The following is a 72,089-nucleotide window of genomic DNA, read 5'->3' as shown; positions in this document are numbered from 1 at the left end:
AACTAAACAAAGGTAAAAGAAGCATGTATTTTACAATGTCTCTTAATAATACAGAAATGCACTGACCTGTGCACGATGGGCACAACTCCATGTGACATTAATTTGTATAACCCAATGGGAAATTCACCTGACACAGATCTGCTTTAATTTAAAAAAAAAACCTACAGTACACATTTCAGCTCCAGAAAGTACTGGTGACCAGTAAACTTGACCAACGTCCCTCTGCACAAAGTCCAATAATTTATATACACGATTTTCAGTTTGTGCAATGATACAACTTCATTTAGTTTGAAATTGGATTGATTAAAGCTAGGTAAAGGACACAAGTTTGGTTAAAGGAACAGTCATTTTGTCAAAGTAAGATCAGTAAGAATAATTTCACCAGTGCAGCAAGAACAGTGTTTAGACTAACTTAGCACAAACAGAGGCATTTTCATTTAACAAGCAGAAATTGTTCATGGATATCAAGAGTCTCCAGCCATGCTAGCAACTCTGTGAGGCTATACTTAAACACAGCAGTGCTTTGAACTAAACACCAAAGTCGGCACGCTAACACACCTACAATAAAAAATGTAAATATACTGCAGGTATATTGTTTACCATGTTCACCGTCTTAGTTAACTGTGTTAGCATGCTAACTTTTGCCTATTAGCTATTATAAGGTATTACAGTTCATCCTGAGGGGAACATGGATGTGTGAGACATACTGGTTGATATTATTTGCACCCCTGAATTTTAAGTACAGAATTTAGAATATCTTCAGAAATAAATGCAAATTAACCACTTTTGTATGATCAATAATTTTAACAAAATGTCTACGGTTAATGAACAAAAGAAAACAAAGAAACAAAACTTGCATATTAGTGAAAAAATACAAACACAAAATGTACCCCAGTCACAATTATTGGCAACTTTCACTAATATTTGGTTGCAGAACCTTTAGCAACAATGGCAGACTCTAAACGTTTCTTGTCGCCATCTAGAAGCTTCTTGGCCCTGTCTGCTGGTATTTTCTGCCACTCTTCCATTGCTAATATGTTCAAGCTCTTTTAAGTTTGCCTTTTTGTGCGTTTCTTTCAATAATGGTGTCCTCCTTGGCCTCCGCCCATGGAATCCTACTTGGTTTAGTGTAAAGCATATGGTGTGGGCTGAAACCACCACTCAAGATTGCTCCAGGTCAACCTGAAGCTCTTTAGATCTCTTGCATGGTTGTTTTTCCACAATCCACTTTGCCTTTGCAGACTTCTCTTATTGGGTTTCTTCTTAGCACCACGCCTTGGAAGTGTCTTGAAAAAAGAAACTGGAAACGATCAGCCCCTTTTTATGCAGTTAACCATAAAAACCTTAATTGGTTAATTAAGGTGAGGTGAACACTCAAAATCAAGCACTAGTGAGTCTTATGTGTTTTTTATTTTGTCTGAGGAACTAAATTAATTAATCAAAAGGGTGCCAATAATTGTTTCAAGCATACATTTTATATCTGTTTTTTATCTTACTATATGACAGCATTTTTTTCAGTAACTGGACATTTTATGAAATTTTATCATAATATGAAATTGTTTAATTTGCATTTATTTCTGAAGATACCCTAAATTCTGTACTTTAAAATAAGGGGTGCCAAAAATTTCAACCAGGACTGTATCTGTACTGGATGCACAGACATGAAATGATCTCTTCATCTGACTACGATGATGGTTAGGCACTTAGGTCAGTTTTTTTAGGGTTAAGGTTGTACTTCATGTTTCAAAATATAGAGCTTAGCATTCAAACAAATACAAAAGTCTCCATCAGCACATGGAGATACTCTGTCTTTTGGTAAATGTAAGAACACTCAAAACCACAGTAAGCTCTATGAACCAAATATGAAAGACCTATACAGCTCCTCTCAAAACACCACCAGACTGTCGCCATTGTAAACACAGATAAATTCACAAATGTGTACTAAATATATATAGGAACATATTGTAATATCAGGTCAACCAATCCAATAAAGCTGAGCAAGCCAACACACACACTTACACACACACACATACAGACACAAACACACACACACACACACACACACACACACACACACACACACACACGCACGCACGCACACACGCACAGAGTAAATGCTTAACACACACTACGGTGTATCCTCAGCAGGCCATTGGAACATCATGTAATCAAATAAGAGTGTGTGTATCCCCAGCAGCACCCAGAGGCCCTCAGCCCTGCTGCTGCTGCCTTGCTCCTGAGCACAGCAGCAGGGCGGTGGAGGTGGAGGTGGTTCGACTCTACCTTGCCCTCGGTCCAGCAGAAACAGATGTTACTGGAGGTGCTCAGGATATCTGAGATGAAGGAGCAGATGCCAAGACGCATGGTGATAGACGACAGCAACGCTGGAGAGATACACAGATAAAAAAGAGGAGAGAAAGAGAGAGATGCAGGAGCTGTTGACAGAGCGGAGACCAAGCAAGAATGAGGAGGAGAGAGGGGGGAGGGAGGAGGAGGAAAGTAGAGAGGGGGGAGATGGAGGGAGAGAGGGAGGAGGATGGCTGCACTGCTACTGCTGCTGCATGCAAGACTTCTGCGAGTGTGTGCCTCTGTGTGTGCACCTGTGCGTGTGCAAGTGTGTGTGTGTGCATCTAATGCTCAGCAGGAAAATCTGTCACTGCTTGTATTCTGCTCTTAACACACACAAGAGACAAGGACAAAATTAAAAAATGTTTCTGTTCCCAACACAAGTATGGATACAAAAGACACTAGCATATAAATTTCAAATCAGTTCATTCAGTGGATTCACTAGCGAGGGCAAAGCGAATCCATGCATTTTTTTTGTGTGGAGTTTAACTTTGGTAAACTTCAACCATTGCTGTGACCAGACCTTTACACACACACATACACATGGGTGAATGTTTGGTTTCAGAAGTGAATTAAGTAAGACAAAAATAAGTAAATGTTTTTCGTGTATCTATCTATCCACCCATTTTATAGGTCCAGGTTGCAGTAGTAGCAAGGTAGCAAAACACCTAGAAGTGTTTTCTGATCAGATGCCTCCATCAGCAGGAAGAAATAATTTGTCTGCATTCCAAAACTGTTTTAAATCACTGCTGAAAAACAAATTTGTTCAACGATGTGACAACAATATGGTTATTTTTTGGGGGGGGTAGGGTTAGGCACAAAAAACACTTGCCAGGTTTACATAAAGATCATGGTTTGGGTTAAAATAAGTAATTTGTTAAAGTTAAGGAAACATTCTAGTTTGGGTTAAAATGACTAGTGTTGTAAGGTAAGGGGAACTTCGTTACGGTTATGTTACAATAATTAAGATATGGTTAAGGTTACAGAATGATTTTGGTTGTGGTTAAAATAGACCAACCATGACTTTTAGCTAGAAACCGTGTTAAAGTCTGATGTTTTGATGTCTGCAAAAAGCAGATGATATGGTTTGATGAGATTCTGTCCATGAAAATCACAAAAATAACTGCTGACAAGGCATAACCTTGGCAGAGTGTTATGCCCACTGACAGATAGCTTGACCTCCTGCTGAAAATGTAGACACAGCTCCCACCTTCGTTATAAAAGGGCAGACTGGCTTGTACCCAGGGTTGTTATTATATATCAATATATCAATCTAGGAAATAACTAATTATCAAATTATCATGCTACCTCTAATCATGACATGCACTAACCTATAATCAAGTTTAGTTTCCTTGATAGAGATCTAATACTTTGATAAATAATGTAGAATTTCCATCTTCACTACAAAGAGTACTGTACTTTGCTATATCATCTTTGACTCTGATTTCTAGTGTCTTTTTTGAAAAAAACATTTTTTTCTTATATGAAAACCCGGCAGATGAGCTAAAAGTACTTCTTCAGCTCTGAGTAGTGCCTGCATTCTTGCTCTGAGGCTACATACGACCCAATAACCTCCACCATATAGGGCAGCCTGAATGTCACCTGAAAAGCAAAATACAGGGTGAAAAAAAGCATTCATTGCTGCTCAGAAAATCTGACTGCCATGAGTACATGTAACAGATGAATGAACCGTAACCTAAACCTAATTCATACCCTAACAATAAAACGAAGTCTTAACCCCCAAACAGCCCTTTGAATGTGTGTCAAAAAGTGAGAGCCGACCAAATTGTCCTTACTTTACAAAAATGTCCTCACTTCTAAGGTCTAAAACTCAAACTGCTCCTCACAAAGATCTCAAACTGCTACTCACAAAGATAGCACACACAAACACACAACCACACGCACTGACACACATACACACATTAACATGTGCATTTTCTGTACACAAGATCATAAATTCAGCCCTTTGAATCCATTCATTATTCAGATGTTACTACACTGATTCAGTAATGTCATGTGCAGACAAATACACATAAAAACACACACACACACACACACACACACACACACACACACACACACACACAACAAAACAGCAACAACTCACCGTGCAGGTTTCCAGAGTTTACATGGCGGTGGGATCAGCTCTCTCTTGTTTAGGGGGGCAACTCCGAGAGCTGCCTGCATGATGGACATGAACTTCTTATACTTCATGTTGCTGCTCAGCCATGCTCTAGCATCATAGCAACACGTGCTGGTCAATCAGTTGTCATGACAATTCCTCAGCCGCTTGCCTACAGTAAGTCCACCCTTCCTGTCACTAGTTATTTGTGGTTGCAGTGCTCAGGAGTCGAGCATAACGTCTGGAAGCTGATGAACAAAGGACATAGAGCAGCAGCGGAAAAAAGCCAAAAGACAAAACAGCCGTGCATTGATCTGTGTTGAAGCATTACTGTTACATAATTCACACAGAAAATCCTACTACAGGAGGATAATTGTGGCACTAAGCCTTCTGGGTGCTTAAAGTGGTAATCTGCCACATCCCCCTTTTTTCTTTTTTTTTAGTTTTGTGAAAACATTGGTCAGTGTTCACACAAATAACATAGGTTTTATAGCAGTTTCACAATTAACATCAAAACAAAAGAACAAAATATTCTCCTTGGCCGACACTTTGGTCCAGAGAAAGTTATCTAGACAACCACTGTCCAGAATGACATGACATTTGCTGTGACTATTCAGATAATAAATCCTGCTTTTTTTTTAAATTAAATACGCATTCTCTAGAGCCATCCTCAAACATCCTCTAACTTTACAGTTTTAGCAGTCCTTATGTTGTTACAAAGAAAATTGGCTGGTGGGATTTAGACCTTGATGTCATCTGTTTTCATCAACCTACCATGTCCCACCAGAATTCAATGGCATGAGTATTGTGTTCAATCCTGAAAACAACCTCTATTTCCATGACAAACAAACTTATGTGGTCATATGAATAATGACTATTGTCTCTGAGAGGCAAAGGAAAGAGTAGTATGACATTGTTGTAGAAGCACAAAAGTGAAAATGCTTAAGAAGTCAATACAAAAATGCAACTGCATATTAACAGTTGAGTTTGCATGGGGGGTTTCAAAGGTCGGCCTGAACATTTTGAAAATGTTTCCACTTGAAATAAAAAATTGATGTTTATTCTAAAAATGTATGACTTCTTTTCATGAATATACAGAGTCAAGGGGAACACAAGAGACTGGAGGAAAACTACAGAAAGAACTTTACTACATTTCAGTGTAACGTAGTACTCTGTGAAAGTGTACTGTGCTGGATGGTGTCAGGAGTATGTATGTTGACGGGGTAAACCTGGTGGGAAGATGATCTAACAGATTCTCTGGATGAGAAATGATCCTGTTGGGCAGGGGCTCTGTTCTATAATTCCTGCCAGATTAATGAAAAAAAGGATATCAGTGTAATAAGGTCATGTGCAAATGGATGCATGGGAATAGGTGCGCGCACACACACACGAGCAAGCATGTTATCTGTGGTATAATCCTACTCATGGGCTCTGCAGTGAGGATGATGAGGACTAGTCTGGGGTGTATCATGGTTATGTCATAAGCTTTTGTGACCTGGTTCATCCGTCATCTTAACATCACCCTAGTGTGGATAAACTCCGGACAGCACCAGCAATCTCTGGTAAACTGATTACATAATGTCATGTCGATGAAGCCTACTGGTAAAAATGTGCGGTGTACAGTGTGTTAACCAGGAGAAAGGAAAATGTCGCCTTTATAAATGATGATTTAGGGTCAATCTGTGAAACCTTTGTTATCATTATGGAAAGAACAATCCCATCTCTCTTATACTGGTACTTGATATCAGTCTTTGACTTTCAGTGCTCTTCTGGCATTTTAATGGTCCTATGTTCCCTCAAATTTCCCCATTACTTCTGCTGTGGTAAACTCTAACGACTGAGGATAAAAATGAGGATATATTCAAATTTTACACCAGCAGATGACCATTTAGCTTAGACATGGATAGACAACTCCAGTACTGAGTTTCAAGTTTCACAATGCAAGAAAAATGTCTATGAGAAATTCCCTTGAACAGCAAAAGTTAGTGGAACAAAGGGGAACTGTGATGATTCATCGGTTCTCTGTATGGAGGAGGAGGAGGACTTTTAAATATTAGTGGTTTTCAAAGACTACATTTTTCTTTTTGTGCTTGTTGGGAGACAGACAAACAATTTTTATGCGGCACTAAACGTCTTATTATTGGGATATTGATACATTAAAGACAATGGCCCACATTCACAAATGTTCTCCTATCTTATCTCTTCAGTTTGTTCTGAATGTAACTATAAATGGAGGAATCTCTGTCTGGCTGTTTTTCTGTCTGTCTTTCAATTTTCTGGCTTAATTTCAAATCCATTGTGGTGGTGTACAGAGGCAAAATTACCAAAATTGTTCCACTGTCCAAATACTTGTAAAAATATTAACTGTAGTTTGCCTGTTTATTGGTAACAAGATCATTTTGAAATAATGTCACATCACATTTTTTAAGTGATGTAGAAGTTATCACGCCATCTTCCCTTAAACATCCAGATTTCTGCTCAGATTGATGGTCATACTGTACCCTATAATAATAGAATTGGTACCCCATAGTTAAATAATAACCACAGCATAAATTCCTCCCAAACGTCCAGATTGTTGCTCAGTAGGTCATACATACCCTGTAATAATATAATAGATATAAATGCGTTGCATGATCCCAAATTTTTACCTCCTTATTCCATCACTTCACATCTTGTTCCCCAATACTTACATATAAGTATTGGTACATACTGTATTGGTACACTGTACTGGTACACAAAAGATTACACCGTAATTCTGGTATGTACGCTGTATGTTGCTGGCTGTAAACTAAAGCATTACCAGTTTTACTTATCAATAATTTCGGGTCCAGGTCAAGATTAAGACAAGTCAGTTATCATGCTCCCCATTCTTAATAGGACATACACAATGGTTCCCATCCCAAATGTCTACTGCAGCAGGAGTCTGTCTTGTCCAGCATTTGAGAAGATAAAATAGACTAGATTATTATAATTATTTTATTCAAGAGATTTTGTTAAGAGAGGACAAGAATGCTTCAAAGAAAGGGATAAGAAAATAAAAGGACAAAACACAATAACAATCTATAAATTAATGGCACAGGAAACTGAAAATTGTGAATTTGTGAAGTGTTAAAGGGGATATATTGTGCAAAATGCACTTTTTCATATCTTTTCAACATAAATATGTGTCACTGGTGTGTATAAAGACCCTCAAACTTTGAGAAAATACCATACTCTCTCTTATTATCTCCATCGTCCAGTAAAAGTTAGTGCACACACGCAAATTAGATTTTGCTCCCTTCTTTATGTCAAAAGGGGATCTGTTTAGCTGAGGACGTCCCCCATCACTTCCATTCCTGACGAGCTGCCAATATTGTTTCCTAGGTAACGCCAGCTCTGGTAACAGTGAGATGCTGAAGGCAAGAGGAAAGCGCGCAAATTTTTCTGTTGTTGGCTCCAAGAACCAACACTACAGTCTTTACATTCTTGCACCATCCGAGGAAGTGACGACCCGCTGGATTCATTTTATTTTTGATGGAAGTCTCCCAAGAAAGACTGCAAAAATATCTTATGTGTGCACGAATCATTTAACTTTGGACTGCTTTCTGAAGAGGGCAATACCGCCTGTCCGTGACCTGACTTTAAACTTGGAATGTGTAAGTTTTGCCATATTTTATGGTGTTTTCCTGTTTATTGTGTAAGTTAGCCTTTGGAACTTAGCATTTGAATTTGGTGCGGCTAACGTGGCTAGCATCTATTGTACCCAAGAAAAATCTATTGTATATTGAGGGATTGTCAAGAGATACTGTGAATCTTAAGCCTGATTTCAAGCCAACTACATAACAAGAGTAGTAGGTTAGATGCCGGTGACTGTTATTTCATGTTGCTTCTCGTGGAAGTTTATACTGCACTGCTAGCTCAGCTAGTGTTAGCTTTGTTGTTACAGAGCAGCCCGATTTGCTCCGTGACACTATAGGTCAAATGTTCTGTGTAATCACTTTCTTCTTCAATAATTGATTAAATAAATTATTTTTTATTATTTTTGCAGTGTTGGTAGCTGTTGCCATGTGCAGGATATCCACACACATGAGGACCCCATTTTTCCCTAGCCCTGGCTGGCAGGTCTGTTTGTCATATACAGGCAAAAACTTTATTGCATGACTCTTTTTATAATTGGCGATCAAAAATCTTCTATAAAAGACGATTAACACACACCCCGTCACACATCACCTGATTCAATAAATTATGTTTTATAAATTAATTGCAAGTACTGTCATTATTAATTCGTACAATATTATGATGTAATATATAGATTTTATGTCCTTTTCAGCAACCTCCTGCCTACTACAAGCAAGAGAAGGTTCTGACAAACAAGAGAATCCTGCAGGATGTTGCGAAACTCAGCCCCCACTACCAGACTTCATCTTTGAAGGCTTTCCACAGCATCATCCTTCGGTTTGCTCAAAAAAACGTGGTTTTTCCAATTCGTGGAATGCTGAGCAGGTGAAATAAACTGTGGCTACTTACAACTTGTCAACATGTGTAAAGATCTGCAATTATTTGCATTTGAATATTTCCTCTTTACTTTACTTCAAGACTTTACCTGGCTGCCTTACACTACAATGAAAATGCTGACCAACCACAAGCCACAACATCTGCTGGAGACCCGCTCTTCAAAGTACACTTCCCAAAGGCCAGGAAAGGAGAATGCTGAGCAAAACCAGTCAGGACTGAGACATTCTGTGAGTATTACATTTCTTTATCTTTCATCCCCGATCCTATGTAATGTGCATGTTGTATTTATTATTGCTCTTCAGTTTTTTAACACTTTCAACACAAAATAAATAAAGTGAAAACACAAATGTACCTGAGAAAAAATATTAATTATATAAAGTGTAATGTGCCATTATAAAAGATTTTGAAACAGGCTTTCAGTCATTGTTTTGTGACACATACATAAAAATTAAAAAACAAAAAAAAAACAAAGTCTTTGTGTATGTGAAATATTGCACAGGGTATGTGGATGACAGAAGAACTCTGTGCAAATTATGAGTGACAATGGAGGTGTGGTTTGAACCCTACATAATCATCATGGACGATTGATGAATGACTGTTATTATCACATGTTGTGACACATACAACACTGCAAATTGCATGTATTGACGACAATAAAAATTGAAATCCAGCTAAACTCGGTTATAGTTGTTCTCTCGCTTCAAAACACCAGCATGCTCTGCCTGGCAGAGCGGAAACATGGTAGGCAGTGCCTGCTCAGGCCTGTGGGAGCTGCCCATTCAGAGCAGAATGGGTTTTCAGGGAGAGGGAGAGAGAGGGGAGAGAGACCGGTGCTAAAAACAGAATGTTCAGATAGAGGGTGAAAAGAGGTGTGGCAGAAATGCACAGTATGAGAAAAGTTAAGTTTTTTTTAACATTAAAGCATGTAAACCTACTCTAGTAGGACCCCCAAATAAAAGTATGTCTTACGATCAGCTTTTGGACATGTCACCAGTTGCTGTAAATTGCTTCCATGTTGTTTCTTTCCCTAAATATTATTCTCTTTATTTCCTGGTTCAGATGCCATTTTTAAGCCCATTTGTCTCTGTTTGGACAGAGGAAAAAAACCCTGCTCAACCTGTGCGTCTCCTCTGATGTGTGATTGACAGACATTAGTCTAATTAGACTTGACAGCAGGAGATTATTCCACTTCAGTGAGGTTTTGGAGTACAGCACAGGATTATTGATATTGAAATATTTTTCACCATGAAACGACCACAGAGTTTATTCAAAGTGACAAAGAAAAAGGAGATTTGTGTGCAGTGTGAATTTCAAGCAGAACTGGGAACCAAAGAGACAGAGCTGTAAACTGTTTACTTCAGATGGAGGTACCACAGCAGCTGTTGGAGTTTTGAGGAGCTCAATACAGCAATACAGATATTTGTTCCCTTAGCAGCTGTTGCTCTCTCCCTTTATCAGAGAGACCTAGACAAGCTGGTACATCAATAGAGTACAGAGTATCAGTAACCTGAATATCGATACACCAGAGTATCATTAACCTGAATATCAATACACCGGAGTATCATAAAGTTATAGATACAAACAGAGAGAGAGAGGGGGTCAGATCATAGCTAAGAGTCCAATCCTGACTGAGTCTAGTCTGATTGGTAGAGCGACAGTAAATCCTCTTGTTCCCAACAGCCACAGTGCTCTGCAGGGGGACACTGCCATCTAGTGGCCAGAGACTGATCATGCAGAATGGTCAAAACAGAGAAACTGGATTTATAATCATCCCATGTCATTTTAAAATGCCCTCAGTATAAAAGTAATACACTATAATGAGCATACCTGTTGACCCCTTTGCTCCTAAAACCACATTAGGGAAAAATTTGACATGCATGACAGTACTTTTATAAAAACATGACTGTTTAGAACATGGACAAAGCCAAGGTGGAATATATTGCATAAGTAGTTTCTATTTATATATCCATTATGAAGAGTTGTCCCTTTTAGGTTGTTAAATTATTGATATATAAACATGTGAATAGTATTTTCATGTTTTAGCTGGTTCCTGTGATGCTTAAATCAGATTAGTTGTTGGGTAGTTGAATCTGCATTTAGAATTTATCATATTTAATTAGTTCATTTGATATTTCATGTATATCTGCAAAGAAGCTACAGCTGTCTGATACATGAAGTAAAGTATCCCCAAGAATTAGGTTTGATTCTGCGGGGGCAAGGTTTGACAGAGACATATTTTATATTATTACACTGCTCCACCTGTGGGTTTCCTCTGAAAAACGCTTCCATGTTGTCGGCAGTGATAATTTCAAGCAGAACTTGGAATACAGTATATAATATATGCAGAGTATATTTTATATTATTACAGCTGTGTTTTACTATATTTTCATTCATCATCTGTTTATACAGCAGCCTCAGCTTAGGTGTGTCTAAGTGGGAGTCAATAGTTGTTAACAAATACATTAATAAACACGTATCTGCTTACAACTACATTATAGTCTGTTGTAAATCGGTTGTTACATGTTCATATACTGATTATAATTACTAAATAGGTTAAAGTCATTAAGGTCTCACTCACCTGACACATTAAAATGTCACCTATGAAAGCAGTGATGTCTTGTCCTCTTGGCGTGATGGTATATCTCCTCTAAACTTTGTCCTTTGCATATTAAAACAAATAACTCCTTCACAGGACCATTTGCCAGCTCAGCTAACATCCATAAATTCTCATTCTGCTCAGACACCATGTAAACCATTTAATATATTAATCAATCACTCAATCACTGTGATAATAGATGTCCCACTCAGCAGTGGGGGTGTGGAGGGACAGGACAGCTCTCAGGACAGCTCAGACCACATACTGCATAACTGAAGCATTGTTAAATAAATTGTGATTTCACTTATTTTGACTGATTAGATGTGGGTTTAGAGATGTGCAGGCGGCTGTATCTGGGATTTTGGAAAGTACTGAGGTTAAGAGTCCCGTGCTCCCTGACGCAGCCCCACAATCCCCATTTATAAAACAGGTAAATGTAAACATTTTACAGCCAACTTTCAAGTTCCCTTCAACATTTCATGTGTTATAACATGCAAAATGATTACAAGTATTATTATTTAACATGCTAAAATTAGCATCTTAATGTTATTTGGCCAGTCCAGCAATTTTGTGTTAAAATTCCATAAAGCTGGGGAACATGACAGATTAAAAACTAGTCAAAACTGAATATCCTGACACTGGATCCACCTAGAAGTTGGCATTTTCCAAATATGACCTGTGGAACACCCATCATAAATTAGAGGGCAAACATATGAAGTCCTCATGTTTTGACTTTCACTGGCTTCATTAGCCACCTTGACAAATTTCTTTGCATGGAATCCAGGAAGCAAAAGCACCTACAGATAATCTCTCTTGTATAGTATTCTGCTTTACAAAAGTTTTTTCTTTTTCTCTTCTCTTGAAAAAAGCAACAAATAATTGTTCAATAAATTAACTCCTGTCCAGGCCAGTGGGGATTTGTGAAACTGCCCAGTAAAACACTGCATACTTTGGAATTATTTATCAAATAATGACAGTATTTTTTATTTTAAATGATGACCTTTCATCTTGGATATTTTTTTCTAGTTTCCACACCCTCCTCTCAGGATTCAATGAGCATTGTGAGTAAACTAGTCATGCTTGGCATGGATAATCATCAGCCAATAACGTATTAGAGAGTCTAATGTTAATACAGCCCAAATATATTCAACAAGACTCAATAAATCAACAGAGGATTAAGTACTGAAGTGAATGATTTCATATGACACCATGTATGTCACGATCTGCTCTCTGTGTGGGACTTTGGACCTGTTTCACTTTATAGTTATTCTGTTGTGTGTTGTTGGTTGTTTTACTTCCTGTCAGTTTTTTTCCCACTTTTGTGATTGTCTGCCCCGACCTGGTGTGTTTCACCTTTTCCCAATTACCCCTGCCTCCCTTTTGTATTTAAGTCTCTGTGTTCTCTCCACTCCTTGTTAGTTCATCCGTGTATGACCCCTGTGTTTTTCTTGTGCTGTTTAGTTTCCTATTGGGCTTACTACCTGCATTTTGTTCCTGGCTTAGTTCCTTAATTTTCCTCGTGTATATTTTCTCCGTTTACCGTGTTCCTAGATTCCTTTCTGCAATCTTGTTCACCCGACTAACTGTAAGCCTTTTTCACTTAATATTAAAGTATTGTTGCTGCATCGTTGCATTTGGGTCCTTTCCCTTGAGTTCCTGGCTGCACTGTGACAGTGTCACAATGACATACGGTATCTTGTACATTTGTAAATGTACTTTGTTGTTCTAGTGATGTAATAATATCTGTGGTTATGGTGCCAGCATTTTAGTATATCCATATTATATTTTTGAGGTCAAATATGCAATTTTAGATGCCTTGTGTAAAAACCGAACTATTGTTGCAGAAACAAAAAACACAATCATAATCATCTTTTTAACAATATGTAGGATTTAGAAAAGTCTGACTCTTAGTTGATATGATGCATATTTACAATGATACATTCTACTGAATAAATGCTGAAGGAATCCTTCATCTGCATCATTTCAAATACCTGTTTTAACAGAAAATTAGTTCAAATAATCTCAATATGAGTAAATGAACCTTACCTTTTGGATTATTACTGTGATATCACTATATGATGATGACCATTTTATCCTAAAATGCATCAGTAATTATATTTCAGTGTACAGAGCCATGGTCTGCAATTCTGACCATCCATGTGACTGGTTAATTAAATAGTCACCAAACTAGCAAAGCAAGCAGCATTTCTGAGAAATGCCTTGTCATGTAAGTAACAGATCTCTTTCAATGTGATGAATGAATTAAATAACTTTAATATTACTTAAATTAAGGATTTGGCTGATATTGAAAAAATAAAAATAGAATGAGTACAATCCGACTATTACAGTAAACAGCTGATATATATGAAAAATAATAATAACTGTGAACGTGTTGCCTTGAAAGCTGCAGAATATGTTGGGTTAAAAATAATCTTGTTGCAACAAATGTCATTCATTGTCATCAGTGTATACAGACCCCCTTCGGCAAATTACTAATTTTATCATTAACTCACAGAAATCCTAAAGGAGTGGAATCATAGCCAAAGAATTAATTCTTCTGGGTGAATTCAATTTGAATAGGGAGGTGAGTTACAAACAACACCGTAATCAATTCATAAAATGTCCAACTGTAAAACTCTCAAGTACACAACTAGACCTGATATTTACTAAAAAACCAGTAGGAATAACTAAAAGTTACAACTTTACTACCTTATGTGATCATCATTTAATTCTAGTTGCAAAGAAATTGACGAAAAAGATTCAAGAATACTGCAGAAACTCAAGTCAAATGTTTTTCATTAAGGTAAACAAGCTGTATTTGAAAATGAGATGGTTGGTATGAAATTTTGTTTTTATTTTCAAGTAACGGATGAGGTAAAAGTAAATAAATATTTGAATATTCTTACAAGGAGGGACCTAGATTTTTTAGGGGGATCTCTAGCCCAAAGCACAGGGGAAATTAATCATACACATTACTATTGCTGCTGCTTCTATTTTCAATAGTTTGTTTCTTGAGTCTGTTCATGAGATTTCACAACAGGGGAACTTCATATCGTTCCTATAGATGCTGCTAACCTTAACACTAATCAAATGTAGGCTTGATAAAGGATGAGGAGTTGATGCTGTATTTTTCACTGGACTGAAACTACAGGGTCAGCCCTATAAACACAAATGTCCAAGTGATATGAAGGCCGCAAACGAGTCTGCTCTATGAGCCGGCTCCTTTACGTGAACAATGGGAGCTGGAACCCAATCAAAAAAATTTCCTTTCTTTGTTTTTGACAACTAATACATGATCTTTTCACCACACTGCACGGCCTCTGGCATTCCAACCAATCACGTTTGATGACCGACAGACTGCATTGTGTTTAGTATTTGTAGCTAAATGGTAATTTACAACATTCATTATAAATAAAACATTATGTGCACATATAGAATAGTGTTTGTTTTTACATTACTGTTTTCATATCAAACATAATGTAAAAATTGTATTCTGGAAATTACAAGGTTTAGTATAAATGATATACATGCACGACTACCAATCACAGGTCAAATCATTGCTAAATATGGCTGACTTATAAAAGGGAGAAATGAAGCCAAATGATCTGGTTCACTAAAGTTGAGCTGGATTTCCCATCACTAGAATGTCTGTGACTGAGTGAGTCAGTGCGTGATAAAGTTACACTATTGGTCAGCCATATGCTGTGTAACTGATTGCTGATGTTACACTATTGGTCGGCCAGTCAAATTTTGGAGTTTCCCCATTGGCTGTTGCCGTTTCAAAATGAATTGGCCCAAACAGTTTCTATTACGTTATCAGGGGGTTGTCTTCAGACAGTGTTTCAAACTTAGCGCCTTTTTTGCTAGATTTACCGACTTTTCGCAAACAGCCGTTGTCTTTAACTTGTGTGTATGGTGATTTTGTCTGATGACGTTGCAGTTATAAGGTCAGGATTTTAGCAGTGCAGAGCAGCAGCTTGCAAATAGCTTAGAAGTGACTGCTGGTTAAAGCGTAACTTTACCCCCAGCCCTGAGCCATTATAGCAGTGTTGCTATTGAAGGACCTACTGCCATTTGCAACCATTGCCAAGCCATGAGTGTCTGAAGGGAAAGAGTGCAGTCTGTTGGTGCTTCTACAGCTATTTTTAAAAACATGTTTAAGTATGCAGGACCTCTTTAACATGTAGTCTTAATGGGATGCGTTAAATTCATTATTTCATACTTGCTCTGTTGCCTGACAACAGAAAAGGAAAAATATGTAAATAAGCTTTATTGGGAATGTGGCAGTATTAATGTATAGTATGTCAGCACAGTAGGAGTGAGACAAACAGATAAATGAGTGTACCTCAAGGATCAGTTTTAGACCCAATCTTATTTAGTCTATATTTTGGCCTTATAATTTACTGTCTTTCTGTGAAGCTGAGATATTTCTAAATGCTATGATCCTTTCTCGCGTCCTGTTGTGTTACATGTTGTGGTCAGGCTGTGGAGTCTTTGTACAAACAAACCTTTAAAATTCTGGATAAAACACAAATTCAGTCTCATCACTGTAGAATACTGGAGAAACATTATCTTCTGAGCTTTGAGAATTTTAGATTATATTCAAATTTGTGTCATGTGTATAAAATTTTAACTGGCTTGACCTTTCCTCCATTATGTGACTGTTTAATTTGGTTCAGAGAACTCTGGAAAATCCAAAAGAATGTATTCTCTACCAGACTGTACTGTTCCGTTTCATCGCACTGCATATGGGCAGTCAGTATGCTCTGGGCTGAAAAATCTACTAAAAGTCACCCCCTCTGTATCCACTGACCCTTCAATTTATTAGCTTTGCTTTGTTTACAAACACCCTTGCTTTTATACGTATACCTTTTGCTGATTTGGGGTGTGTGTGTGATGTAGTGCTGTGTATTACAATATGTATCCGGTTTGTTTTATGCTGTTCTGTCACTGTGTATGTTTTAATTGTGACCTGCTAAGTGACTGCAGATGAAATGAGGTTTCAGCTAACTCTGATACAATTCATAAAATTGTAATATTTATGTTTAATATTGTAAATGGTACCTTACAAATAAAATAAATTAATAAATAGCAATATTGGGAAATACTGTCTGCTAGCTAGTGCCTTTAAGGTTGCCAGCAGTTTAAAACATGAGAATATCCCTCACAGTTGAGAAACTCAGGTGTTGTTGGGGGTAAGATGTTTCTCAGAATAAGTGAGATGTTGACAACAATGTCACTAGCATGTGAAAATGCTCATTGCAATGGAAAGAGGATCACGTGTTCATTGATTGGACAGTGTGGGATACTGCCGACATGGATGAGATTATATGGAGACTGAATGTGGTTGAATTCCACATCTATTTAATGAAAATGTTTTCGTTATCAGCATGTAATACACATGGAGAATATATTATTAGTGAACATATAGATAAACAACAGAGCATTCAAACATAGTGATGACTGTCATCATACACAACTGCTCTCCTAAGGGCTGATGCTGATTAAGTACTGTGGAGTTATACGTATATACGTTGTGTCTTTGGCTCCCATATGATGGAACAGTTGTTCCATGAGTCACAGTAGTTCTCCTACAGGCAGTCATTAGCAGATGTGGGGTCTCAGGAATAGGGCAAGCCAGATAGGTCCAAGTTTTTATTGAAGATGATGGAAAACTCTTTAGAAAGCAGCTGGTGGAGGCTAATTCCATCATGAGTGTACACCCAGTGGTCACCTGTCCAGTCGTAGCGCTTTGGTCCACTGCAAACACAAGAGAATAAAGGAAATTCACTGAAATGTTGACATTTCAAAGAAAAGAGAATTTTTTTTTGTCTTATCTCAAAAGTTTATTTCCATGAGGCTGAGGACTTCTCAATTAACGAGTTTTGTTGGTGTTTTGTGACTTCCAAATCCCTACTTTATTTATTTATTTTTCTTTTTAATTTAACTTCACTTTTTGAAGTTTTTAAGACACTAAATATTTGTAGCACTTTGTAAAGTGTTTTAAAGTATGTACGGTACAATGAATAGACACCTTTTTAGTAAAGAGCTCCTCTATAAAAGCATGGTTATTGCCTCAAGAATGCACTTCTCCTGGTTATGGAACACATATGGTGTCACTCATGTCCATTACTGGACACACCCCTTACCACTCTGCCAGTTTGGGAATGTGATTGGCCTGAAGTCAATCGACCATGTACCCAGCCCATCTATGTGTGGGTGCCCTATTGGTTGATTTGTATATGTACAGATGGGTGACAAATAAAATGAAAAAAACAACATAACATCCCTTAATATGGTGTTCAGTCACCACGAGCCACTAGAACAATCAGTGTGACTTGGCCTAGATTCTACAAGTCTCTGGAACTCTACTGGAACACCATTCCTCCAAAAGATATTCCCTCATTTAGTGTTTTGATGATGGTGGAGGAGAGCGCTGTCTAACAAGTCAGTCCAAAATCTACCATAGGTGTTCAGTTGGGTTGAGATCTGGTGACTGCGAAGGCCATAGCATACGATTCACATAATTTTTAAACACCTCAAACCATTCAGTGACCCCTTATGTCCTACGGATCAGGGCATTGTCTTCCTGTATCTCCACTCATTTTTCAGGTTTTTCCTTCAATTTGTCACGCATCTGTATGTACTGTATATGACTGGTTGTCTTTTTTTCTTGTGTTTTACCCATCTAATTTCAATGTTCTCTGTAATGTGTTCTGCTGTATACAGTTCTGTAACTGTATACATAACTGAAGACAAAACTGAGGGCAGAAAGACCCAAAAACAAGCAGCAACCGAGAACGGCTGCAAAGCATTTCAGGGGAGGAAACTCAGAAGATTTTAATCCAAGTATTAAAAATCCTTATATATACAATTGAGTTAATTTATCCAGTTACTTTCGAGCCTCTGAAAAATGAGGCACTCATACATAAAAATGGCTGTAATTCCTAAACAGATATTTTTGTGAAACCCCTTGAATTAAAGCTGAAAGTCTACACTTCAATCACATCTTGATGGCTTTGTTTCAAATCCATTGTGGTGGTGTACAGAGGCAATATTACAAAAATTACATGACTGTCCAAATATTTATGTACCTAACTGTATGTGTTAAGATCAATACCAGACAATAACAAATTAAATGCATGTTTGAAAAATAATTTTAAGTGGATGATAATTACAGCATTTATTGTATATGAATTCACAGGCAAATTTCAGGCTTCAGAGATGTGAGTCGGTCCGGCAGAACTTGATCTGGCATATAAAGATAGTGGAGCGGGGAAAAGACCTGCTTGGAACCAGTGGATGCATGGACGGACGCATGCACCTGCTAGAATCAAACAGCAGCAGCAGGCATATAGGGACTGGAGATTCAGGGTGTTGTCAGAATGTTCAGCGCACTTCAGGACTGGCAGATGGAAAATGAGCAAGGACGGGTTACTTTAAATTAAAGAACAGAGTCACTTTTTCTGATTAACAGGGATTGTTCCTTGGTATCAGGAGGGAAAAAAAAAACAATCAGCATTTGTGTCCTTAATCATCGCTATTCTTTCTGATCACAAATCCGCACAAACCTGGTGCCCTGGTACACCAAAGTTGACATTGTATGCCAAAGCTCAGCATGGATCCACTCTGCCTCCACCATCAAATTACTAATAGTGTTAATTTAATTTAAATGAATGGATTTGGTTTTGAAACATCACCGTTATAAATGCCGCTGAGCATGAACCTGTTGATGCCATTTTATTCTAAAGATCGGGTCAAAAGTACAACAGACCACACCCCGCTGTGATGTTGACTTGAACCTTTCAACCTACAATGAGATGCATGAGAGATTTACTACTCTTATCGTTTCTCCATCATTCCCGTCACTGTAAGTTTAAAACATCCATGCTTGTCTGCACACCACATCTGTTGTCTAATCTGCATGAACACAGAGCAGCGATCTGCAGCTGTCTTGACATCTCTGTGTCAACAACAGCAGCGCAGAGGAGAGTGGGCAGACAGCTGCAGACAGATGTTGTGTTGTAGAGGCACAGAGGCAGGTGCCTGAGGAACCACTCTGTGATGGTGTGATGTGTGTCACACTCAGTGTAGAATAAAATGTGCTCACGTGTTTCTTTCCTCAACATCATCAGGGTGTGGAGTCGGATGCGGTACTGCGCTCCAGTCTTACCTGGTGGGAGAAGAAAGCCAGATCTGTCTGTTTGGTGTCTGTTTGTTGATGACGTAGGTGCCATAGTCCCCGCCCACCTTCACCGTTAACACACCACTCTGTACAAAGATATTACACACACATTTAATAAGCCATTTCAACAACACATCTAATGGAACAAAACTAAAAATGTCCAAGTAACACAAACATACTGCATTAATCTTCACATAATGTTCTGATTTACCCTGCTTTACTTTTGTAGGTGTGGAGTCTATTTTAAACATTTTTGAAACATTTTGGAAAATATTTGCTTTCTTTCAGATTCAAATGTTCAGGTGGATAGATCCCATGTCTTTGTGTTCAGTACAGAGCAGGAGTTCGGACATGGTTAGCTTAGCTTGGCAAAATGACTGGGAACAGAGGAAACAGCTAACAACTTCTAAAGCTAAATAATGAACATGTTGTGTCTCATTTGTTTGATCTATACACAATTAAAAATGTTTAAAAAAAAAGATTTGTGAATATAGGGGGAGGAAAGCGTTAAACTGTTCCTTCGAAGATGCTAATACCTCGTTCATTGAAGCAACCCTGTAACAAGGACGATACTCTTCAAGATGTAGGATTAGGTTTGAAACAAGAAGCAACGTTAAAGAGCTGACTGCTTCTTCTTGTTTATTCCAGAAGGATTTACTCCAGGAGAGACCGTCTGCAGTGTACACTGTCACAGCTCTCTGCATTCTGCAGTGTGTGTGTGTCTCTGTCGTTTATGGCCCCATATGTCACTGCAGCCAATTGTAAAAGGGGGTCAGTTGCCAAGATTTGAACACTGACCAATTGGTCAGAGCCAGCAGACACAGCTGTTTTCCAATGAAAAAAAAATAAAAAAGGACATACACACAGAAACACAAACAGCTGGCTGCTTTATTAATAACCCTCTCATGGAGCATTGACAAGGTGGAAGAACATGTTACAGTAAAATAGAAGGAGAGAGGAATGAAAAATAAAATAGACTCAACACTTTTGAGATAGTCACATGATCTGTGGAGTGGATATCCCAAAGGAGATCTAACAGTGTCAGGATAAAAACACTACAGACAGACAGGAGGACAGTGCAGTGTGATGATAATGGTGAGAAACAGGAAACAAAGGCCACCTTTTCCCCAATGCTAATGATAGTAGTCCAATCTTTGTGTGATATTTATCAGGCAAAGGGAGTCTGACACAAATAAACACACGGTCCCTCAGAGTTCACATGCTGGGGATATGTCAATCTGAACAGGAGATGACACACTCCAAAATATCATCAGGTTTTAAGAACCCGTCATAGTACTGATATGTCCATGTGTGGAACTTCTGAAGGCAGGGCCATTTCTGGACATTGGGGGCCCTGGTTGAGATGTCAACTGGCACCCCTTAGGGGTCTGATCTTTTCACTATAATATTTTATGAAAATTAAAGGTATTTTAAATTCAACTTTTTTCAACTTCACTCAACTTCTGTTCTGTTATGTAGTACCTTGACATGCGTGCTTATGTCGTATTCGGGTTTTAATCATGTACAGGATATAATATGGAACCTAACTTGGTTAATAATATATTTGTATAATTCTAACATTATGTGTGTGTATGAGTGTTTTTGTCTTCTCCACATCACAGGGAGTCTTTCAATCCCGTACTGAAGAGAAGGTATTATCAGTATCTGACTTTGACTTCTAGATCTCCGATCCACCTTTTTTGATACAATATTTATTTTAAAATCAGTTTTTGACTATTTTTCCCCTTATTATACAACTAACAGTGCACATTCTAGGCCTTTGACAAAATTTGTGAAACATTTTAGATATATTTTATACCTGAAAAGCTCTACGTTAAGAAAATAGAAAATGCTTGCTTTCAACCATATTTTGTATAGTACCGTATAGTATTCTCTCTAACATCCTTACAGAGAGAATGTAAGTGGGGATCTGTTGCAGGAAGGTGATGTTTTCATTTTCAACAAACAACAGCACTTTAAAGGCATTTCATCTGCAATATATCACGGAAAAAAAGTGTAAAACTACTGCTCTGCTCACATCGTTCACTGCGATTTCTTAATTACATTATGAACTGAGGAAATGGCTACCGGAAAACACTTCGCTATCTTCTTTTAGCCTTCTGCTTTGTGGTCATCAATTATTTTATTATTTCAGATTGCTAGGCAGCTGCTTAGAGGAGCCCATGGCTGCTGATTGTTGGTACAAGGTTTGATGAGTCAGAGTATTTAAAAAGCTTTAAAATCTGCATCACCTGGCCTCTCCTAATGATGACTGTGATCAAGCCATAGCCCTAACAACCTAATTAAAGTCTGAAACCTTGGTAAATGTTATCTGAGAGCTCATATCTCTTGGGGTGCCCAAACTTTTGTATGATGCTCCTTTCCTTTTTTTTCCCCACTGTAAAGTTTAACAAAATCTCATACACTATTCTTGCTTAAAGAATGTTTCACCTTTAAGTCTTTTGGTTCATCTTCTCAGTAGGTCACTCGCTCACAACACTGTGCACAGTGGGTGATTTTGACAGCTGGCATTCCAGGAGAAGCAACTGGATTTTGTACCTGACATCTAATGATCCTAAAAGGCCTGGAGGCTTATATGTCTTGAGTTGAGGACATACCTGTATACACACAGTGTTATCTGTATAACAGTCAGGAATTATCCCATGTGGCTAATGTCCTATTATGAAGTTTGTATGGAAAATAAATAACCTGGTAACTCGTGATTCTCACATGGTGGTGTGAGCAAATGAACCGAAGTGTCACAAAATAAGCATCAGCCAGCATGTTAATGATATGTTATGACATGTAACATGTATGCTGCGACAACAATTTCAAAGACAAATCCTCTTAAAATGGTTGCAAACAGGATTTGCAGAGTGGGGAGCCCGTGAACCTTCTATATCTTTTCTATCAGTGTGGCAAAATAATGTCAACAAGCACATTGAACACCAGAATTCTCATTTCACAGCATTAATCACATTTTACAAATGAGGACACGAAGATGTCGATGACAAGGTTCTGCTGGAAAAACTGTATTTGTTGTTTGTTGTTAAAGGTGTTGTTGAACAGCACCCCTTAGTGGACGGTCATACTCACTAAACTCCATTCTACTGGTTCTACTGGTCAACTGGTTTTATTCAGTTATTAACTTTTTCCATGCACCCTGGACACTCTGTGACTAAGTTTAACTGCAGTTACAAACAAGCTGCTTTCTAAATGTTAAAGGATGTTTCTAGCACTTCAGCAGTATATTTAGACATATTTGGTACAATGACTGGTATAGATCACACTGAGTAAATGAATAGAGAGGAGAGGTTTCAGTGGTCGCTTTGAATGTTTTGACACTTTTCTGGGATGTCAAACTCGGCACTATTTAATCCATTGTCGCTACTGTAACTCATGCTGACCACATTCTGTGTTAATAACCAGGTTACAGTAGCTCTCTCCAGTATTCTGATTTCTCAAATGTCATATAAATGAAAAACGCAGTTTCCATAATCAGGGTAGGGGATTAAAGAACCGTGATTCCCAGCTAGATTTGAAATGGAGAAAGCAGTTATTTCTGCCATTTATTTGGGTCTCCAGGTTTCTAACCAGCTTTTTACATGTGAGCATGAGCAGGACTAAAACTTCAGACAGACAATGTGTTGCTGTGAAAGCTGGGCGGGATGTATGATGCATACCAATATTTCAATCTGCAATGCGGAGCTTTTGTCTCCCCCTTCTGGCAGTCAGAGAAATTACACAAACACTGTTGAATCCAGGGAAATGTCCACAGTTCTGAGACAATAATTCATTATTTAGGTAGAGTAAATGTAATAGCTACATAGCCTCATCCAAATATTTTACAAATGCCAACCTCTAATCCAAGAGCAGCAACGCTACATCCGTGTCAGCCCTTAGTCCCTTCTTTTCTTTTAGCACACTCTAACAAGGAAAAGCCACACCAATGGTCATAAGTGTTTGTCCTCGCCTTGATTGCTCTCTGTTTAGACTGTAATCCTTCCTATTAAATGCAGTTTCTTTTTTATCTGGAGCATTAGAAACTTTTCTTGGATGCTTTCGAGGGTTTTCTACTATAGGCTCCACCATACTTCTAGTTGCTGTAGCCTACTCAGTGTCCATCTCTAAGGTTACTTCCCTCCTCAGCTCTAGCAAATTAATCATTGCTGGTTGCCGTAAAATACATTACAACCGGTGGACAGCGCAGGAATGTCACCATAGACACCATATTTAAAACTCCAAGATACTGCTAAATACAGAGATTTACCAGGTGATGATAGGCTTAATCTGCATTATTCAAACTCTGACAAGGGCTTGAATGTAACGGACATTCATTTTTATGCAAAAGCCCCACACTCAAGCTTTCAAATAATTCCATCCAAGTGCGCCTAAAACTGAAACTAACACAAAGGAGCAGCACGGTCGGTTTTCCACAATACATTTAAATATTTCTAAAATTTAAACAGATTCTCACTGTAAGAAAAAGCTCCGCACTGTTTGTCCTCTCACTGCGTGTCAGTTAAGAGGAGGCATCTTCTTTCCATTGATTAACTGAAAGTTATGGATTTTTTTGTTGTTATTCTTATTCAGTGAAGTAACGCCCTTAACACATTTCACAGTCTCAGTTAATTGCAATCCCACTGGGCACCTTTTGAACCAACAGGGTGGACCTCCTTGTAAGATGAAAGTGTTTTGTTCACTTGAAATATTATATTCCCAAATAAAGCAATGTGTTACCTGGATGGAAAACATCTTGTACATTTCCTTGCAAAGGTAAAATTAACAATACACACTTGTAATTAGCACAGATACAATAAAGTGGTTTAATTAATATGTTGATATAAGTCAAACAATTTTGATATGAAACTAATAGTTACTGAGTAGAATTAAAAATTATATACAGATTATATACAGATCCTTCAATGTGAGGATTCCCTGTTTATTAAAACTCACTATTCTTTTTTGTAGTTCTTTATACTCATGCTCCTAATTACCAAGGTGTAAAAAAAATAAGATCAACCATAATAAGCATTTTGAGTTCTTCTCAGGTGACTGACATGCTCAACTGATGCCCATGAACCTATCATTAGTCAGTATAAATACCATGTACATGTTCTGCAGTCAGAGCTGTTCCACAGTGACAGTGAACAGGACAGAGATGGACTTACAGAGAAGACAACATCGAAGTCTGCTCCAGTGAAAGCTTCATCTGTCAGGTCTTCAAAGTAATCAGCCAGAGCATCCAATGTCTCATCTGCCAGCTTCTCATATGCTGATTCTGACAGCTCACTTTTAGCCAGCAACACAAAGTTACACATTAGTTTAAACATTCAACGCTGGCTAGTGATGCTTAAAGAAGAACTGAACTGTGGGTTACCTTAGCTGCACAGTGTTGGGTTTCTCCAGCCTTTGTGGTGTCAGATGGATGTTTTTCCTCCACTTTTCACCATCAACTCTGCTCGCAAACCACTGACACAGAAAACCTGAGGTCAGACACTAAACAAGGTACAAGTACTCACTTGTTAGTGGTCGAAATCCACTTTGGATTCTTTTTTTTCCCCACTGTTTCTCTGCACTGTATACACCTGATAGATTTCTTACTGTTAACTTTATTATTTATTTCCCTTGGCTTCCTAACCTAAAACAGATGATGCAATGAATCGGTGTGAACCATTCAACTTTGTATGAATACAGTGTTTGCTGGAAACTCTATGTGGTAGAATTTAGGAGAAGCCCCTAACAATTTGTAAAGGAGTATTGTAATGGAAAAATTTAATACTATTGGAATTTTACTATTAACCTTGCTGTAATTATATTAATCTATGGAATGCACTGATTGCTCATTCTTCCGTTGACCTTCAGGGGTAAAATGATGCCAGGCAGACAGCCTTCATCCCTGCAGCTGCAATAAAACAATTTGTATGTTGTGTTTCGTTATCTCTTTGAATGGTTACACAGCAACCCCTCCCTTCTGTACTCACTAAGATGTCTAAATGCTTACTAAGTTTTTTTGCTCTTGCTCATACTTTGCTAATTGCAAAATACTGCTCATTGCTGTATGACCTTTGATCTCTGTATGCTTGAGATCATCTGCAGATGATGAATTAAACTTAGAAAGACATGAGTTGACTCCTAGTACTATATGGAACGGAAAGAATTGCCACCACAGTATAAAACGTATTTAGCCGGTAAGAACGAAATTTTTAAAATGTCAAACTTGGGAAAGTCTGGAAGCAGGACTTACTTTGTTCGGGGGTTGACTGGTGGGAGCCTGGCCTGGCAGCGTTTGTTTAGTGAACGGACGAAGCCCTGGGAGGCGTGACGAGCTCCTGAGCTGGAACATGAAATAACGTTAATAGGAATAACATGACCCAGTGTCAGTGAGCCGTGCTAATGCATTAGCCACATAGCATCAGCTCGGATGGACTTCGCTACCTGGTTCGAGATGCTCCTTATTCTCTGCGCTGTCACCATGTTGAACTGTGTGTTCACAAGGGGATATATGTGTGAAGAAATAGAAAGCGCTTTAGTGAAGAACAGCATGATAGATCAGACACCAACGGCTTGTTGAGGCTCAACAAAAGTTCACCGGTGTCCTGTGTTTTCTTCTTCCTATTCCGCCTTTTCTTCTTCTGTTTTCGTGTTGATTGCCTGTCCCTACCGCCACCTATTGGATGGGAGAGTGTCTCCGCTAACAAACAGGTGAAGCTCTTTCTCAGAAGGCAGTGAGAAGGGCAACACTGCTGAAAGACTTTATTCATTCCACCCCGGCTGGGGTCGCAGCAGGCAGCATGCAACAAGGCATATTTTGGAGGCTTTTTTTTTTAAAATACCGAGTTTTTTCAGATGTCAAAATTGGTTTTGTTTCACCTTATTACATGGGGTGACAGACGGCTCATCACTTAAAAGTAAATTCAGTCATGAAAAAACATAATATAATCCAGTCACATTTCATATTCCACTCCACTTAAAAGACACAAATAGTTATTATTGAATCAAAAGATACTTAAAAAGAGAATCTAACATGCTAGTGCTTTTGATAAAAAGTACAATCTAAAATTAAAATGCACAGTAACACGTACTTTTTTTTGATCCGAAGGATTTTTATGAGTAAATCACCCCTATCCGATGTATTTGAAAGAAATCCTCCTGTGACATAGCAGAAAGGGCTGAACCGACGGTCTGTCCAATTTGAGGCTTTGAGGCTTGCTAGAGGACTCTGCTGAAGCTTCTACAAATCTTGATATGAATTAACCCCTCAAATCTCTTTGACCTACCTGCATTGGTTAGTCAGGAATTACAATTATTCTTCAAACTAAATCCGTCAGACTGACTTTTGGAGAAAATTGTGTATAAAACAATGCACAAAACATCTAGAATATTTACTGGACTGTGCAGCTATAAAAACAAAAATTTGTTCGGTTTGAATATTTGACTTAGTCTAAACATTGTATAGCTTCGATGAAGAGCTGGAACAAGGTGATACACAATACAGTGTATGTGACACTGTCAGACACAGTGGAATAAGATTATTCTTAAAACTCTTAAAAAGCTATTTAAGAGGAAATAAATGGCTGGATGTTAAGGGGTTAATCACCATTTCCTCATCATATTGTTTATAATGTGTATAAAATAATAATGAAAAATAAAAAAACATAATAGCACCAGTGTGTAGTTTGACTTGTCCAGTCTTCTACACCCTATCTGAAGGAAGAGCCAACCTGGATACATTGGGCCCTTTGGGCAGTGAAGGACACTTCTGTTTGGAAACCAGTCTGGTTCCTCCCTGCCAAGCACTTTAAAACACAGTTCTTTTAGCCCCAGACAGTGGAAACAGTGCCAAGACACAAACTGTACACACAGTGTGAATGTGGAATCATCTCAGACAGTCTCAGCGTTCACAAAATGTAAGTACTGCTGGAACACTTTAATATTGTTTATGATATTGTGTCCCACCCCTCCTGGTGAGTCCTAAGTACTGCTCATAGCACTGTTTCACTTTTTCATCATGTTCTTTAGATAGAAAATGTCTGCTGACATCACTATCGTACATTCCTTACATCCTTAATTAGAGTAACTCACTTAGTATTGATTCTATGTCACAAATGAACTTGAGCTACTCCATGTACCTGAAGTGTTAAAGATGAGATCAGAGATCTGTCTGTTAACCCGTGCCAGATTTCAGACCAGTTCACACTTGACATTATTTGTGAATCTGCCCTGCAACGTCCTACCATGGCTTGTGCTGGGCCCTCATCTGGTTGGCTAGCACCTTCTCTGCTGAGGACTGTGCACTTGAGATCAGCGGAGGTTTTCTGACTGAGACCTCTGCTGGGGAGAGCCATTGGAGAGGATGTGGAGAAAATTGGAGAAAGTTAAAGCCATGTAATCTTACTAGAACTGAAACTTTCACTAACCTACAACTGTCATTCATTGATTAGAACTGGAGGTATTGAATGTAGGGTGACTAGAGATCTCACAGCAGGGCACCTGTAGGATTCCAACATTCCAACTTAAGATCTTAACGTTTTCTGGAATTAATTCTAAATACCACCACTGTTTTTGTATGTTTTATCCAAATTACTTCTAATACTTATATGTTTTGCATGGAAAACAGTCTTGCAGAGATGCATTTTTGTTGACCATTTTCCAAAGCACACTGTAGCGTTTTAGATTTTTGGAAAATTTGTCACTCATCCACTTTCAGTCAGCAATTGGTTGTCATTAGTTCCACTACTCAAGTGAAGACTGATTTTAAAATCCCTTACAACAAAATGCTAATTTAAGTCTGACAAAAGTAAATGCATATATATATATATATATATATATATATATACATACACATTTTGAATTTATATGAATTTAATAGTGGTAGTAAGTTGGTTAAAACACTCATTTAAAATGAAAAGTAAAAGTGAACCTAACTAATGGTAGCTGTTGAAGTATAAAAAGGAACAAGAAGAAACACCAGAGAATGAACAGTTGAGAAAGGCCAGATAAACCAAACATGGCCAAACTGTGGACTACTGTTGAGCATCCCTGTCTCCAACTCTCTGTGCATTGTGTATGTCGTAGTTGTGTTAGTGTGTAGTGAATCATCGTTAATTTCACTATTCAAAATATATTTAGAATTTTATTTTAGGAATACATTTATTTGTGACTTGATTTGACTATGCAAACATTATTCAGTACTACACTATGAACACAATGTGTATTGATAAAACTTTAATAGATAGTAACAAATTTATAACAATAAATCATAAATCCCTACATTTGAACCCCTTTACAAGACAGGGCTGCAGGATTAAGTAATAATACAGGTGGCATCTTATCATTTCACTTTATATGGCCACAAAGTGAACCTGGCTCATGGATCTTCCTGATAATGTTTCCATTTATGAATGTAATTAGTGGTAATCAATAATCTATGAACCTGGGAACAAAGCAAAGTTACATGAAGCTTCTGCATGCAGTTTTCACTTGCCACAGGGCACATGTGGGAGCTTCACAGATTACAAACACACTAAGTTGAGAGGTGGATCAACTATTGAATGACATGAACCTTAGCTCTTTAGTGTCAAGGCCAATGGTGTATGTACTGTAATTTAAATTTCATATTCCAGCTCTCATGTACAATTCATGACAAAGCAGCAATCAAAACAGTACAATCTGTCACTCTAAAGTCCTTTTGCATTTATTACAAAATATATCCAAAATATCTGCCATCTGCTGGTACAACAGGAAGACTTACTTTAAGTGATTTCATTTTATCAGCACCACATCTGCAGCACATTACATGTTTTAAGCATCAATGATGTATGCCAATGCAATTTAAAATGTAGACGGATTGATAGGATAAGTCTATCACTTAATCACCACAAAGTAGCATCATAACTTTGTCTTCATTAAATGCACTATGCAAGGGATTACAGTACATGACTCAAGCAAAGTCTGCCAGTTTATTTCCACAGATACTCTAAAACACTTTTGTATTAAATGGAGTAAAACATAGCTCTTTAAAGTAATTTCCTTTGGTACTGGAAATGCAGTACTGAGGCCAGTTGAGCTCTTGGTTTTGTTGCTTTATGGTACATAGACAGTATAATCTCAACATAAATGGGCGAATGACTTGTTGCATAGTCCTATTAGCAGTACAGGTACATGAAGCCATCATGTCAGTCATCTTTTTTATCTATCCTCCCTCCATTTTTGAAGGACACAGTCCTGATTTTGTGCTCACCTATCCTGTTGTGTACATGCAGATAAACTCTTGCAGTCTTAAAGTGCCTTTTGGATCCAGATAATCATTCATTCATTCACGCATATTTATTCTCTCCTTAAATCAGTCATGCATAATCCTTCTGTCTTCTTATGGTTGAACCAGGACTCGAGTCTGCTTCCCAGTACTGCTGAATCTTGTGGGCTGCCTCACCACTGTGACACTACATGTCCTTATTAGCTTCACAAGCCACCGTGATGAAGAAATCAAATGATGCAGAATTTGTAATAAGCAGAATTACTCTCTAGTTTTCATGCCCAGCCACACACATTCAACAATACGAAACCTTCACCTTTTAGGTAGTATCGTTCTGTGTTCACAGTGTTCCATTTGGTAAAGTGAGCAGAAATGTTTCATTTGAACCCAAATTGTCTGTTTCCCAAAAAAACCTGGCAGCATTCTTAACTGTGGAAATAAAAGAAGCCAGTAATTAACTGCTTCTAGCCAGCTCAATAAGACACAACCAGATACAGAAAATGAATTTTTTCGCAAAGAATAGTCTGATTAGCTTGCATGGATCGTTTTTATATCCAGCATAGAGATTGGTCACAAGATAATCCTGTGTCACTTCGAAGATGTCTGAGGTCTGTTTCTCATGCATGAATGATTAGTCCCTTCCAGATTGTCCATATTTTCCTGGATTTACTGATCTGTCCAGTGACCTGGGCTCACTGAAGGAGGCCAAGCTGCTCTCAGGCTCTCAGGAGGCTTTCCTGCTGCACGTTCCCTGAGTCTCCTGTAAATTCACCTTGGATCTGCAGACAGAACAATTAGATCATAATAGACCATCACATTTTTTTTTCTATAAATAAAATGGTATCTAGGGAAAATTAGCTAAGGCTTTAAATGTTATAAGTGTAACATTTATGTGTATTATGTCCCTGTAAAAACAAACAAACTAGACTTGCAAGTGAATACTACAGGGTTCAAAGACTCAAATCTCACTAAACCAGATCATTCAGGAAGAAGAGCAAAACCAGCCTTGGACCACAAGGACTGGTAGGTCTTTATTTGCACCATAAATAAATGGATTACAAGCATTATAGTGTCTCTTAGCTCAAGCGTGAAATGCTATGATAAATATATAATTTTACGTAATTGCCCCTGTTAATAGATATTAACAAAAAATACCTGCTAAAGACCAGCTAAAGCAGAATGCCGATGTCTTAAATAAATTTACACGGCACAGTGAGGACCAACAGAAAGCAGTGTGAGATGAAGCCACATTGGGCCCTTGTAATTTTCTATGGGACACAAGTCACAGCCTTCTCAAAACCTTGTGGGATAGCAAGAATTGACCAGTGATGCAAGAAAAGGGAGGCATCAAAAAGTAGAGTCTTCACGGGTCCACTCGGTTTTGAGGAACCAAAGCCCAATCAGGAAGCCAAGTCGGACTGTATCCAAATTCAACTCCATCTAAACGGGTCAGGTTTGGGTCTCGCTGCCGCAATTTTGGGTATGTGTGTCAGTATGTAAAATACCTGAGCGGTGCGTCACAATCTCCTGAGAAAACTGCAGGAGAAAACACACCTGTGTGAAGGAGAATGGAAACTGTGATCTACGCAGCTGTGTTCTGATGAGGGAACTGAAGTCACGCTTAAAACTACTTTAAACATGTAAAAAGGAACAAAGGGAACTCACGTACCCATGCAATCAAATTACTTTCAAACAAAGGAGCTCAGTTTTCTGCTGTAGAAGGCCAGGGAAAAGGACTCACACGTGAACTTCTTCCTCTTATATTGGGCTGCTTATCAACCAAACCTAGGCTCCTCCCCCCTCCTTCACATGTAAGGTAACTCTTATGATTTCTGCTTTTCCACTGCTGCTGCTTTTTAACTGATCAAGTCACTGCTGCCGGTGTTTGCGTTCTCTATCTGTTAGGTGCGCTTCAGGTCGACCACATTTTGGAACGGGTCTAATTATTCGGTTGTGCTTATGTCCACGTCACATTTGGTGTCTCTTTTTTGAAAATGATTTCATGTCAGCGTCTGGTAGGTTCACTGGTCCATTTCAGATTGGACCTGTGGACCTGTAAAGACTAATAGTCAAAAGTTGAAAATTTTTAACTCTATAAAAATATGTGCAAAATTTACCCCATTGGGTGATTTGCTGAGAAACTGGCAAAGAAAGGGTGATGCAGTGCTAGGACAGGAAGTTAAATATGTGGAGGAGAAGATATGATTACTGTAGCTTTCTTTTCTATATCTCTCCTCCTATATCTGTCCTTACAGATACAAGCACATACAGGTCTGTTTGCCTTGATGAATGATTTATTGAATTGTATATGTGCAGGTTGCTTAGCTACATAATACTTACAAGCTAGCTATTGTGCATAAATAAACTATGCTGCTAGCTATGCTAACTTGAAAGCACTGACACAAAAAAATAAAGAATACCACCAGCCTTATCCTTTATGTTGTTTCCTTCAGCACATGTTTTGAACCAATAAATCTTCTGGTTTGGTTCTGCTTTATGTAAAGACGGTAACATTTTCACTAGTTTTTATTATTGAGAGAAGTCACCATGTACAATGTATATGACTCTTTATTCTTTGGTATGTGCTGAACTTTCAGGTTTTTGTCTGTGAATAGCTCACAGACAAAAATGAGTCATGTCATCTGCGAATAAAGGTTCTTTGCTCTTACCTGTTGTGTGTCATGTGACTCTTGACCAGGTGTCCAGCAGCCAGAGCAGCCATCAGTGAGAGCTCTCCAGCCAGCACAGTGGCACACACAACTCTGGCTAACTGCCGGGCGTTCTCCCCTGGACAGTCCTGGCTGGCTCCCTGCACGCCCAGCATCTGCACGCACACATGCAAGTTTGCACAACTATCCGTTAGGACACTGCACTGACTTCCATTCATTGTGGACAGCCTAACCCAAATCCTATCCCCAACCTTAACCATAACCAATTCATTCCTAACGCTAACCTTAACCTAACCACAAATCCACACCTTACACCTAACCTTAACCAGAACGTCAGAAAATATCTTTTGCCTCATTAGGGCCAGGCTTTGGTCCCCATGAGGACTACTGATGCCGACAAAACACACACACACACACACACACACACACACACACACACACACACACACACACACACACACACACACACACACACACACACACTCACATTTTAAACGGATGCTTTTAGAAAAGTAAACAAGTATTCAGACCCCTTCACTTTTTCAAATTTTGTTATGTTTCAGCCTGATGCTAAAATAAAAAATAAAAAATAAACTTTTTTTCCTTCATCAATCTACACTTAATACCCCATAATGACGAAGCGAGAACAGAATTTTAGAATTTTTTGCAAATTTATTAAAAAAGAAAAACTGAAATATCACACTGACATAAATATTCAGAGCATTTGCTATGACATTTGAAATTTAGCTCAGGTGCCTACCATTTCTCTTAATTATCTTTGAGATGAAACAGTGAACAGTGAACTTATTATCAAAGAGATGTTTTTTTTTAACATCCAGCAGTTACAGAGCAACATGATCATTCATTTGGATTGGTGTTTGCGTCCATCTGATGAAGTTAAGTCAACTATTCACTCTCTCTTAGCTCTGTTTTTGGTCTCTACCACCTCCTGAATGAAATATCTGGCTCTTTAGCTGCTAAATGCTCCACTATGTTCAGCAGCTAATCTCTAACTGTGTCTGTCTGCTGTTTGCTGCTGACCAGGTAGTGTACAGTGGCTTATTAAACTTTTAAAATTGTGGTCTGGACAGATAAACAATTAGCAAGCTCAACTCACTCGAATGCTTAAAATGAACCACATTTTTTCCTTGATAAATAAATTGCATGACATGTATCACGTCAACTTTTTATGGATGAATATGATCTCTACAGTAACTTTTATGGACTGGCTGTGTCAGTGTGTGTGTGTGTGTGTGTGTGTGTGTACCTGGAGGCAGGCTTGCTGAGGGGGCAGGTTGGTGCCTCCTCCTACAGTGCCCAGCTCTATAGAAGGCATCGTACAGCTGATGTACAGGTCCTCCCCTGTTGGTCCTGATGGTTCCATCAGGGTGATGCAGTTACTGCTGCCCACTGACTGGGCTGGATCCTGAAGGACACACACACACACACACACACACACACACACACACACACACACACACACACACACAGAGCCATATTCATTAACACAGGAAAAAAGTATATACATTGAAATAAACTGATGCGGAATATTTCCTTAGAACTACTTCACCTGTCCGCAGGCTATGAAGATTGCAGCCACCAGGTTGGCTGCATGAGCGTTAAATCCACCAATGCTCCCTGCCATGGCTGAGCCCACCAGGTTCTTACTGATGTTAACCTCCACCAGAGCTTCTGTCGTTGTTTTCAAAACCTGCATCATAGGGACAAGGAGTGAAAATTGAGTGAATTTGCTGATATGAAGTTAATGTGAGACAGGATGAGTCAAATGAATATGGAACCAATTATACTAAAGAAATGCATGTAAAACTAAAATAAAATACAGAATTAATTTTAGCACATCATGAAATGGGATCCAGGTTGTTGTGTGTTTTTGGAATATGTTTTCAGACACGTTAGAGAGACAGATTAAAGTTTTTCATTGACGGACAATACAGTAAATTTCTCCTGTGAACTGTGCATAAAGTATAGTTTGACAATTTTTCAAGTCTGTCTTAAATCAACACACAGTTAAGCGTCTACCAAAGTCTTTTTAGTACAAAGTTCCCTCAGTGTTTCTGTGCTCAGCTGCAGTGTAGGGACAATGACACATAAAAAAGACTGCAACTTTGGAAGATACTTTGGACTTTATCCCCCATCACTTATATTGTAAGTGGAAGGGATCTTTTAAATGTCTGTCTGAACAGGAGTAATTACAGCAAGCAAAAACAGTTCCAATGCTCAAATGGGTACCTGACAACTACTTTAAGACTGATATGAAAATTGTGAATTTACTAATATCAAAAGTATGTACTGATGTAACAGGTGGGCATAACTCAAAGCTGACTAAGATCAGCTGAATTAAGCTTTTTATTGTCATTCTAATGTATTTTTCATCTCATGTGAAGCACTTTCAAATTTGAAAGGTGCCATACAAACACACAATTTTAACCCTACATGCTGAGAATCTGAATTTTGATCCTTTTTCCTATTAGCTACTGCCAGAAATCAGCATCCACTGTTACGTTCATTGGAAACTATATGAATTCCAGCCACATTCAATGATTCTGAAGGGCTAACAGCAGTACCCTTGATACTTAATACATGATACCTCATTCTAGGAAATGTGCAAGAAGTCAGTGCCAACAACAATAAGCTGCACTCTCAGTTCTGGCTCTTCCTACCTCTTTGACTACTTTAGCGGGGATGGTGGCTTCACAGACAGCAGACTTGCCCCTGCCTTCGATCCAGTTGATGGCGGCTGGTTTCTTGTCAGTGCAGTAGTTCCCACTGACAGCCACCACCTGCAGCTCTGGGAAGTGCTGCTGCAGTCTGCTCAGAGCCTGTTCTGTACCCTGCAGGTAGGATGCATGTGAATCATCATAAATGAGATACACTGGGATGACATGTCTTCCATGTTTCCGCAGTTTTATAATGTGATAACTTGCAAAGTTCTATCATACCATATGTATATCATGTTGCTTTTAAATGCATTTGACAAATCTTGGTAGTATGAAACTCTCTATCTAAATCTCAAAAGTACACCACACACACACACACACACACACACACACACACACACACACACACACACACACACACACACAAGCAGTCTAAAACAGTTACTTTAGAGATCATATTCATCCCCATGGCATCTCCAGTCTTGGAATAGAAGCGGATGTAGAGATTTCTCCCAGCCAGACCAACCAGGAGTTTCTGGAGCCGAGCAAACCTGCCAAAAGCAACATCACCAAAATAACATGTAGACACACAGTGTACACTCAGCCCATACTTTGAATTTTAGTTCTGTCCATGTCAGGTTTCATGTTTTACCTGCTGGTATTGTCAAAGGCTTCTTTGATGGCCTGAAAACCATCTGTGCTCTCCAGCCAGGCCTTGACCTCAGCAGCCTGGCAGGCAGAAGGCAGCCTCAATACAGGTCCTCGAGTCATGCCGTCAGCCAGGATACGACTGCTGGCTCCACTTCCCAGCTACAGCATGCAGGGGCCACAAGATCCATATAGTACATATTAACACAGGATGATGCTATCACATCTTCACACTACTACTAAGCACTCTCAAGAAATGGAAAAGGGCAGGACAAAATAACAGGAACAACATTTAAAAAAAATTTTTTTGAAATCTTAATTATAAAGCAGCTACACAACTTTTGCTTCTAACTACTGTTTTATTTTTCAGGATTTATGCATTTGATACCAACTGATCAAACACAAAAAAAGTTAAAAATGATTATCAAGTCCTCCTTGTCATTGTCCTCCATGACCCATATGAGTGTTTTCTGATCAGAGGTCATACCCCCTAACCTGTGATATCAGCAGGACAACATACTGTATAGTCATTTGTCAGTGTCTCCCGTGTCCCAAGTCTCACACTTTGTTGACCTAGCCACCGATCCTGACCTCCTCTTTAACAGGTACAGTATATCAGTACTATAACATCACACTTTGTTTGCCTTCTGAGAGCCAACACTCATAATTTACAAAGGGTGCTTGTCAGGGAAGTCATTTTAGGTATTTGAACAAACAACCAATTCTGCCATTGTTCTTGTGAGCACAATATCAAAAGTCAATGTACCCACATTAAAAATATACACAGAAGTGCAACCCCTCCTATTTTTACTTCATAATTTATATGTAAATTTATACATTTTAAAAATAATGTAAAACTCACTGCAACTTGGATGAACAACTTACATCACTTTTTGCAAACCCTGATTTTTCCTATATTCCACGCAACCGCTGATTTTCATTTAATTTCATTTCTGATTGCCGTATGACATGAAAATTACTTGGCAAACTCTTGAACCTACAGTAGGTTGTGTGTAATCTATCACAATGAAGATCAGGTCTGCATTCTCTTTTGTCAAAGTTACATTAATGTTGCTTGGTAATGCAGTGTAAGTCCAGATTGAACATTTTGAAAATGTGCATTGCTTTACACAACAATAACTATAGCAAATATATCTTTAATAAAAGTAACGCATGGATAAAAGGAGCCTGCATGTGTCAGCCTTGAAACAGGTCCTACAATCACTTTTGGATGTGAGATTTCAAAGCAACATGTGAAATTGACACATACACAAATGTAATTTACCTGGAGAAGGTGACCTGGAATTAGAGAGCATTTACTGTATGTTTCAGACTTTTCGTATGAAAACTCATGACATTTTTCTAACCAACCCAAAAACTGATTCAGCAAACACAACAGGATGCCTGACAATTAAATAGAGGATTGTAGCTGATCAAAAGGCAGTGGCTGGATATTTGCTATTCATATGGTGTTTCAATTATTTTGTCCAACTTGGTGCTTGTCTTATAGCAGCCTCTCTTTGGAAAACAACAAATCTGGCACTCACCGCAATTGCTCGACAACCGCGGTTGGTGCTGGCAACCAAGCAGCCCTCCGTAGTTGCCATGGGAACCTGGAACTGCTTCCCATCCAGATGCAGTGGTCCAGCCACGCCCACTGGTACGGGCATGTAGCCAATCACATTCTCACAGCAGGTGCCCATAACCTGGAAAACAGAAATGTTGCCAAACTTGTAAAACAGGAAACAGTGTTATAGAGAGGACTGCAGTTTGTCTTGTGTGTGCCTTCACCTTGGAGTAGTCATAGTGGGCGTATGGCAGGGAAGAGAGCGCAGAAGGAGAGGGAAGCTTTGCAGATATCATCTGTCTTCGTATGGCCACTCCTCTCTCTGGTCTCTCCATTGTGGCCTCAAGTTTATATGCAGGGATGTGTTTGTAGTTGACCAGCAGCATCACCTCAGCATCACTCAGGAAACGAGGCCCCAGCTGCAACAGACACAATCACGCAGCAACTTACTACTCACTGTCTAGTCTGATCAGACCAGTGGCCAGTGACACGACTTAAAAATTCACTTCAGATTAAAAGAAACAAAACAACTCTTTACATTGTATTGTTTAGCTCAAAAAATTCCTGAAAATCATTAAAGTAGTTTCACACAGGAAAAAACAGACTGAGTAGTTATTGACACTATACACATTATAGGTAGTCATAAACTGCTTAGTGTTTTCGTCAAATATGTATTTACAGCTATTTGCTGGGGAAGCCAGTGATGCTTGTTGCTTTGGATACAATTTAATATTAGACCAATACATCTTATGCCAAGTAATTCCATATTCAAGATATCTGATAGAAATAAAGATATCTACTATGGATTTGAATTCAGCCCCTCGTTCACTCATTCACTCCCCCCTCTATAACATACAATCAGTTGTCTGCTCTACAGTGATCAGTAAATTCAGATTTTGGACACTTACTAATCATCATCATTTTGTGTCACCATTAATAGCTCTAGAGATGCAAAACAGTGAACAGTCAATCTCTGTCCATATGTTATTATCATTTTAATATTTTAATCTCACATAGAAGAAATGTTCCAGTGCAGTGTGGAGGAAGTGTATCCAACTTTCAATGAAACTTGTCTGAACCTACATGTGTGATGTGTACCAATATAAGTATCTTTCCTGGGAAAGCTAAAGGTCAGCTGAGTGGATGTGAGGCTACACAGAGCCAGTGGAATCAGTGCAAGTGTCTTTTCTATTCGCGTCATGTTCTAATTGGTTCAGCTTCAAAGAGACACCGGAGTGACTAATCTCATTATAGCCTAGTTAAATCACACAGCTGCCTCAAACCCTGCAGACTTATTGGAGGGATGTGACTCGACGACAAAAACAGATACCTAAGGGAGCTGGAAAATGAAAGGGATGTTTTAGTGGTTAATGTGTGATGTCTTACCTCAGGGTTGTTGAGGATGGCCACACATTGGTCCAGACCTCTGGGCTTTGGGGGGAGGCTCGGCTGATTGGCCTCAGACTTTAGCTCTTCCTCTTCATCCCCCACGACAAAGAAGCACTTTGGTTGGGGATCAGCTGCTGGGGTAGACAGGGGCCGGATAACCTCATCTAAGGAAACAAGGTGGAGTTGGATACAACAGTGCTACACATGTCCATCTGCTATAACATCATCACTGAATCCAGACACACCTCTCTCTGACCGATTGGCACGTGCCCTGATAGCCAGGCTGTGGGTGGGGGCGAGGGGTTGGGGAACTGGTGGCTCCTTCCTGCAGCAGGTTTCGGTGGGCCGTCGGTGGGCGGGAGCGGACATAGTGATGGGGTTCTTAAGTGAGAGTGTAGACTCCATCTCAACCTGCTCAAAGAAGATGTATTTGATAGCCAGCAGCAGAGCCAAAGCCAGACAGATCACCTGTTCTATGTCCATGGTTATCATCCTGCAGGAGAAGAGGGACAATAACATGTACAACAAATTGTATTATTCATTTCAGAGTCCAGCACTGGCCTTGGTTGCCCATTGTTTCTTTTTTTTGTAAATATACATTTTAATGTTCCCTTTATGCTGAGATATCAAGAACTGTTGTGCTGAGTTTAAAGTCTCATTCTAACATCATCATAAAACATCAAAACATCACTTTTGTCTTTTGTGAACACAAAACTATATTAAACGTTATCTAAGCACAACATGATTTCCAGACTTCATGATGTCTGAGTCAATAGCAAAGTCAAAGCAAAAATCTCAGAGGATTAAGTTAGTAGGTCTGCATGTAATGACACTTTCTGAACATCATTTCCTATATGGAAATACTTACTGTAGATAATTAAGCTGTATCAAGAGATCATGAAATAGAAGGTAATTGAATCATTATCTTAGGATAAAGGTAATCTAGTACCTCTTTCTAAAGCACCTTCCAGGAACGATAAACAGGCTTTATTAATGGTTAATAAATCATTTACTAATGCTTTATATATTACCTATAAACCATTTATAGAAACAAATGTTGAGTTGCCAGTCAGTGAAAAATCCCTTTGGCAGGTGCTTGTCTTTTCTCTTTGGTAATCATGAAACTAGAAACACTGACAATGACTAATTATTAAGCATGAATACATTCATTCATGCTTAATACTTAGTTATCAAATGTAATTTACTGGACATCTTCTCCAGATCCTCTCCAGAAGGTAAGTGATCAGACGGTCCAATCAGTCAAAGGGATTTCTGACAATCTGGGAACCCAGAACTTGTCCTTATAAATGCCTCATGACTAATCTATCAACTATCAGTGAATACTTTATTAACCACTAATATGATTGCTTACAACTTAGCAATCCTTTTTAAAGGATGTCTTATTAGAAAGTGGTACAGTTTTTTATGGTATCTTAGCACCACAGAAGCATAATCATGTATTTCTTGCTAGGTTGTAATCATGAAATAACAATTTGATTTCTCAAGACAACAAGATAGTGCTCAGATAATAGGGATACAAAGGTCATTGGCAGTCATGTTATTTCTTGGCCTCCATGAGAAGCCTCCCAGTATGACTACAGTACTTCTCTGTCAGCCACTGATCAGGTTCACTGGACCAGTTGGGGTTTCAGCTGGGCTGTATAAGATGACTGTTACTTGCCCAGTGCCCTTAGTTAAATTTTCCTTATCAGACCAGTGATTTTAATAGGTGACCTCCAGAAACCTTTTATAACCTCAGGCATCAAGCATATAATGTTCCAGCTAGTGTGGAATACATCTAAACATCTCATGTCCAATATTGAAATTTTGGACATGAAATCATTATCATAGACTGAAACCAGTCTGCTGCTGACCTTATTTCACATCCTGTAGACGCAGTGTAGGGATTTCTGCCAAAACTTCACCAGCTACTAAAGTGCATGGACATGGGGAAAAATTCCGAAGGGGGCAAAACTGCAGCAACAGCAATGCAGACAGTATAATCTATACTACCAAGGCCCTGCTGCAGCTAGTATAAACAACACATTTACCGTCATCATCAGATGATGATCCGGAACGTACTGTTCTGAGTATAAAGTTTTTCTTCATACCACAAGTGTTGCTGGGGTTTTGACTTCTTCTCAAACTCTATTTTGTGGATGCATAGCATTAATTTCTGAGGACACAGAAATAATGCTTGGAAGCAATGCAGAAAGCAATGCAGGAAATACAGAGCAGCTTTCTCACACACACACACACACACACACACACACACACACACACACACACACACACACACACACACACACACACACACACACACACACACACACACACACACACACAAATATGTAGTCAAAAGCAAGCATATCAATAGCCTCACCTGGTGAGGTAGAAGTGCCAAAGCGGTTTCTCTGGCTCGATCCTCCTCGGTGAGAGGTGGTCCAGCTCAGTGCCGACCTGTGGGATACCCACTGTGGTGTTGATGGACAAGGGCTCGGCGATCCAGCGGCTATGTGCGTGAACCATCACCAGGCCCAGAGACTGCACACAGAGCAGAGAGCAGACAGGAGAAATAACTGTCATGTTCAAATGAAAACAAGGAAACAAATAAAGCACGAGAGGTGTTACCATGATCATTTTGACTCTCTGGGTTACAGGGTTGGGTTTATTATCCTCCTCCTCTTCCATCACTCTAGAGAAATGGCTCAGTTGCCAGATAGGATGGCCCTCCTGACTCTCACGGGACAACTATAGGAACAAACACAACAGGCAATCAGACTGACATTAAAAAACACATGTACACACATACAATGAAACACTGTACCTTTACCTCCAGCACCAGTGAGACACATGCAGGGAAGAAGGTCATAAACACAAAATAGTTGGCCAAGACAGACATGCAGCCAAAGCAGCACATGATTTCCAACTGCCTCACACCTGAAAGATAAAAGACAGATACTCAGGTATTCACAAGAACAACTCACATAAGAAGTGCCCAGTATATCACCAAAATGAGCAAATCAGAAAGCCACTATTCACTATCTGCACACAGTGGAAAGCTGCTCAAAGTGCTGCTCTTCTTTCATTTCCTCTTAGTCAGTAAACATCAAACTAGGCTATCTTGTTTTTTTAGAGATGTTGCCACATTCCCAGATCTCAGCAATTCAGATGGTTCAAAAGTTGTTTTTTTTTCTTTTTTTCCCTTTTTTCACACTTTTTTACATTTCCTTGAGCTTTTTTATTTTATATTTAAATGTGCTGGTCTTCTCCAATTCTTAAATCTTCGTGATGAAAACTGTGTGAACTTAGCTCAAGAAAGTAAGGTGCAGTAAAATGCACAAGCCCTCAATATGCAAACCTTAAATGTCATTCCACGAATAAATGAAGCTCCAAATGGCAGCAATACCTGACATCGTTCCCACTCCGATCACTAAGCACTCCACCAGGGCGTCCAGAGTGAAGGTAGGTCCCAGTACTGCCATGCCACGAGCAATGTTGTTCCTCACTTGATCCTGAAAAGGTTCGAGTAAAATAAGCCAGTCAGGCAATATCGTTGAATATCATGTGGAAATCTGCAAGATGATTTTTTTCTTACCTGAGAACTCGAGCTTAATGCGAACTTGGCAAGAGCGCATGCTTTGGAGAGGTCAATGAGAAGCAGGAAGAATGGCAAAGCCTCACTAACGGACAGAACAGAGCAATCAGCTGGAGCTTTAAACACGATTACTAAAAAACGTCAGTATGCAAAGTGTGTCCTTACTTGAGGCCTGTGAGCTCTTTATCAAGAAAGTGAATGACCACTGTGCTGAATACGAAGCTGGAGAATATGGTGAAAAGGCCAGCAATGCCTGCAAGAGAGCAGACAAGTTGCTTTTTAGTTATATCTAGCTGGTTAGGTCAAAAGATCTACTTCCTCTACAGCCATTGGACCCATAGCATCGCATTCACCTTTGATATTTTATAAAAATAGTATGTGCCAATCAGTAATTTACCTAAAATATATTTGGATCCCAGCTGTCTCAGGTTCTGGAACTGGAAGTAAATATAGACGATGGCGATGCAACGTGTGATGGTCAGGATGATGATATCACTGCTCAGAATTTGCTATAAAAAGAGAAGACAATGTAATAAGTGGCAAAGCTAGAGTGCGGGACCGTTAAATAGAAATCAATGTCTGTTATATTCAAGCCCTTTCGAAAAAGGTTCATACAATGCTGATTGAGCCTATCAACGCCAGGTAAATCTCTCTGTATTCGCAGTATACCAGATTTCTAAATCTGGTGTCTGTGGCGACATTCCTGTGCACTAGTAGCGATGCATTTCATATCAACCTGCATTGATAGGTTTGCCAGAGAGGGGAGCAACCGTAGCAACAGATATGGAGGAGACTATAGCAACTAGGAGTATGGCGGAGCTAATGCCAGAATAACCTAGGAAACGTCCCAAAAAAATCTGATGCACCAGATAAAAAAGAAACTCAGCATTCAGAAGAAGGATTACCGTCAAACAAAGAAAGAAATCGTGGACAGGGACAAACACGGATTACCACTGGTGTGGCTTTTCCTCGTTGGAGAGCGCTGAAAAAAGAGAAGGGACTGAGGACCTTTGGACAGGCTGGCATTTGTAAAATATTTGGAAGACACTATGTAGCTATTACATTTACTCTACCCAAATAATGGGTTATTGTCTTGGAACTGTGGAAATTTCTCTGCAATCAGCAGTGTTTGTGTAACTACTCTCACTGCCAGAAGGGGGAGCAAAAGTTGCGCACTGCAGGTTTAAATACTTAAAGGAACAGTTGGACATTTTAGGAAATATGCTTCTTCACTGTCTTGCTGAGAGTTTTATGTTCAGATTGATAGCGCTCTCGTGTCTGTAGGGTAAATATAAGGCCACAGCCAGCAGCTGGTTAGCTTAGATTAGCACAAAGACTCAAAACAAGGAGAAACAGCCAGCCTGGCTCTGTCCCAAGGTAACAAAATTCACCTTCCAGTATCTCCAAAGCTCACTAATTAACATGTTATATCTTGTTAGTTTAATTCACACAAAAATGGGAGGTTATGTTCCATTCTATCTCTTGGCTGGGAGCAGTGACTTCCTGGAATCTTGTCATCACTGTGAGGTTGCCAGCTTAACGGCGAAGATTCCCGGAAGTGATATGGAACTAGATGAGAAGTCAGATCACCAAAGGTAGGTTGGTACACCTTTGAATGTACTAGATTTCATGGCAATCTAACAATTAGTTGTTATTTTGGTCTGGACAAACATGGTGGATTGATTAACTGAATGACTTTCATTCCTCGAGCCAAGGCCCTATTGTGGCTAAATATCCATCATGCTTTTTAGGATTTATAGCTATTGGTTTTGACAGTGCATATTAACTCTAAATGGAGGTAAAGACAGTATGTCAGAGTTGTGTCGTTAGTAAAAGGATTCATATACTGTCAGTGTGATATACAGTATCAGCATTGCAAGTGGAGAGACACTCCTTGGGCTCTTTCAGTCTAGGTCTGTGGCCTACTTTACGTGTGCAGTGAATACACTACGACAGATAACGGACATATTCTTGATCATCTTGATGACTCACTTCTTCTTTTTTGGGGCAGTAAAAGTTCCAGCCACAGATTTGGTCATTGCCAGTGAACATGTTCATGGACATCATACAGATGGTGAGGGTTACTGTGCCAACAATCACCTCCCAGGGGTGGGAAGCCACCAGGAGGCCATGCATACAGAACAGACGGGTCAGCATGGTCCAACAGCGCTGCCAAATAACACAAGTAGAGTAATGTAAGCTGGGTGAAGCTGGAAGTGACTGTAAACCTTTACAAAGGTGTCATTAAAGAAACGATATAGAAAACAATGTGATCATAGGAAACACATCCACAATGAAAATTAAAAATTAATTATATTCTTAGATCTCATCCAACTACAATATTAAACTGCTACTTATGTGTTAACGTATTAATAATAGTAATAATAATACTAATACAATTATACAGTATATAAAATCACTCAACAGTTTGAAAGGGGTCTTTCTTCACAATGAATACCTACTTTTACTTTTCGTACTTTGAGCTTTCACAAAAATACAATTTTGAATGCAGGACTTTTACTAGTATTTTTACATGGTGGTGTTACTACTTTTATTTAAGTAAAAGATATGAATACCTCTTGCACCTCTGCAAGTCTCTGGGGTGTTAGTCCGGGGCTTGAGCCCATTTGCTAACGTCAGACTGTCTATTTTATGTTTTCTTTTTTAACTTGCTTTTATTTTATTTGCTCTTGTGTATTTCAGTTATTCTACCATTAGGGTTTGTCTTTTTATTCTTTCTAGTCAGGTAGACAGTTTGGGTCTATGTACTTTTCATTTCTTTCACACGAATGTTGTTAGAGTTGTTTTCATTTTGTGTTTTGCAAAAAACTGAATGGCAATCCAAATCCACATTCTCTTTACTTCCTACTGTTGCTAATTTCAAATAGAAACAATATTGTGGTGTGGTAGGTAAAAACAATTGAAACATGGCTGTGACAGACTATTTCACAGACACATGCAAGTAAGAATATGTGGACCAAGACTGACATGCAGCCAAAGCAGAACATTATTTCCAACATGAATATAATATGAAGAGTCATGGAACAAGTTAAATCTAAAACCCTTCAAAAAAATCTATTTAGAAAAATCATTATTTTAAACATCACTTTAAGTCGAAAGAATGAAATCAAATTCATAACTGGCACATTTAATTAATTAATAAGCAATTAATTTTTACTGCATCAATTAATAGATTACAACTGACCACTGAAAAGTGACTCTCTCTGCTCTCAAGAGAGCAACCCAATCTATTTCTTCATTTGCAAAACAATTTACACAGTAAATAGCTTGCCATTGCTTAAAAGTTTAATATATGATACAATATCATATTAAGATATTCCACTGTAACTCCCTATCCCTAATACATTTGCTGAAATGGTATATAGATTCCTGTTCAGATTGACCAAGACCTTGTATGACTATATACATTTTAATGAAATATACTGTGCACTCTTTGGAATGTGAGTTCCAGTCCAGCCATCTTTCAGTGTAGTACGGAGGGTTTGCTGCAGGGAATTAAAAATGTTGCAGTGTACCTTGCCGACATCATTCTGACTGGAAAGGATGACAAAGACTAGCTCCAGACACTGGATCTATTACTGCAGCGACTGAAAAATGTAGGATTATACTTAAAAAAGAGCAAGTGCCATTTTATGGAGAAGGAAGTGACATTCTTAGGAGACTGAGTGGAGAAGAAAGGGCTGCATCCACTGTCAGCAAAGGTGAAAGCTTTGCAGAAGGCTCCAACATCCACATCTGCATAGACCCTTGATGACAACAGCTTCAGAAATGGATAAAAAAGGACTCCATTGTCTCAAGGGTGAGTGAGTATGTCCTGAGAGGATGGACAAATAACAGGAACAGGGACTTTATGCCTTATTTAGAGACAACATGAGCTGAGTGTACAGGATGGCTATGTGCTGTGGGGAGCCTGCACTGTGATACCAGAGAGGGAATGAGCTCCTATGGTGGAGAAGGCAAAGTTAAACAGGGCTCTGTTGAGCTATCACATCACTCCACGGTCAACAACTGGTCTATCACCTGCTTAGATGATGATGGGTAGAAAGTTGATACATACACCCAAACTTAAAAGAAAAGGTGGAATCAAAACAAGCAAGCCAAAAGCTTACCAAGCTTACCATCATAAACATGCAGAATAATGCAATTTTGTGGCAGGACACCCTGCCTATGCCAAAACCTATGGGTGTGGACCTAAATGATTACCAGGACTGACACAGGAGATCACAGGACCAGTTTTCTACTAGTATTGTTGGGAAATGGTACAGTTGTTAATCAACATATGGATCAACTGTTCAGCAAAGAGAAGCAAGATCTGCCAGTTCTGATACCAGATTCAACACATGAGAAGGAGTATGTGGTACCTCTACCAGTGACCAGCATTGGGCCACAGGACACAGGTACTGTACCCCCTGTACCTTACTTGGGCGGTACTGTTGCGTTGGTCCCATTACTGCTACGTTACACCTCCACTTTGTGACTGAGTGCGTCATTTTCTATTGATTCTGAAGAAGAGGAACCGGCTGGTTCGAGCATGTTCATACAGGTGATAAGAGACTTTGTTAGAAAGGCAGTTACGTTAACGTAACATTAGAGCCCAACTTTCTCTCTCGTTCTTCAACATTAGCTTATGGCAAAAAAATGACATTTGTTACTTTTACTTATGTAGCTCATGTCAAACTACTTACTTTCCTAGTTACTAAAGGCAAAGTAGCCAACGCTAACCGATAAGATACTGCCACACACATTTGGACAGTGTTAGCAATGGTAGCTTCAAAGGTTTTGTCACATAATGAGTTTAGATTTAGCCAGAAGAGCCTGTACTTGGTGATGTTGTAATATTGCAATGGTGGTATCCACAATAAAGCCTGCTCAAATGAAGATGAAGTCTCTGCATCTGATCATTTATATCGAAAGCTATCACAGTTGTTGTTATCCAGACATAAAGAAATTATTGAATGAAAGGAAGACTGAGGTCAGTTGAATATCAGATGACTCTAATACAGCCTAATAAAATTTTTCCAAGAGTATTTAAAAGCTGTAAACATAAAATAGATGGCATGTTAAAGTACTATGTAACCCATCTTATGACATGTCACGGTAGATACAAATGAAAATATTTAAAATTTAACTTAAAAAATAATAGTTATGAGATGATATGTTTTTTTTTTTTAAAGTGCATGCATCAGTGTGCACCAAATAGTCATAAGTTACATGTGTACAACAGAATGACTTAAGTGCTGTTGCCCTTTAAGATGCACATAGCTGTTGTCTGAAAAAAGAAAAGCATATAAAAGTATGCATACATTGAAATGTGCAAAAGATTATTTTCAAACAAAGAATATGACACTGCATAGTGTAAATATTCTTTGCATTTTCAAGTCTCTCTCATTGCTCTGATCTGTCCCTTGCTCTATTTAATAAATAATATAGTAATTTTAAAGTTTAAGCTCATTTTAAAAGGTAACTGATTCAAAATGGTATCGTACAACATGTGAAAATGTAAGACGTTCTGTGTATGACGTCAGTTTTCCCCTATACTTTTGTTCCATACTGTACAAAAAAATGACGTGACATTTTAGTAGGTAATAGTCAGGCTCCCTCTGATCAGGAATCCATTGAAAATTTCAGCAAACCTTTAAAGGAAAGATTTTAAGAGTGAAAGAATGTTTGAATATGAGGAAATTATCCAATTGCCAGGATGCATTTTGATGGGGGGGGGTAATTTTCCCAAAGACTGCACAGCATAATTCATTATAATGTATATAGTCAAACAAGGTCATGGTCAATATTAAAAGGAATCTATATAACATTTCAGCAAATGTGTTAAGGAACACGGAAAAAAGGGATAGGGAGTACAGTGGACCGCAGTACATAGGCTTTTCTATCCTCTGTCCGTTTGACGCGCTACCGCAGCGGCTATGATGGGGCTTTTGTCCCCGCTTTGCTTACAGTCTATTTTTTCCATCATACATCAAACTGGATTCAGTCGTCAATGTATCCCATACAGGCCTCCGTGATTACACAAATGACATCACATTAACATTTAACTTAAAAGAGAGGACTGACTTACCGTGAGCGGGTATGAGAATGAGAGTTCAGACTGAGGTTTGGTAGTGAGCAGGTGTGAAACAGACAGCAGACGGGTCTCTCCTACACTCTGCAGCTCACGGAGGACCGATGGAACGATGGCACGCTACTACATCATCCGACACTTCAGCCAATCACGTTGATCAGCTGCTTCACGAGCGCTTTATCCACGCCCCGTTTCCTAGGCGACGGCAGTAATGGGGCATGGCCAGAGGGAGGACGCCTAATCTCGCCACCAAACCAGAGCTGTAAGTCTCTCAAAGAACGGGCATGTCTTTCTGGGAAGGGCTGGTCTCTCTGACATTAGTCCTGTAGCACTGTTTTACTGGAGCTTTCTGATACTTAGACCAAACCTTTTTTTGCGCTATTCTATCTCTCTTTCATTATGTTAGATGGCAACTGTTTGAGTCTATTATACCACTTTAGTACATCAAACTTCACAGTAATATGTACACAGTTTTTCACAGAAAACTTAAGCGGAGGAGGCCAGAGGTATAAGGGAACACGAGATATGTGGGTGTCTAATAATAATTAATACTACTATCACTAAACTGCTTCTTATAGGATCCTATTTAACATTTTTTTTAAGTTGCTCCATTTCTCGTTGCATGTCATTATCTTGTACCTGAATTTTTCAGAGTGAAATACATATTTTTGGTCAGAAATATACATACATCCAGTTTCATGACTATACGTAAGCCTATATGCAAATTCTAATGCAAAAGTTGTACAGATATTAGTTTTAAAAAGGACATTTTTGGGAATTAGATTTTTCATGGCATTTTTGTTTGTTCATCACATTGTAAAGAGGCTGAACAAATCTGAATAAATTAATGATTCAAGGTTAAGTTCAAGGCTGAACCAGTTCTTCAGTGGCTAGGTCACCCACCAACAAAGTGCAGAAATTGCACCTGAGATGTGCTGTTCCTGCCCTTTCCAAAGATTGTTCACATCACAGATTACAACTGTAGCCTACCACAATGAATGGTACCAAAAGAACATTAAGACTTTTATTCATTAATTTTATTAAAAATTTCCTGCATAATATAAACAATATACAGTACATACAAATTGTACCAGTGACATAACAAAAAAATGTATGTTTTCAAACATTTTCTTGTTGTTATATATGCACTGTATGTCAACAAAAAAGTTGACCACAAAAAAGACAAATGCGTATTCTCTCTTACGTGTTCGGCTTACCTTTCAGATGGATCCCCCTATTACACTCTTAGTAGTATCATGTTAAATTCAAACTGAATCTTGTATTTAAGTAAAATCATTTGGAGGGTAAATTGCCACCATACCTATTCCTTGGCTTTAGCATTCTATTATTCCCCTCCGTGTGGATCTTGATATACTCAATACATGTTCAAAACAAATCATAACACCACTACTTGTAGCCCTAACTATCATCAAGAAAACAATACTGCTACTAAACTGGAAAAGTAGGAAAAACATAAACATCTCACAATGGTTGGATCTCCCAACACAATATCAATTGAGCAAGAAACAACTTGAACAACTCAATAAAATATATAACTATGTAACTGGGGAAGGGAAAGGATGAAGAAAAAAGAGGAAAACAAAAAAGGAAAATGGTTGAGAAATATATATGTTTGTGGGAATGTGTATGTGTGTATGTATGAACAGAAATAATTAACAATACTAAACCAAACCCATCCTGCAAAACTCACCTTGAGTCCATCCAAACCCAAACAGAGTGTGACTAAATGTAGGGGTGGTACATGTTTAATGTGACTAAATTAATTATATTTGCTGTCTGTGGGCAGCTCAGATTTGGATTAAGTTGTAGTTATTCACTTGAGGGTAGTGACATGATATGATATTTATCATTACTTTGCTTGTTGCTCTGCTCTATTTGTATTTTTCTTATTTTCATTACATTCTCCTTATACTTCTACTCTGCTACATTTCAAAGCTACGGCTATACTGAACTTTTTACTCAACCACATTTATTTCAGATTTCATGTACAAAACAATCTTATAAATTGTGCAATGTTATAGATGAAAGTATTATATTAAGGATTTAAAATTAATTCCCCCACCCCCAGCTAGACTAGTAAAATTTCGTACACATTAATGCATCAGTAATAACCCAATGATATTATCACAAGGGCAGGGGCCGCTTGTTTGCACACTTTTCCTTGCTTGTACCTTACTTGGGCGGTACTGTTGCGTTGGTCCCATTACTGCTACGTTACACCTCCACTTTGTGACTGAGTGCGTCATTTTCTATTGATTCTGAAGAAGAGGAACCGGCTGGTTCGAGCATGTTCATACAGGTGATAAGAGACTTTGTTAGAAAGGCAGTTACGTTAACGTAACATTAGAGCCCAACTTTCTCTCTCGTTCTTCAACATTAGCTTATGGCAAAAAAATGACATTTGTTACTTTTACTTATGTAGCTCATGTCAAACTACTTACTTTCCTAGTTACTAAAGGCAAAGTAGCCAACGCTAACCGATAAGATACTGCCACACACATTTGGACAGTGTTAGCAATGGTAGCTTCAAAGGTTTTGTCACATAATGAGTTTAGATGGGGAACATATTGTTATAACTTGCTTAGCTCTAAAAAAAAAAAAAAAAAAAAAGCTTTACGCCAACTATTTTATAGTGACAGCTAGCTAACGTTATAATGTTGACAGACAATCTGGGTGTGGGGACTGTTACCTTAAATGGTGGCCACATTGAATTTAGATAGAAAGCACAACATTTTAAGAGAGATGGCAGAAGCTGGTGGCCGGCAATGTAGCTTCAGCCGACGTCGTTCGGTCTGACTGTACCTTTCAGTATTCGTCAACTCATCAGTCTTTTTTCCATAGTTTAGAAAGCAGCACCAGTTATTTCACTGTGCTTAAATGAAGAGGGGCTGTATAGTCCTGTCTTGAGCCACCTGCAGCAACAGATTATCATCAAGGGTTGTTTTTAAAAAATGAAATACTACATGCAACTACACAAAATATAACAGGAAACCATAAAAAGAAAACCTCTTATTCAGGCAAGATTTTCTTAAGCAGAGCTATTCTGCTGTCAGACATCTGAATTTCTTTAGTACTTTTAATTTAGGCTAACAGCAGCCTAAGTTTGCACTGTGCAGCTGTATTATGAGGTTGGAAATAAGATAGAATATAAAAAAATAAATAAATAGTGGACTAGACGTAATATATTTACTCAACTTGGATACTCCATTTTAAAGGACTCAGACCAGGATCAGTAGGAAATGCATGGCGGGGATGATGAAATGGGCCTTGAGGGCGCCTGTTAGGTCTGTGCTTGTTAGGCCTGTTGGTAATCCAACTCTGGGAAAATAATCGCCATTATTGTCTGTCTAAGTGTATTTAGAGGATTTTTGAATCCTTAGCAAAGGTATGTGCTGCTTTTTCATTTGTTTATTTGTTTTATTTTGTAAGATATAGGTGAAAGATTAAACCAATCTCTTCAGTGGTTAGGACACCAAAAGCAATATTCAGGAGAAGAGTTGAAATAATTAGTCAGTCATTAGATTATTTGATCAACAGGAAATTAATGCTTGATAATTGATTAAATTTATCAAATTGAAGTTTAAATCTAACTTTAAAATCATTTTTCAAGCACAGTTCCAGCTTTGCAGTTGTGAGGGATGGCTGCCTTGACAGTAAATTAAATATCCTTGAGTTTGGACAGTTGGTTTGACAAAATAAACTAGAGACCATCTTGATATGGGATCACACCATCCGGAACGCCTGTCAACATGTTGATGTTCCGACTCAGCAGTCAATACTAAATTATTACTTGAGTAGTCAGTACTCATAGGTCTGACCACACCCATCTTTGAAATTGGCCTTCATTTTCATGTGTACAGTATGCATGTGTAAAGTTTCGTTACTGCATCTTGAACAGTTGTGATGCTCTCACAGTGACAAAATCTGTCCACAGACAGACACATAAACATCTGCTAAAGTACTCAAAACACCATCTGTGGTAGTTCCCACTACAGGTAGGTGTCTCCAGTACCACATTTTGCCATGATGACACAAACACATACACACACACAGACTCACAAGGTGAAAAAAATACCAGCTAGGTAATACCAGTTAATAGTTGGAGGATCTCACCTTATGCTTTAGGAAATTGTGATGAGCATTTTTCTGACATTTTAAAGAGCAAACGATTAATGAAGAAAACAAGAAAATAATAAACAGACTGATGAATAATCAAAATAAAGAGGTTCCTTACCCCAGAGCAGTATAAATTGCAATGATATTGAATACACAGGAGTGTCACAGCTGCAACTAGACTGTAATATGAAAAAAAAAAAGGTTTAGTTGTGTAAAATCTGTAATAGCCCCATTGAGCCCATTAAAGACCGTATAGAAACTTGTTTTGGTAGTCATGGTCATTGTGGTGGTGAAATATGACCATTCATTTGAGAATTAACAAGAAGGATACTATTTCTTTACAGTGTGAAGAAATGTAGTTTCTCCAAAGGTGTGTTCCAGAGAAGGTAACAGCTTTCCAGTCTTCTTCCTTCTGTTATAATGATATTATGTACTGTTATATTGTGCTGTATTTACCATGAAAGAATATGTATATTCCTCAAAATAAAGGAAAACTTTTTATCAAGCTTGGTGACACACAACAAAACATGCCATTTTGTTGGAGACTATTACTAATTCCCTGTAGAATGTATTATTTTTTCTTATCCTTGGGAATAGTTTCTGCCCAGAAGATGATGATGTGTACTGTGTTCATTTTATTTCTTGTTTGTACACTCAGTGTAAGTATTATTTCTTGTGTGTACATTCAGTGTAAGTTTTAATTGCAAACATATGTTTTAGTTTGTGCTGCCATCTAACGGTTGGTGTTAAAATAGACCATTTAACTCCAGTCTTCTGACATCCCGATGCTGGTAAGGAAATCATGAGTTGTACTGGAACTAAACCAGCTTATTCAACACTAGGTCATGCTAGCTTGTCATGTAGAGGTAGACAGCAGTGACAGCGACCAAACTGTGGATTACCTCGGCAATAGTTCAGATGAGTCAGTGGATTGGGCTGTTTAAGCTGCACAGAACTTTAACCTCAGGCATCCTAGAGGTACATATCCCCTACTGAAATGGTTTAAAACAGCTGTTGTGCAATGTTTCCACATGAATGTTTGTTCCATTTTCTGTTCACAGATTTTGGAGCTAATCAGCTTTACAGTAGCAGTATTTCAAGTAAACTCTGGAACAAAAACAGCTTGAGCGGAAATTTAATATTTTCAAGTTAAAAGCATTTTAATGTTTTTTTAGTGTATTTGTTTTTAAGATGTTATTAGAAGTAATTGAATTTGTGGTTTATGGCATTACCTAGGATTGATTGATTGTTTGATGTTCAGTATTTTACTGTTAAAACTCTCTTCACTTTACTAAGTTTTTCCACCATATATCCATTTAAAAAAAAAAAGTTATTAATTCATTCTTTTTGAATATTGAAACTCAGTTGGTCTGAAGTGTAATTAAATTACTACTGCCTTTTTGAAAAAAAAATGTTTTTATGAAAGCATAACAGCATTATACAAGTAGTAAGTGTGGTGTTTTAAACACATATCCAGGAGCAATTCACAAAGCTTTAACTTGGAAAAACTTTAAGGGATCTTAGTCTTAACACTTTTAGCATTGATATTTATTTGTAATTCCTGCAGTGTGTATCATAAAACATCTCTCTGTTTTGCAGGTGTGGAGGTGGTAGAAGAAGTGGAGTACATTCAGTACATGTACATCCCCGTCACCAGTGTGTTTTTGACCACTAGGTATGTCTGATGTTTCAGTTGTTATAGCTGCAGCTGGCACAGAGACAATGGTGATCGCACACATTGCTCAAACCTTTTATTTCAGTTTTTATCTTGTATCAGTCTTTTAATAGTGGGGGTCATTATTGTCATGATTAGAGGTTAACTATCTGGTAATATCTGTAGCATTGTATCCAGTGATACATTTAGTGGATCAGTATCCACTAAATGAAACACAGATTGGTTTAAAAAAAATCTGATAATATATAAAATGATAATACATATATACTGTGTGGATATACTGTAACAGCAGAGAATAATGGCACAGGGTTGGCATTGTCAGCCATGAAAAAGGTTTTATTAGAGCAAGTTTAGAAAAACATCAATTTTCCAATAGAGTTCAAAAAAAAGGAGAAGGAGGGATTATCTGCTCTGTCAAAGTGGGTCATTGTACTTGGATGAAGCTTTTGCTGCTAGTCCAGCCAATATCTGTTTAGTCTAATCAAACCTTAACAAGACCCACACTGACAACACAAATGCAAAGTTATGTTAAGTTAAAAATGGAAGTTTTCATAAACAGATACATATTTTGTGTTTTAAGAGTGAAAAATATGCAACACTTTTCATGACACTAGCAATTCTGTCTACCAACCCGTCTGAAACTGACCATAGCCTCAGTAGTAACAGTTGCACTCCCTCTACTGGTTGTCTAATAGCTAAACACTTGCTGTTGATGTGATGACACATTTGTTGTCTGTAATGAAACACAAACATAGCTCTTTTTAGTGTGAATGCAGAGGATTGCAGTCTTTATTTCTTCACCTCTATGATGATATAGGAAGATATAAAAGGTATTCATCTTTTGCTGGGTACAAGAATTTTGGAAATGTTTGAAAGGACTAACTCATGAGAAAAGAGACCATACCCATGATGCCCATTTACTCAGAGATGAACAAGGCAGTAAGAAGTTCTGGCCTATGCTAACCATTCCTAGCCTTGATGAGAACTCACACAACAGGATATCCTCAGTTGCTTCACACTACAGAAATAGACTTCAAGAGCTTTACATCTCCTTGCTCATTATGTAGGAATAGTAAGATAATGGGAAAAAATGTATTTGATACTAAAATGCTTGAATATTGTAGATGCATTGTAAAGGGAAAAGAGAATGCCACTTCACCATCATGGATTAAGAAAAAGAAGTCGCAACTTCTCCTGGAAAGACTGTCCTCATCAGAAAAATTACTTGATGGTTTGTTCATACACCTGAAGTGTCAAAAATCTCTGGTGGTCATGTGAATTATGACTCTTATCATATTTCAAGGAGCAAAGGCTTAGCAAGACTTTGCCACAAAACCTCTGAGGAAAGAGGTGAAGGTGAATGTATTGGCCCACAAAGTGTGCCTTTAACACAGGAAACTACTGTTCATTTCCTACTAAGGAACAACATTTTCATTTTACCGTGACCATTGTCTTTTACCATCCTTAACCATGTAGGTTTTGTGCCAGACAAATCACATCCTTTTTGTAATGATGTGTAACAACTTTGGAAGGCACTGACAAACTACTGAAAATACTCATGTGCGTGGTTTTGTTGGAAAATTAAATGTTTTGTTCAGTTTGGGGGACTTCTTAGGTTTCAAATCTTTTTTATTTTGCAGCAAACACAATATTTGTGATATTTTTTGAATTGGGCAGGATCTTGAAGTACCTTCAAAGTGTCATTATGTGACTGTCACCTCTGTATGTGTGTTTTTCTTCCAGAGACATTCTGGAGATGACTGACAGCTGTAATCATAGGAGCATTGGAGAAATGGATATCAATCACCTTCAGATGATGACTCTTTAAGCATGTTGCATGATCTTAATGCCTGCCAAAGTAGAGGGGCAGTTGAGGACATGAAGATAAATGATTTAGAATCAGAAGTCCAGTCTGCAGCAGGCTGTGCTGAGTCTATATCTCAATCAGGTTAGAAACTCCTGAGACATTATGTATATGTTTAGGACCTCTGTAATTGAATGTAATTTTCCAAATTTTCCAAATTTGTAATCTTTTATCTATATTTATTTCACAAACCTTGATTTTATTCATCTTCAAAGGAAATGTTTCAAAATGTGTGAAAATCCCCAACAAGATACGACTTCACAGGAGAAATGGAAAGGGAGAGACTCTTCTGCACAAAGCATGCAAGAGAGAAGATCTGGCACAAGTCAAAGTGCTCATTCAAGCTGGGATCAGTGTCAACATGGAGGATTATGCAGGTTTGTCACAGTTTAGACACTTTTTTATTTGCATTTGATCACTTCTGTTTTCTGACATCTTTTACGTATGAAACCATTATTAACTGTCAAACACAAAACCCACTCTTGTAAGTAAATGCTGACTTGAATTGTCAGGCTGGACAGCTCTCCATGAGGCTTCAGCCGCAGGTGATACGTCAGTGGTAGAGGAGCTGCTGAAGGCTGGAGCTAAGGTTAATGCTAGAAATTTTGATGGTGTCACACCCCTACATGATGCCGTTTCTTCTGGACACTATCAGGTGAGGGAGAAACTCTGAATGAGACTTTTAAGATGTAGCAAAGTTGAGTGTAGTTTTCAGTAACACTTTGCACACATCCACAGAGAGCTATGGTCCCTGCATCACTGGTAACTCTGAGTTTTTTTTTAATCGGCCTTTATGAAAAACTTAAACATGTTAATGGGGTTTACAAAGACAAATTAATAGTTACTACAGCACTTGCTGAAAGAATTTGAAACCTATTGTAGCTGTCCCTTTTCCTTGGTTATCCTCATATTTGCCTCTTTTTTCTCCTTATTTTTGGGATCAACATTAAACGTGCTATTGTTACAGCCTCTTCTGGACTAGACAATCATTTGTTGAGGGTCATCATGATTTGGGGTTGAATTTTTGGTCATTTGTGTTATTACAATTCTCAGTGTGATTTTCAAATCTGGTTTTCTTACAGAATTTAAGGTTTCACTCAGGTTCTCTATATCTGTAATTTATTATGTACTGATACATATTGATTGTATGCATTATTGCATGCATAATGCATTATCAGAGTTGCTACACATTTTAAAATTCATTATATTGTCTTAAAACAACATTATGAATATGAGCATAATACTAAAAGACAAGGTTTCTCAACTTTGTTAAAGGTCCTGAAATGTTCTTGACCTCAGTTATTAGAGTTTTATTTGGGGTCGCTTGATATGTGTCCTAATACCCACACTGAGATAATCTGCTCTCCATGGTCAGTTATTAAAATTGCCCAAAACTGCTTCAACCATTTTGCATGAAAGGTGATCAGCTATTGATGATGCTTTCTTCATGACAGCTTAGTTCCTGATTCAATGACAAAACGTTTACTGATATCCAGTGAACATATTAAAGGACAGCCAGATGGAGAATGTGTCACAGTTTATGATATGTTAATGCATTGTAAAAACGTACCGCAATTCGCATGATGCATGTGTTGTATTGGGTAAGGCTGGTATCTGCAATGAGTTGCCAGTTTTGTAGGTACACCCTCCAGTTTTATAATAAATACACATTCCAACACGTTAAGCATCACATGAATGCAGTGTGTGGTATCAGGCACAGGCATTCTTTGTATCAGTTGGAATAGAAAAAAGGACTTTAATGACTTTGAACATGACTTGATAGTTGCTAGTTGTAACATCAGCTGTGGTCCTGAGCCAAAATGCTTAGTCATGTTAATCACCTATTGGATTTTGTAATGAATGGGCTACTGTGCATCAGCTTTGCTGGATGCCGATTTTGGCTTCACATAGTTATTTTGAACAATATCTAAATCGACAAGCTGTTGGAGGTTCCTCTCCCTAACAAGATTCTGTGAATGTGTGTTGTGTAGGTGGTGAAGCTTCTCCTCCAGTATGGGTCGAACACCAGTGACAGGAATGTCGGTGGCCTCAGTGCACTAGACTTGGCAGAGGAGGAGCATATCAAAGAGCTCCTCTTAACTTTCCGAAAATCTTCTGGTATAAATGAGCAGTCTTGTGAGGCAGCTGTACAATACAGGCAACCAGGTGAGCTACCTTCCACATTCCATGCTGGACTCCAGAAATCAGACTATTCACAGAAATTTATTTTGACATACAGAAAATATCATACATAGAAAATAGTCAAGCAACCGCTCAGCAATATAGGTAATACTCCACTCAAGTATCAAACACTCACTTCCTGTAGTCTTGAAAGATATCATTTGTAGGTTGCTTCTTCTTGGAGCAGTGCAGCTGTCGTCAGCTGGTGTTACAACAGGTACCATGGATTCCAAAGGTGACTCAGTTTCACTATTAAAACGCAACTATGTTTGCTTGCATTGGTTGCAAACAGCAAATACCAACTTATAGCCAACTGAGCTAGAGACAAACATTAGACTTAGCCATGTTTTGGAACATGTGAGCATTTTTAAGATACTGAGCATATGGAATGACAACAGAAGAATGGATGCTGTTTCCGGAGTACTTTAAGAAGTCTCTGGATGTTTTAAAACTTTTTATGCCAAGGCGCTTTCAAATACATTGCAACCTTTCATGACTAAGTGAGGTGAGTGTTTGATACTGAAAACCTCAGGTTGTCAGTGAAGCATTTCATTAAGCCTGGAGCAGATGACCCAGCTTCTGTCTGTCCCAGGCAAATGTCTTAGATCTGAGACAAAAAGGCTCTGCATGGCATCCACTTTCAAGCCTGTCATGTTGTCCAGTTGACAAGATGCATCCTGACATGGTCATTAGTTTTCCCAGATGCTACGACAGTCAACCAAAAACAAGATGCACTTTTAGTTGGAGCACCTTGGAAATTGGTTTGAGACAGTATTCAATGAGAGGGCAACCGAGAACGGGAAGAGGCATGCAGCACACACATACATTCATGAAACACTCAAACACACAGTTACCTCTCACAATTACCGGAAAGATACAAAACACATTTGTCAACAGTATTAAGACATGATGTGAGAAGTGTAAATTTAGTAGATTTTTGCTTGTTTTGTTGAGAGAAATGTAATGTTGGAAATAATGCTAATAGGCTGACAGCTTGGTGAATTATTCTGTAACTCAAGACACAAATGCAGTATTGTGATAACTAGTTTCAGCTTACAAACTTATATTGTTGTTATCATGCAATTGTTTAAGAATTAATTATCTGTTGATTTCACTGCAGTGGATGGAATGGAATTTTTGGAATTTTCCAGTCTATGCACTTTAGTTTGGTCAATGCAGTGGGTCCTCAAAGAACAAATTTTCAACTTGAAATAGTTTGAACTATGTATTTAAAGTTAGATACCCTAACTACAGAATAGGACAGTTATAGTTGACAACAGTTGACACTTATTACTTCAGTTTGTGTAAAAATTTGAGTATAAATTGTGTTTGATCTATTGCTTATTTAAAGCTCGGAAAAAACCTTAAGACTTTGAATTTCTTAGACTGATGATTGCAACTGAGGTCTGACTAGAGGATTCTTTCAGGCGCCACATCTTCAGAGGCTCACTGCCACATGCAGCTCCCCTGCCAGAGCAACTTCAGCTGCAGTGGCACGACAAATGTACAGTCCAGAGAATCAGGTGACAGAGATGGAGCCAGAGATCCTGATGACATTCAGCTGAGAAAGAAAGACACCACCCCTATTAATGTGAGAACTCCTTACACTTCGAATAACTTTAGACTCAAGTGTGCATTAGAGTCAGGTGAGACTGGATTAAATGTACAAAGACAAAAAAGGCCTTTCTAACCATTTATGGCACAGGTCCAATCATCTAATGCTGTCCTCTTTAGGAGACATGCAGCATCACTTTATTGAAAGCTTTACTAGCTCTACAGCGTTGATGTGATATTTGTAATTTTTCAATAATTATCTTTTTTATAGCTGAGACATTCAGAGGCCACAACAGTGGTTTTGTGGGAGGTGGGGAGGAACCAAACAGAATTATCGACTTGGCCTCTGTCAAATCTGCAAGATACAGGTAGAAAAGTTGCAAACAGTCAAGCCTGCTTCACTAGCAGCAGCAATAATATTAATTTACATTTTAATGCCTTAAGTACACTCGAAGAGAATGATACACCTTAATTAGCCAATAGATTCCAGCAATTCCAGCTGGTAATACTTATGCAAATGGTAATATGCAAAACAGTGTCAGCTTGGTTTCAAATAGAAGACAACCAGAAATATAATGAGTTATTATCATTTACTGTAGGTGTGTTGTTTTTCAGGCAGATATCATGCTGCTCTAACACAGATCCAGAGTGTGCTGATTGAGGTGCTCGCTAAACAGCATTTGGAGAAGGATAATCTTGCCCAAAAATACCGGTCAGTTAAGGAACTTTTCTCATCCTTGATTTAAGTAAAGCTTTGTTAGCCAGCAGCAAAAGATACTGTGTTACACAAAGCTTTCATGTTCAGAACATGCCAAAATTACATAAGTGAAAGACAACTACTTACTATGTATGCACTAAATAATTACAAATAAGTAGAAATAAAAATAAAATCTTTACATATTTACAAAATGTTTTCTGAATGCGTCCATTAATCTCTCAAATGCATATTCTGTCAAGTGTACAGTGATAATGCTGTCTGACACAAACAATTCTGCTGATGATATTATCATATTTGCTAGACTGAGCATAGGGGTTGGTTTTCATAACACAACACTGATCTGATTCTTAAACACAAAATTGCCAATTTATTTACATTCATTCATTCATTGCTTGAAAAAATTAGGAGTATTATTATCAACTTGAATATCAACTTGAATCAGTGCTTGATGTGGGTACACATGCATGGATGTATTCCTGATTATTCTTCAGTCTGACATTAGTTCCATGTAACGTCACTGCAAACAAAAACACTTATAGGGCAATCAAAAAATGACAAACATATTTGCATTTAAAGGTGATTTTGTTTCCAGTTACCTTACCTGCAGGTTTGGACTACAGGATGAAACTATAGGAGGTCTGTGCTGGACTCTGAGCCACTACGTCACCCCTTATTTTTATTCAGACAATAAAAATCATTTTACAGGATCTTCCCAGCACAGTTTCCTTTCTTGCTTAAGGTTTTTTTTCTTGAGTAGGGCAGATAGCTGAACCAGGATAAAGAAAAATTAGACTTGAAAATTATTCAGATGAGATTTTTTTAATGAGTGGACTTTTGAGACTTAGTAATATGCAGTCAATTTTTTTGGAAACATTACTATTTCCTATTGATTAAGATAAAATTTCTCTTACCAAAGCCATTGTGGGGTATGAGGACATGGTGACTGCTTGATGCAGCTTCACAGAGAGTTTGAGCACACAAGTGTTCGGACAGATTTTAAACAAGCCTATAGTTTAATCATGTTGTGTGAACAACTGATGAGACAATGGAAGTGAGGCAAAGCTAAATGCAAATGAAACTTATTTCCTACATTGACAGTTGTGAATGTCCTAGATTGTGCAGAGTTACTTCTTGATATAGTTGCAGTTTTAAAAAGCAGTGGATGATTTTTGTTGTTCACACTCATATTGACTTCCAAAAAGTGGCTTAGATAATGGTGTTAAACTGGCGATTTATTAAAAGTTCCTTTATTCTCAGCAAATACTGAGTAAAATTTGGGGATAAAAAATAGTAGAGATAGCCAAAATAAAAACAAAACCCAGGTTAAGCAGGGCGGGCTATAAATTTATCTTAATTATCTCATTGTGCTTAAAAAACAATAAAACCAAAATAAAACGATATAATCTTCTATTATCTTATTGTGTTTTTGTTGCTGGGACAATATATTTCTGAACCCAACAGAAATGTTTCACACCCCAATCTTTCCTAGTCTTACCTGTCTCCCTCCACTGTCATCTGTCAAATAGAGGCAGAAATTCAGTGAAGTTAGTTCCATGCTTTATAAAACATTGCGGTTTCTGTTCATTGCTGTGAGGCTCTCATTCTCTGAACCTTTATGCAGACTTTATAAAGTTTGAAAAACACAACTGTGCCACTAAAGGTTGCTATTATCATTGTGCAAGCACAGCACTTACATAAATAACAGCAGTGCTCTTTGATTCTCGGTGCAGGAGTGTGTCTGATTCCCTTCGGCAACGTGTGTTGAAAAGTCAACTCATCTTCCTTGCTTCATGTCAGAGGAACTTGGTGGAAATCCTCAAGAAGCAAATGCATTTGGTAGAGATGTATGTAACCATGAAGGCCAAGCTTGCCAGTCAGTCTCCCAACCAACAAGGCAATACAGTAGTGAGACAGCAGCCAGATTATTTCTCCACACTGGCCTACTCTAAACCTAGAGAAGCACACAGCTTTAATCAAGACAGTCAAAGAATGGAAAGCAATAGACTGGTTACACCATTAATATCAACACCTCCAAACAATGCCAAGGACCTTACGGTGCCCAGACCTCTGCCTTTATTAACCCAGGAGAAGAAGACTCCCACACACACTCATGTGCTGATTAAGAAAGCCGGCAGCTGTCAGAGCAGCACCCCACAACCAGGAAATACTTTACAACACGTCAACTTTCAGATGAACGGAAGGGACGCGTGTATACATACACAAGCTGAAGATGATAGCTTACATCTCTCTAAGCTCATACAGAGGGGAGACATGCCACCTGGAAGTGCTCTACAGCTGTTGATAAGGGTCAGGCAAAGCTCTTTTCTTCATAAAACCTATTTCACCCTGTGTAACAGCTTATACTCTTTAGAGTTGTCACCAAACACATTTATTTGCCAACAGTCTTGAAATAATAAAACCAAATGTCACTGTCCACGTGCTTAACATGGATACAGTCAATACCTCTTACTTTTCGAGAATTTCCTCAAACTCCCTGAAAATTATCCCTTTACAGGCACATACATATATGGAGCTTTCACATTTTATTGTTGAATGATAGGGTGTCTTCTGTCATATACTGCAGTGAGAGCCATGTTCAACCAGTAAGAGTTACTGGCTACCATTCTACAGTTTACGTATCACCAAGGCCCTGGACACTGAGTGGCTGACAAACCTTTGTATGCACTTTGTACTAAAAGGGCAATAAATCAGTGTTTACTGAAACTATTGTCATCCTATATTGCTACAATACAGCAGTACTGGCAACATAGGCTGTCAGTACCACTGTCATTCATAGCAAAAAAACTTTAATCTTTAATCTCTGCAGGGTCACTGGCACCTTGCTCATGTGCTGGGTGATGGCTCAATAAAGGACAGTAAAGGCAGGCTGCACCTGGCTCCAGAACGCTGGCTGGAGTCTATCCTTGGTAACAACATCCCTGTCAGCTCAGTGTACGCCTGGGACAAGGTTAGACATTAGCCTCTCTTCATCTTATCAGAAGAATGGCTGCAGAAACAGGAAATACTGTGTCCATTGGCTTTTCATTCTAACTAAAGACTAAGGTCAGCCAAACAGTACTGCTGCATGAAAAAAGTCTCTTATATTATAAACTGCTCTACAGTGTTTTGGCATCTGCTAGGCCTTCAACCTAATGGATCTAACTGGCCTTCCTAGACTATATTTCATTGTTTCACTACCAGTACCTGAAGCAACTCCCCCACACCAACTCAGACATTTTTTCTTTTTATGTTTGTTTGATTTTTGTATGTTTGTGCTTTAAAGTATTATGGGACAAATTGCCTTTACTCAAAGGTGGTCAGTAGAGAAATGATAGGAAAACAGGGAAGACATATGTGGAGTGACGTGTAACAAAGGTCCCTAGCCAGAATCAAACTGGGCTATTGCGGTCGTGGTACCAAGATGCCCTGCATTTTTTAAAATCAGTGCTATTTTTGGACCACACACCCAGTAGGGCTAATGAGCATCAGTCAGTTTGTCTATTTGTACAATACTTTGGTTCAGAGGAAGATACAGTGTATTGACAACTATATGCCAGATCAGCATTACCACTTTACTTTGGATATTCATCTTCCCCAGAGCATGAAACCAAATGTTTTGGTGACTCTTTGACCTTTCCTTCTAGTCCCACCATTAGATTAGTCCATTAATACCCATGAAATAAACTCTTTCAATGTAGCACCAACCAAAATTTATATTTTTAGCCCCCCTTCAGATAAGACAACGCTTTAGTGTCTAATAAACATTGTAGCCTCTAAAAATACAAGTATTGTGTATGTATCTATTAAAAACATGAATGAGTTACACTGTTGCAGTGGGGGGCATGTTCCTTCATTACCATGAACACACAAACACTGTAGTTTATTTTCCCACACACACCATTCTGCTGCCCCAAATATTCATTAAAGCACCAAATGTGGATTAATCCGCTGCTGACAATAGTCCCTAACAAACGCACTACCTCCTCATGTTTGTTTGTTGAAAAATTACAGTGACCAGCTGTTAGGAAATTAGTGAGCCTTTTTTAGAATTGAAGGATGAAGTGTTTTTAAAGACATACGTCTATCAATGGGTTTGGAACTGAGAGCCACAGGTAGGGTAGGGAAGTCAGAAAGTACACTGGGGTTGGTCTTAGTATTGTGTACAACAAGAAAAATTTAGTATAAAGAAAAATTTAGTATAACAACAGCCTTATCCTTTTATTCATACATGCTTTTACATGATTTGATGATGTGTAGATATTAAAAGCAGCATTTTCACAGTCTTGTTGTTTATGTTAAGTTTGACAAGAAGTGACAGTCAGGTTCTTAGTAGAATTTCTGTCAGTCATTAATCCCAGATTATTTAGGTTTGAAGAATTAACTCCCACAGACTTTTCCTTCCTTCCTCGTGTTGATATGGAACGAGGTTCATGTCTCTTCTGTTTCCTGCCTGTCAGCAGGGGTCTGTGGAGACGGGGCAAGCACAGCATTGGGTTGTAAATTATTGAGTGTTCACTGTATAGCAGTGAACACTCAATAAGCACACACACTCCTCCTCCATATCGCCCAAGTAATTGAGAAAATTAAAAATGTGTTGTGCTACAAAGGCCTGTTTAAAAGTTGCATGGTCCAGAGTGCTACTGGAAGACTTTTGATAGGGCCTCAGGTTTCACATATCCCACCTTCTCATGAATCAGTCATCATTTATAAACAGACATGTCAATGGTGTTACAAGATATTCCTGATTAACTATTTCCACTGTTTTCCCAGGTGAGGTTCAGAGACAAGCCTTTGTCTTGTTATTTATTGAACATGGAGGCTCAAAGACACACACCGCAAACACATCCTGAAAAGGATATTCAACACTGCAGGGCTGCTTCTGCTCAGAAGGCGCTCACCGCAGGTCTGTTTTTCCAGTCTGCCGACTTGTCTAACCCTGGCCTCAGCTCCACATACATTCTACTTTTGACATTTCCTTCAGAGGAACTCAAACAAATAAAGAGGGAAGGCAGGCAGCCACTGAAGCTTGGCTCTTTCTATGTCAACAATTAAGCACCTGCCTCACATGTGGACTCTCTCAATTGAAATGAATTGTACATTTATTTAAAAAAAAAAAAAAAAGACTTAATATGTAAAGCATGGTCTTGAATGTATTTTAATTCCCTTTCTACTTCTGCAGAGGCAGCCAGCCTGAACTGTCTAATGAAAATCAAGATAATCCACTTGGTCAATGATGAGGAACTACTGCCAAATGCTGTCCTGGATTGTTACTGGGAAAAACTCTTACAGAAAGACTATTCAGAGTCTGAGGACTGGGGGAGTGAATTATTATAATTATCTCTCCCTATATTTTGTCCACAACTGTGTTTGTTTTGAGAATTTAACTTGGTGAGTTTCACTTATTCACTAATTTTTTGATCAATTTGCTGTATTCATTGTGGTTGTGGTAAAAAGGGTAAAATGTGACTCCCACTGAGTGGTCTTGTCTAACTCAAAAAGATTGATAAGTATTCATTTAGTGTTTCTCTTTTGTATGTTTTTGTACTTCAAGTTTCATATTGTAACTGTTTATATCAGATTAAAAAATGCTCAATCTCTATTTGGCAATTTGAAGGTACTATAGGTTGTAGTTTTACACTACTTGGATACACTATATCTATATAAACACTAATTTCAGTGTTCCCCATATGCTGAATTTTACCTATAACATTTGCATAGCTGACTGTGATATTTAAACTGCTACCAGCAATGAACCGAAACAATAAAGAAAATAGAGTTTACAAAGGCGTGCGGTTAAAAGTTTTAGCAGCAGGGAGGGAACTGTCAGTTATGGCCTTATGCATTATGAAATCATGGCTGAGGCCAAGTACTGGCGTACTGTAGACTGTATAAGCTGTACACAAACTGACTGTACTTGGATAGACCGATGTGCAGTTGTGTTAAAGACATGAGAAGCTTTGCCTCGCCTCATTCTTGGATCGTCCCTGGTTTTGCTAAAAAGAGTTAATCATTAGTGAGTGGCCGGTGAATGTATCGGGTGGTGGTGATGTGGTGGATGTGGCCGGGCAGTGGGCGGACTGCTGCCGAGACATTCCCCTCTGCCATTCCTCTCTGAATAGTCGCTTCAGTCCGCGATGGAGTGCCGGACATAGCAGACGGGACTCATGACCGCTCGGCTCTATCAAAGCGCACTGTCTTACGCATGTGGTAGGTTTTCTGACGATCTGTTCCAGAAACGGGTTGTTTGTTAATAAAGGTAACGTTACCGGATGTATAGAAAGTAATTCCAGGATAGACTGTGGTTGTACTACACTGTGTCTCATCATGTGATTCCTTTTGGAGAAAAGAACATTTTTCAGACGCATACAGAGATACTTGAGAAGCAGACCTTACCCACCGAGGAGTTTGATTCTCGAAACTGCTCCTCGTACATAAAGCTGAAGGTTTCCCAGTTGTTTTGAATTTAAGTCGGTTCAGTGTTTGGTGTTACCATAGTATTGTTTCTTTCTCGTTTTGTTTTAGTTTTTATACTTACAGTTACTGAGGAAATGTTTCTCATTATATTAAGGTTCATGTGGAAGTGTGGGAGAAGTTTGAATGGCACAAGAGCTGCTCAAAGACAACTTTAGAGAGCAAGGTAATTCGACCAGAAACAGCTTCTACTTGTATGACTTTTAGTATTTTTATTTTACTTACTTCGTAAACAGTTACAGGAAAAAATGCCTTTCAAATTTATTGATGAAGTAAATTAGATAAGGAAAAGAAAGTTTAAATGACTTACTTGGACTACCTTCTAATAAACTGCTTAAGAATTTCAATCACCTTAAAAAATGTAAGATACCTAAAAAAAAGATAACCAAGTATATTACATTGAGGATTTATGTAATTAAAGTTACTCTCACTTATTTTAGATCATTTAAATATAGCCTGCATTTTCATTTCCATGTCTTTTTCATTCCTTTGCTCCCAGAATGAAAATAAGATTTGCTCACTACATACAAAGATTGAGACACAGGTGCTTCCTGTTTTCTCTATCACTGCTGGTGGTCTGTCTGCTCAAGCTGGTCTACAATAAAGTGACAGTGAGGGACAGCGTTTACATCGACCCCTATGGAATCACTGTCAGCATATCCAGAATCCACAACCACAGGTATGACGTCAACTGCACTGCTATTTACGAGCTTGACCCTGTGGAGATAGGCAAAGCTCTTGAGATAAAAAGGAAAGTCATTGCTGACGTAAATGATGATAGCACTGTGAGTTTGACATCAGACTGTCAAACATTTATCAAAACAAGGGCTTACAATGAGATTCCAGTGTCAGAAGCAGAACGGAGCTTCCCATTGGCTTACTCTCTGGTGGTGCATAAAAATGCACCCATGGTGGAACGTATACTTCATGCCATCTATGCACCACATAACATCTACTGCATTCACTACGATCAGAAGTCCTCTCCAGCATTTAAAAAGGCCATTGAAAACCTTGCCCAGTGTACTCCAAATGTGTTCATTGCGTCAAAATTGGAGTCTGTAGAATATGCCCACATCACCAGGCTTAATGCCGACCTCAACTGCCTCTCTGACCTGCTAAGGTCAGAGGTCAAGTGGAAGTATGTCATCAACCTGTGTGGCCAGGACTTTCCTCTCAAGTCAAACTATGAACTGGTAATGGAGCTGAGGCAGCTGAATGGCAGTAACATGCTGGAGTCCAGCCGACCCAGTGAACTCAAGAAACAGCGCTTCCACTACCAGCATGAGCTGAAAAATGTGCCTTATGAGTACCATCGTATTCCTGTCAAAACCATAGTGACCAAAGATGTTCCTCCTCACAGTATCGAGATGTTCATTGGGAGTGCGTATTTTGTCCTATCATGGGATTTTGTATATTACATTAGCAGTAGCCAGGTGGCAAAGGACTTTCTGTCATGGTCTGCTGACACATACTCACCAGATGAACACTTCTGGGCAACTCTTGTCAGGGTCCCTGGGGTTCCAGGACACATTCCCAGGTCAGAAGCGGACGTTACAGATCTGAGGAGTAAGACACGACTTGTAAAATGGAATTATTTAGAAGGAAGTCTTTACCCAGCTTGTACAGGTACACACATGCGTAGTGTTTGCATCTACGGAGCTGCTGAACTCCGCTGGCTCCTTAACTATGGCCACTGGTTTGCTAACAAATTTGACCCCAAAGTGGACCCGATACTGATTAAGTGTTTGGAGGAGAAGCTGATGGAAAAACGTCAGTACATGCGAGCACAATACTGAAAAGGAGAGAGAATGTGAAAAGGAGAGGAGAGAGTAGATTCAGTAATTATTATAGGATTACTAGGCAATGGTGTGGAATTACAGATATGAAAAGTAAGAAAGTACATCTACTCAATTACAGTAAGTTTTGAGATGCAGGCACTTTATTCAAGTATTTTCCTTTTTTTCAACTCTATTACCTATTTCCATGAAAAATATTGAACTTGCTAGTGTACACATTTGTTTTATGACTACTAATGACTTTGCAGATTAAGACTTCACAAGCAAACACATGATAAGGACATAAAATGAGGATTCCTATAGTTTAGATTACCTAACACTGTGGAGAGAACATCTGAACCACCTACATTAAAACACTGCACCAATAATGCATCTGTAATTTCACACTGAAAGGGATCATTATTCAAAATTACTTATTTTACTTTTTTAACAAGGTACATTTTACAACTATTTCTAAAATATTGATTGCTGGACTTTTACTTGTAATAAATTATTTTTACAATGTGGTATTGCTAACCTCTGCTAGATTATAGCATCCTGCTGCTGCAGGATACTGCACTAGCTCAGCAGGGAGTCTCCTTTTAACCATATTGAAAGCCTGACAATGATTCTTCTTAATCATTGTCAGGCTGTAGCTTTCAGTGACTACACAAAACATTTGATCACTAACAGAAGGAAATGAAAAAGTGCCTATAAAATAAGAATAATAGGTAATAGGAAATGCTATCCTTAAAATAAGTGCCACCTGATATCAAATGCAATTACAGTGTCTATGTTGTTATTGAGTTTGATTCCAGGCACTGCTCTTATATTGAGAATAGAAATACCAAAGATTCATGTTGTTCTTGTGTATTCTGTAATGCCCCATCAAATTTTTTTATAAAGATGGCAACTGATTTGAAAAAGTTTACAGTGAAAAGTTTGTGATCTCTGATGATTCATTTATTTCTGAATGAAAGTATGATGCTTCTTTGGGTTGCATGGCCTGTAGGTGTTGCCCTGTTAATCAGTTGTAGTCAGTCACATCTCTTAACAAGTTCTGACTTATTAAAGGATAATAAAGGACTTACCCATTCGGTTAAAAGAGCATTTGACAGTGGTTTGATAGTGGTTCTGAATGTATATATGTATTAATAAGTAAGTCCCTGCAGTCCTTTCTGTGTTCTCATAGTGCATGCACAAGGACGGTCATGATTGCCACTAGGGCTTTAGGGCCTTTTTAGCCTTAATGAATTCTAAATAAACATGAAAAGCTAGTATTTGCAGGATAATGCATCGAAATATGCCCATTCTGATAAGTTCACACTCAAATCCTCAAGCATTACAAAAGTCGCATCCTGACACAGACAAGTTAGCCTACTGTTTTTAGATGATATGCCATGTTGGTTGTTTAGCTCTGATACACAAACTACTCTTTGCAATGTTTAAACTTTTTTGGTCATCTGTATTAAAAAAATGCAGCCATACTGGTGACTTCTTTGACATGGTTTAAATTAGTTTGGAGTTGACTCTGAGTAAATGTTCAGTAAACGTTAAGTAAATTAGACCTAGCAGTTTCCGGTTTGACGAGTTCAAAGTTCTGAAAGGTTCACAGGTAGTCTGTCCCTCCCGCCACTGAAAATAATGAATTGATCCTGAAAGGCTATTGATGTAGCACTTTTGTATGACCAAGCGGCAATTGTGTGACCAATGAGAATTTGGTCGAGAGCATATTAACTGGGACATTGAGCGTGAGGGTCATGTGATGCACATTTTTGCAGACTGCAGAAGGTGATGATGAGACAATGGTAAAAGGGTCTCAGACTTGTGATTGATTTTGGGTCAACTGTTTCCATGGGGTGTGATTTAATACGGTCTGGTGTTTACATGCATTGATGCAATTAATTGGAGCAGCTGTGTGACATGTGCAAGAAGTGGAGAAACTTATGTCTCCACGCATTTACATCAAGAGGGAGGGCATGTGCAGAAACAATGCAGCCAGAAAGTAATCAGGTTAAATCGTTTAGATGGTACAATTTGATCTGTGTATGAAAAGGTTTAAACTACCCCTCTGCAACCAATTGAAATTTTGGTTTGGGCCTATTTATAGATAGGGGCAAGACACAAATGAGAATAACAGTGAACACTTTCAAACAGTCTGTACTTAGCTGTAGTGATGGTAGTACTTGTGTGAAGAATGAAAAATGAGCTAAACAGAGAAGTTCAAACCCCTACCCTTTTCTTGTCTCAACGCACTTGGCCAATTGCTGATTAAAGGGGCCTGGCTTGTTGGATAGTCTGAGAGAGCAACAAAAATTGTCAGACACAACAGCCCCATTCTGACACAGTCCAAATCATTCTACCATTAGATGACAAGCCCCTAGTTTAAAGTATACTAAGGGTAGACTAAATAACAGAAATGATAACAATATTATTACAATATCCATAGAAAATTTGAAAAAAAAAATAATGCTATCAGTCAAATTCATCTTTGATTATTGTGTGTTTTATCTCTTTTTTGGCAAATGAATAACACTCAAAATATGAGTGTAGGGAGTTTTCTTACGTTTATTTTACATTCATGCATTCAGTTCCTTTTAAACTGAGCAGGCCTATGCTTACACTGACAGAATAGTTGTATGGACAGGATATTGTCATGTCCAAGAATTTCAAACTTACCTTGAAATAATGTTGTACGTGGACCCCCATCAACGTCATGGATCAAGGTATGTTGAGGGAGACTTAGTTCTGCTTGCTTTTTTGCCAGCTCCCTCCTTCTCTTCCATGAGTGGGTAAATCTTTGGACAACACTCCTGCAAATCCTCAGTGCAGCAACCACTTGGTCAATCTTTACGGCCTTTCCAAGAGCAATATTTAAGTTATGTCCAAAGCAGCTGATCCAGTTTGATAGGAGGAGGGATTTGAATGCAGTCTTCATAGTGGTACCATTGTCAATAGTGACACATGACTGCTTTCTGGTCAAATTCCCCATTCTTCAATTAGATTTTCAAATGTCTGTTTAATGTTTTCACTTTTGTTGTCATAAGGTAAAAAAACAGTCTGTTGACAT

General features: G+C 38.5%; 3 protein-coding genes across 4 annotated transcripts; 1 reads left to right on the top strand and 2 right to left on the bottom strand.

Annotated features, from left to right (window-relative positions):
- Nucleotides 1-16,905: 16,905 nt before the first annotated feature.
- fxn (frataxin) lies at nucleotides 16,906-26,450 on the bottom strand. The gene is made up of 6 exons (XM_040156324.1): nucleotides 26,182-26,450; nucleotides 25,991-26,080; nucleotides 25,124-25,215; nucleotides 24,915-25,035; nucleotides 19,732-19,829; nucleotides 16,906-17,318 (listed from the first exon to the last, which is right to left on the bottom strand). The coding sequence occupies exons 1-6, from the start codon at nucleotides 26,287-26,289 to the stop codon at nucleotides 17,180-17,182; spliced, it is 648 nt and encodes a 215-aa protein (XP_040012258.1). The 5' UTR covers nucleotides 26,290-26,450; the 3' UTR covers nucleotides 16,906-17,179.
- Nucleotides 26,451-29,418: 2,968 nt separating this feature from the next.
- Nucleotides 29,419-48,721, bottom strand: hmgcra (3-hydroxy-3-methylglutaryl-CoA reductase a). Its single transcript, XM_040156471.1, has 20 exons — nucleotides 48,642-48,721; nucleotides 44,543-44,719; nucleotides 42,948-43,059; nucleotides 42,716-42,803; nucleotides 42,551-42,635; nucleotides 42,362-42,467; nucleotides 41,786-41,892; nucleotides 41,584-41,703; nucleotides 41,336-41,496; nucleotides 39,198-39,445; nucleotides 38,950-39,116; nucleotides 37,788-37,982; nucleotides 37,544-37,702; nucleotides 36,001-36,158; nucleotides 35,794-35,899; nucleotides 35,352-35,522; nucleotides 34,241-34,381; nucleotides 33,938-34,096; nucleotides 32,671-32,825; nucleotides 29,419-30,780 (listed from the first exon to the last, which is right to left on the bottom strand). The coding sequence occupies exons 2-20, from the start codon at nucleotides 44,705-44,707 to the stop codon at nucleotides 30,726-30,728; spliced, it is 2,658 nt and encodes an 885-aa protein (XP_040012405.1). The 5' UTR covers nucleotides 44,708-44,719; nucleotides 48,642-48,721; the 3' UTR covers nucleotides 29,419-30,725.
- Nucleotides 48,722-66,850: 18,129 nt separating this feature from the next.
- On the top strand, nucleotides 66,851-69,915 carry LOC120805492 (beta-1,3-galactosyl-O-glycosyl-glycoprotein beta-1,6-N-acetylglucosaminyltransferase 4-like). Of its 2 annotated transcripts, XM_040155762.1 has the most exons (3): nucleotides 66,851-66,980; nucleotides 67,342-67,410; nucleotides 67,744-69,915. In XM_040155762.1, the coding sequence occupies exon 3, from the start codon at nucleotides 67,745-67,747 to the stop codon at nucleotides 69,038-69,040; it is 1,296 nt and encodes a 431-aa protein (XP_040011696.1). In that variant the 5' UTR covers nucleotides 66,851-66,980; nucleotides 67,342-67,410; nucleotide 67,744; the 3' UTR covers nucleotides 69,041-69,915. The 2 variants fall into 2 exon arrangements, with proteins under 2 accessions (XP_040011696.1, XP_040011697.1); XM_040155763.1 differs by lacking the exon at nucleotides 67,342-67,410.
- Nucleotides 69,916-72,089: the final 2,174 nt, after the last annotated feature.

This window comes from Xiphias gladius, chromosome 19 (genome assembly GCF_016859285.1).
Source record: "Xiphias gladius isolate SHS-SW01 ecotype Sanya breed wild chromosome 19, ASM1685928v1, whole genome shotgun sequence".
Classification (NCBI taxonomy): Eukaryota; Metazoa; Chordata; class Actinopteri; order Istiophoriformes; family Xiphiidae; genus Xiphias; species Xiphias gladius.
The sequence above is the reverse complement of the archived record's forward strand: the minus strand, read 5'-3'. Positions and strand labels throughout refer to the sequence as shown.

Bases quoted from the DNA above. Each gene is read 5' to 3' on its own strand.
- fxn (XM_040156324.1), bottom strand. From the start codon at position 26,289: ATGCTGTTCTTCACTAAAGCGCTTTCTATTTCTTCACACATATATCCC. The intron at 26,081-26,181 runs GTAGCGAAGTCC...TTCATGTTCCAG, and splicing joins TAAGGAGCATCTCGAACCAG to CTCAGGAGCTCGTCACGCCT. The intron at 25,036-25,123 runs GTAACCCACAGT...GCTGGCTAAAAG, and splicing joins CCCAACACTGTGCAGCTAAG to TGAGCTGTCAGAATCAGCAT.
- hmgcra (XM_040156471.1), bottom strand. From the start codon at position 44,707: ATGCTGACCCGTCTGTTCTGTATGCATGGCCTCCTGGTGGCTTCCCAC. The intron at 41,704-41,785 runs GTAAAGGTACAG...TTGTTCCTATAG, and splicing joins GTGTCTCACTGGTGCTGGAG to TTGTCCCGTGAGAGTCAGGA. The intron at 35,523-35,793 runs GTAACTGTTTTA...TCCTACCTGCAG, and splicing joins GGATGAATATGATCTCTAAA to GGTACAGAACAGGCTCTGAG.
- LOC120805492 (XM_040155763.1), top strand. From the start codon at position 67,745: ATGAAAATAAGATTTGCTCACTACATACAAAGATTGAGACACAGGTGC.